The sequence below is a fragment of the Mauremys mutica genome, chromosome 6, assembly GCF_020497125.1.
Source record: "Mauremys mutica isolate MM-2020 ecotype Southern chromosome 6, ASM2049712v1, whole genome shotgun sequence".
In the NCBI taxonomy this organism is placed as follows: domain Eukaryota; kingdom Metazoa; phylum Chordata; order Testudines; family Geoemydidae; genus Mauremys; species Mauremys mutica.
This window is the reverse complement of record NC_059077.1, coordinates 132,125,451-132,195,617: the sequence shown is the minus strand read 5'-3', so window position 1 is coordinate 132,195,617 and position 70,167 is coordinate 132,125,451. Positions and strand designations below refer to the sequence as shown.

The 70,167-nt window shown below is 54.7% G+C and overlaps 1 protein-coding gene across 1 annotated transcript; it reads right to left on the bottom strand.

Annotated features, from left to right (window-relative positions):
* Window positions 1-37,337: 37,337 nt before the first annotated feature.
* Window positions 37,338-58,566, bottom strand: LOC123372306 (maestro heat-like repeat family member 5). Its single transcript, XM_045020312.1, has 17 exons — window positions 58,422-58,566; window positions 56,965-57,323; window positions 55,138-55,253; window positions 53,620-53,769; window positions 51,474-51,628; window positions 48,074-48,200; window positions 46,832-47,022; window positions 46,274-46,411; window positions 45,997-46,114; window positions 45,321-45,464; window positions 44,758-44,934; window positions 43,870-44,025; window positions 42,663-42,785; window positions 42,172-42,274; window positions 40,314-40,388; window positions 39,327-39,480; window positions 37,338-38,241 (listed from the first exon to the last, which is right to left on the bottom strand). Exons 1-16 carry the CDS (start codon window positions 58,436-58,438, stop codon window positions 39,368-39,370), a joined length of 2,262 nt encoding a protein of 753 aa, XP_044876247.1. The 5' UTR covers window positions 58,439-58,566; the 3' UTR covers window positions 37,338-38,241; window positions 39,327-39,367.
* Window positions 58,567-70,167: the final 11,601 nt, after the last annotated feature.

The window sequence follows — 70,167 nt, the reverse complement described above, 5'->3', positions numbered from 1 at the left end:
GGCAGGGCTTTGGGGGAACGGGCGGAGCGAGGGGGGGCTCGGGGATGAGGAGGGTTAATTCAGTTCAGTGGCAGCTTTGTCTGTGGGTGACACTGTTACTGCAGGGGGTGTTCAAAGCCGGGCTCACCCGAGGGAGGAGGAAGGGGGGGATGGCTGGGGAGGGACAGCGGGAGTGAGGGGCGCTGACCAGTAGCCGGGTACAAGGCTCCTCAGACACGCACAGACACCAGCTCACCCCCGGGGGGGGGTTAAAGCCCCAGCAAACAAGGGGCGCTGGGACCATCCCCGCGGTGCAGACACATGTATAAAGTCACCGGACGGAGACAGACCCGGCACTCACCGGCCCCGCACAGACCTGCCCCGCCCCCCCCGCCAGGTTTGGGGGGCGGGAGCTTCAGCCGCCCCGCTCCTCGCCCCTCCCCCCGCCCCGCTCCGCTGCTTTGTGCAGGGGGCGAAGCAGCGCGGCACGTTCCTACGCGGGGCAGGTTAATACACTGCACGGGGGTGGGGGGGGAGAGGTGGCAGGTTGACCCAGGGACCCGCCCTTCCCTGGGCTCGAGAGGACGGGGCGCCCGGGGCAGGCTGGGAGTTGTAGTTCCTGGCTCTTCTCAGAGCGGAAGGGACGGCCTGGTTGCTCAGACAACGCGCCCCCTCCCAGTGCACGCTGGGTAGTGTAGTTCTCCCTCGCGCAGGCGGCCTCTAGTGGAGGAGGGGCCCTATCCCGTCACTTCGCCGCACCCCTCCCCGCTCCCTGATTGGCGGAGAGAGCGCGGGACAGAGACTCGGCGCGAGGGGTAATGCCCCACTTCCCTCGCCCCGAGGCTTCGCCGCCCCCCGCCCCGGCCGTTGGGATTCGAATCCCGCTCGCGGCCAGGGGCGGCCCCAGCCCCGGGGAGCCGCGGGGGGGGGGGGTTGCGCGGCTCAGTCCCCGCGGGCGGCACCAGTGGGACTCCCGCCCCGGCGCTGCGGGGGGGCTCGAAGCGGGGGGGCGCGGGGGCAGCCGGCGGCCGGGGCGGGGCAGGTCAAGGAGCGCTGAGGCGGGACGGTGAGTGGCGGCTCCGCACGGGCTGGGGGCTCAGACCCCCAGTGCCAGGCGCCAGGCCCAGCCCCTGCCGCGCCCCTGCCCCGGGAGCCGGGCTGGGGCGGGGGGGCCATAGGGCAGAGGCAGCGCGGAGTGAAAGGGCTTCACAGCCCCCCCCCCCCAGCGGGGCCTGGGGGGCAGCAGCAGGTGGGGCAGGGGCTGAGCTGCCGGGGAGCAGCCCCACGAGCGGCGGCCTGGGGCCGCGGGGCCGGGCGAGGTCCCGTCCCGTGTGCGCAGGGACCGAGGGGCAGAGTCAAGCTGAGCGTTGTCCGGCAGTTCCGGGGCTGCAGCCTCTTCACGCCCACGGGCACTTTGTGACCCTCAGAGCAGCCCCGGATCTGCCGTGGCCTCTCCCCGCGGCCCCGCCCTGCTCACGCCGTCCCCCTTCCTGCCTCGCTCACTCTCCCCCACCCTCACTCACTGTCACCAGGCGGGGGAGGGGGGGGCAGGCTCTGGGCTGGATTAACATGGGGGCAAATAAAATCAGGACATGTCCCTATGGGGAGGGGGTTTCAGGGGTTGCTAAAGGTGGGGGAAGCCCACAGTCTCTGTCTGATTGTGTGTGTCTCTCTCTCTCCTCAGGAGATTGGCGTTGAGTTTCCTGGGTGAGACGCTGCTTATTCAGAAAAGGATTAGACATTTATATGGACCATATCATCCAAACTTCGCTGGTATACAAAATGTAGAAGGGATATAAATCCTTATGCTTCAGGATATAAGCCTACCACCAACTGATAGGGGTCAGGAAGAAACTTCTCCTTTGGGCAGGTTAATCCATAATTGTTTGATATTGTGTTTCTCAGACTTTCCTCTGAGGCAGCTGGGCCTGTGACTTGCCCTGAAAAATAGATCATTGGTGGGCCTTTATATTATGGGGCTGATCATTTTTTGTTTTATGGTAGTGTTTAGATGTCCCAACCAAAATTCAGGGTCCCATTACAAAAACATAGTAAGAGATTGTCCCGTGCCTCAAATACAATCTAAACAAATAGACAAGATAGGCAAACAGTAGGATAAAGTATTATTAACCTCCATTTATAGATGGGGAACTGAGGCAGAGATGAAGGACCAGATTTTCAAAGATATTTAGGTGCTTAAGATGCAAACAGATGCTTAAAGGTGCTTTTGAAAATTGCACCAGCAGATTAGGTGCATAACACCCACTGATTTCAATAGGAGTTAGGCGCCAAACCTAACTTAAGCACGACTGGTCTATTTCCCATTCCAATTTTCACCAAAACCAATACGGTTCTGCTCACTGATGCCTAGAATATTCCTGGAATTTTGGAATTGCTTGGATGTGGTGGGTTCACAAGTTCATGTTACAAGCAGAGAAATGCTATCAAGTAGAGTGAAGAACTCACATTACTCAGTAAACAAGTTTTCAAATGTTTTCCTCATACAGATCACTTCTTCAGATAAAGAATATTTCTTCTCCCAACCCGCCCTGCCTCACACCTACAGTACCCCACAGCAACAAGAGAGCTTAGTGACATGAAAAGGTAATTTTAGGACAGGATTAAGGGCATGGGTGCAAACCAAGTGGTTTAAAAGTGGTGGGTGCAGTCAGTCATTACATGATGATGTACACAGTCTGTGACATCACACTCCATTGCCAATGAAACAATAGTGACATCTCGTGCAGAGAAGTGTAAACAAGAAGCAGGCAGCATTATCTTCTGCAGATATAAACAACTTCTTTGTCTGAGTGATTGGCTGAATAAGATATTATATTACGCCCATAACATCACAGGCCATAGGTGGTCAAAACACCTGACTTTATGGTCACCGCTGTGGTGATGGCACTTCCATATCACTGGTACCTGATGGCCATAGATGGTCAGACCTTTTGGGATTTTTCCTTATATGCATATTCAGAGCCACAAGTAACAGGTGACCCATCTCAGGCGAGTAATAAAGAGATTGTGTGGCACACCAGCCAGCCTCTGCCTATAAAAAGGCTGGAGCTGCCAGCAGGGCCAGCTTTAGGCCAATTCAACCAATTCCCCTGAATCGGGCCCCGCCCCTAGAGGGCCCTGTGCCCAAGCCCCAGTACAGTGTACTGGCAAGAGCCGGTGCGCTGTACCGGGGTGGCCCGGCTGTAGGGATATTAAAGAAGGTTTATATTAAACATGGTTTATAAAAGAAATGATTTATTAATTTATTGTTAATTAATACTTTATAACTTAAGGTTTATGTTAGAAGTAAATTTGTGATTCCCAACATTTAGCCTCTAACCTGCAAGCCACCAGCTGTATCTGTGTGAAGCCTGCTCAAAGAGATACTTGGTATAAAACTTGTTAAGCTCAAAGAAATACTTTGTATAAAACTTGTTAAACATTAATTATCTCTAAGTAAGCCAAAACAGTAGCTGTTATAGTGTATAAATAGAGATCCCCACCCTCTGTAAGTTTTCATCTCACTTTATCTTTGCTTGTTAAAAGACAGGGAGGTTCACATAAATTGGTAACACCCCTAAAGGTAAAAAGACAGTGAACTAGATGTAATTAAGATAGAGAATGTATGTGAATGCATGCCTAGTTTAAACAATGAATGAATGGTTAGGGAGTTACCAGCCTGAAGAATTCAGTGTCGGCTGAAGAAGGTGTCAAGTGGGATCAACCAGATGACCCCCACTACCTCAAAGGAAGGAAAAACAAGCATCTGACAGAATGGAGCCAGCCACCTGCTGATTGATTCAGCAACAGCAAAATGAAGCAACTCTCATGGACTGACATAGGAATAAATTCCTATCAAACTGGACTCTAAAGACTGAGGACTTTGAGGGCTTGGCTACACTTACAAATTTGCAGCGCTGCAGCAGGGTGTGAAAACACACCCTCTCCAGCGCTGCAAATTGCGGCGCTGCAAAGCGCCAGTGTGGTCAAAGCCCCAGCGCGGCTCCCAGCGCTGTCCGTTATTCCCCACAGGGAGGTGGAGTACGGACAGCGCTGGGAGAGCTTTCTCCCAGTGCTGGTGCTTTGACTACACTTAGCGCTTCAAAGCGCTACCGCGGCAGCGCTTTGAAGTGCTAAGTGTAGCCACAGCCTGAGTCTATGGTTCTGCTGCCAGCCTCCAGGAGCATCAAATGCATCTGACACAGACTTGGCTCCATCCTCATGACCAAGATACCTGGCCAGTAACTTGGCATGAGCAATGTCTAGGCTGGTAACTATAACATCTGTACAGAACCTGAATGAATGATTGTGTGAATGAATATATGTGTGTGTGTGTGTGTATAAGGAATAAGTAGTGATAGAAATAAGTAGTAAAACAACATTGTTTACTGTTGTCTTTTGTTTTGTTATGGTATTTACAATAAATGTGGCATCTTTGCCTTATCCCTCTTAATAAGATCCTGTTGGTTTTTATTATATTGGTATAACACGGCTTCCCCCGGGCAGGGGGTATTTAAAGGGCCTGGGGAGCTCTGGGGAAGTGGTGCAGCTTTGGTGGCTATTTAAAGGGCTGGGGCGGTAGAAGCAGGGGAGCCCTGGGCCCTTTAAATAGCCCCTGAGCCCGGGCTGCTGCTGCTACCCTGGTGGGGGAGGGAGGAAGAGGGGGCAACCACCGTACAGGGTGGGCTGCACCCCCTGTCCGCAGCCAGCCCCTGCCTGCACCAGCCCTGCCTGACCGGCCCGTCTCCAGCCAGCCCCGCACTCCCTGCCCTCAGCCAGCCTGTCTCCTGCCCGCCCCTGCCGCACACCCTGTCCTGTCCACACCAGCCCTGCACCCGTTGCCCTGCCTGCAGCCAGACCCTACCTCCAGTCAGCCCCTGCCCTGCCTCCAGCCAGCCCCATGTCCACTGATGCCCTGCAGTTCCCAGGGCAGTAACCCTGCACACCTGCTTCAGTGAGGGGCAGCTGGGACCCACACATGTGGGTGACCAGACGGCAAGTGTGAAAAATCAGGACAGGGCGTGGGGCGAAATAGGAGCCTATATAAGAAAAAGCCCCAAATATTGGGACTGTCCCTATAAAATGGGGACATCTGGTCACCTTAGCTGGAACATTTTTACAGTTCTTGGTAATAGCAACACATTAGTTACAAAAATTACCATTAGCGATAACAACAAATTCATTGCAAGGGTCCACCTACAATCATTTTTGTCATCATGCCACACCTTTGGCTCAATACCATTGGGGTTTGCGCCTTTTAGGGTTAACCCGTGCATAGGCGGCAGGTTATATACACCTGCGGTGCCCGGGCTCCAGGAATATTCAGGGGCCGGGTGCCCTGCTCCAGCAATATTTGGAGCTGGGTCTCTCCCCCGGCCCTGCCTGGATCGGGCCCCGGCCCTTACCCTGAGCCTCTCCAAAGCCCCAAACCCTCCGCCCCAGCCAGAGCCCTCATCCCCCTGCACCCTAATCCTCAACCCCAGCCAAAGCCCTCATCCCCCCACACCCTAATCCTCAGCCCGAGCCGGAGCCCTCATCCCCCCGCACCCTAATCCTCAGCCCGAGCCGGAGCCCTCATCCCCCCACACCCTAATCCTCAGCCCGAGCCGGAGCCCTCATCCCCCCGCACCCTAATCCTCAAGCCCAGCCAGAGCCCTCATCCCCCCACACCGTAATCCTGAGCCCCAACCCTCATCCCCCTGCACCCTAATCCTCAGCCCCATCCCTGAGCGCCCCTGCAGCATGAACTCCTCATCCTCAGCCCCAAACCTCCTCCCCCTGCACCCTAAGCCTCGGACCCAGTCCTGAGCCCCCCCACATCATGAATCCCTCATCCTCAGCCCCACAGCCCTCACCCCTGTACTCCCTCCTATCCCCAAACTCCCTTCCCAGAAGGTGCACCCCCCCTTCCCACACACCCCTTCCCAACCCCAAAAACCCCAAACTCCGTCCCAAAGCCTGCACCCTTCACCCCCTCCTGCACACCCACCCCCTGCCCCAGCCCAGAGCCTGCACCCAGCACCCAAACTCCATCCCAAAGCCTGCACCCTGGACCCTAATCCCCAGCCCAGGATCTGCACCCCAGACCTCCCCCGCCGAGACCCCTCTGAGAGCCTTAGGCAGGTGGGGCAGAGTTGGGGGGCGGGTTCTGAGCACCACCAAAATTTCTACAGACTTGCTACCCATGAACCTGTGGCTTCCCTTTGCAAACTTCCTCCTTGTTCTGAAGGATCAAACCCTGATTTTTCTTGCTTAACAGAATTTACTGGCTGATGGGGTGGGCTCTCTTTGCTAACAGCCATTAGCAAGTCTTCTCCCTGCCAGCCAAGTAATTTGCATCAACACAGAAGCACAGACTGCTCACTTAAAGAATCAGAATGGAGACATTCCTGTTCCAACACCATTGTCTTCCCAACCAGCTGGCCAAACACAGCCACTTGCTTATAGAACTGCTCAACTTTCTTAACAGCCCTTACTCCATCTGAGACCTTTTCAAAGCTATCCACACGGGCTCTTTCAAAAGGAAAGTGGGTGGATTTTTACATATCTTCCTAACCAGTCTTTAAAGGGTTAAGTCAGTCTGTGAGTTAATTAACTCTTTCTGGCCCTGTCGCCTTCCAATGAGAGATTATATTACACCCATAACGTCACAGGCCATATATGGTCAAAACAGCCGTGGCCAGGCTGGGACCGGGGCTGGGCCTGGGGTACTCAGCTGGGGCCAGGCAGGGGCGGACGAAGCCAGGCCGAAGGGAGCCGCTCAGTCGGGAACGGACTGGAGGGAGCCACTCGTCTGGGCTGGGCTGGGCCTTGCCATGCCTCCCTGGAGCCCTCCTCACACTCCTTTCCCCTGGTCCAGCCTTTGTTCCAGCTCAGGTGGTAGCTAGTGGATTTCTCACGATGGCTGCCCCATTTGTTCCCTTCCACTCAGATACAGATACAAAAGTGACACATTTATACAAATAGGATGACCACACTCAGTAGATTATAAGCCTTGTAATGATACCTTACAAGAGACCTTTTGCATGAAGCATACTGCAGTTACATTATATTCACACTCATTAGCATATTTTTATAAACTCCTATAGAATGGAACATGACAACAGCAAAGACGACGACAGCGGAGACACCTCTGAAGAAATGCCCTAGAGCCCTTGGGCCGTCACGCTTCAGGAATGTGCGTGAGGTGCTAGGAGACCTGGAGATGGGGGGTGTCCTGCTGGCCGTAGGTCAGTGTTGTGAACCCCCAGTTGCTAGGCTGAATTTATCCATTCCCTGGCAATAAAACATTGTCTTGTTTTCACAGCCACTTTCGGTCTCCTGGCTTCTACCCTCTACCCTACTGGCAGGGCATTGTGCAGCACCCTTTCCAGCCCACCTGGGTGGAGGAGATTGAGGAAGAGAGCATCTGCCATCCAGCTCCATCTCATCTAGAGCAAGTGAGTGGAGGTCTCCAGAGCCATCGCCAGTGTGGTGGGAATGGCCCAGCAATAGGGCTCCCAGCCTTTCCCTTGCAGGAGATTGTTCCCAACGTCGAGAGTCTTTCGGGAGGGCAGAACCTGCCAGGTGCTGAACACCCACAATGGCAAGCAGTGAAATCAGTGGGAACTGAGGGCGACTCCTCCCTCCTGGGATTGGCACCGTGTGAACGAACTTTCATTTAGGACTATCCGGGTTCCGCTCTTTCTCTGGCCTGGGAGGGAGCGGGGTCTACTGGGGGGAGGGAGCGGCTTGTCCAAACTAACGGAGAGCCCCATTGCTCTGAAAGAATGAGACTCTCCCAGTTTCACAGGGCCCTATTGGGTGAGGGGGAACATTGGGAGCAGCCTGTGCTGTGAGCTGCTGCCAGTGCGTGTGGACGGCAGCCCCCCTGCCCTGGGGTGGGGTGTGTGGGGAGGAGGAATTGCCTCAGCAGAGGGGACGTAGGCAGGGGAGCAGGCAGGCCCATTAATGAGAGCTGCCTTGAGCCCAGACTCATGGCTGCTCCCCACTCAGTTCCAGGATGGAGCGGTGGAAGCGGATGCTGAGGAGGAAGGCTGGGCAGGTGGCTCTGGAGCCAGTAGGGAGCAGCGTCCGTCTTGCCCAGGAGGAGAGTGGCCCCTCTGTCCCCGCGGGCGGGGAAGAGGCCAGTGGGCAGGCAAAGCGGAGAAGCTCCCTGACCTTCTGGAGGAAGAGGAAAAGACCAGCTCCCTTAGCAGGCCCTGAGGCACCTTCTGGTCCCAAATGGAGGTGGCCCCGGGTGATGCTATGTAGGAGGGACCCAGGCGAGGGCAGGAGCCGGGCAAGGTGGCTCTGCGGCTTCCTTTCCCGGAAGCAGAGGAGCCAGGAGCCCAGCCCCAGGGCCCAGCAGGAGCTATCCACCAGCCTGGCCACCGAGGAGCCCCCAGCCAACCGAGCAGGAGCTGGGCGGCTCCGGCATGGGGACTGGCAGCTCTGCCTACTCCTGAGGGGCCAGCACCTCCTCTGTGGGGTCTGACAGCCCTGAGGCTGAAGGCTCCCTCTGTGCAGGTGAGGGGAGACCCAGGGGACAGGGGGAAGGATGGGGGCAGTACGGGACTAGTAACACCCTGTGCCCATTGGGTCACCAAGACGCCAGGACTGAGACATGGGAGCCCCACTAACACCAGTGGGGGTGGCACAGCTGCACCCTGTAGCATGGGATGCTGGGCAGAGTCCGGGGAGCTCCAGCCTCCCCTGATGATGTTGGGGGGGGGCTGACGGCCACGGGGCCCTGAGGCTGATGGGCCTGAGGGTGTCTCTGGGAGGGGCAGGGTGCGGCCCTCTGTGCCATGGGGCTCCTTGTTGAGGATGGGGGACATTGAGCCATTTCTCTACACTGCATCCCTCCAGTGGCAGCAGGGATTGTCCTTTCTCCTGCTCTCCCTGGTGCAGAGAACCCCAGTGCCCAGCAGCAGTGGGCTGAGGAGGAGGAAGAAGAGAAGGAGGAGGAGGAGGTGTCCCCTGAACAAGACACCATCAGGGTCATCCAGGAGCACCTCCAGGGCAGAGCTGAGGTACAAAAATCTTACAGCTGCGCTGCCCCTGAGTCTGCCCTGCCCCTTCTTCCATCCCCACCCACACAGGGGGGTCTTGTCCCAGAGAATCCATCACCCCCAACGGAGGGAACTGCTCCCTTGTTACCTGGCACCCCAAAGTGGGGGCATTTGTCTCACGCAGGCCAAGGTGTCCGCTCCCCACAGACACTGTCCCAGTTACAACCCCAGTCTGTGCAGGGTGACACTGGTTTCGGGAAGCGGGGCGGCTTTCCCTGTCCAACTCCATGGGGTTCCTGAGCCATGGAGCTGGTGTAGGTGGGTTGGGGAGGTCCCTACCTAACTGTCTCTCTCTCTCCCCCCCACCCCACTCCTAGTTGATGGCCAAACAGCTCCGCTTCCTCCGTAGTGTCCCACGTCTGTGCTTCTTGGCACAGCAGCAGGGGCTGAACACTCTGGAGCCCCACGTCTCCAAAGCGGCCCTCGTGGAGAGCATTGCGGTGAGTGGGACCCCGTGTCTGGCCCCTGGGGCAAGGGACCCAGAAACGAGAGAAAGAGTTGGTGGGGCCAGAGGGGGAAGCAGAGGACAGTGGTTCCTGTGGCGGAGGGCTGGGGAGCAGGGAAGGGAGAGCTTCTGACACCAATCGGGAGCTGGCAGTGGGGGAATTGTAAGGCCGGAGGGGAGGGGAGGGGGAAGGAAGTTTGATGGATGGGAGGAATGGGGGGCCCAGCTGGTTGGGGTTGGGAGTGACACTGGCTGTTTCTGCAGAGCACTTTGGCCTCCTCCCTGGGAAGTGCCTGTGGGTCTGCGGGGCCTGAGTCTCACATGCAAATTTATCTTCTTGGGGTCTCTCAGGAGCTGATTGAAAATCTGCCCATGGTGCCAGAGCCAACCTCCATCATCTCCAGCTCCATGGCCGCAGTTTGCAGCCTCAGGTACCAGGACCATCCCATCCAGCTGCCTTAACCCTGGTGCTGATCGGGTCTGGAGCCGGGAGTCCCAGATCTTCTCCGGCCTAGATTACCCCCAGCTGTGGCTGTTCCCATCCCCCAGCAGAGGAGGCGGGAACGTCTCCACTTTCCTGGCTGGGGGGTGATTTCACTCCAGGAACGTTACAGCGGCCGTAGGGAGGGGATCACTGCGGGGGAGGGGGTCATAGCCATGGCAGTGCCAGCGCCACTCCGGTGCCACCAAGGATAACACGGGCTCCTCTCTCCCCGCAGCAAACTGAAGCCGCTGCTTGCACTGGAGCTGGAATCACGCCTCCTGCGGGCTCTTCTTTGCACCATCTTCACCATGGGCACTGGGCAGGATACCACCCACTTCCAGGTAGGTCACGATCCTACTTCCCTGTCCCAGGAGCAGGAGCCGCCTCTGGTCCCTGCTCCCTTGGTTTGATGGAGCTGCTGAGAATAGGGGAGGAGTGAGCAGAGCTGGGAACAGGCCCGAGACAAACTGGCAGGGAGGGCCCCTTCCCTCCAGGGGGGATTGTATTACCCCTCTGTGGCTGATCCCAGCCTTCCCTCTCCTCATTCTGTGTTCTGCTGCCTGGACTCTCCCGGGGATCCTTCTTCCCACCCATTGCAGTTTGGCTGGTCCCTAGTCTGCTGGGTACCAGGCCCTGCACAGAGAACTGCTAAGGCCAAGGATTGAGGAGCCAGCAGGCATCCGACTAGGAACTCTTGCCAAGTGTCCTTGGAATGATGTGAATGGGAGAGGCCAGGATGTGCCTTTTGGGTCTGGCCAGGGCTCTCAGAGAACCCCCCTGGTCCCGTGACTGGTGTAGCCCCATGTCCCATGACTGACGGGTGTTCCCGCTTCTTGCAGGCTCTGCACAACACCTATTTACAGAGGCTGGACGCCATGGTCGGGTGCCTGCTCACCGAGACCCCCACCCCAGCTAAGCTGCAGCACCTCTTGGAGGTGAGTAGAATGGGCCGGTCTGGGGCGGAATTTCCCCTTAACCCCGTCAGGGGGCTGCAAAGGAGAGACTAGAAGAGTCCCGTTTCCGTTGTGTCCTCCCAGCTTGGACCCAAGCCGCCCCACGTTCCCAGAGCTGCCAGTGCAGCGCAATGTTGGGACCCTTACGCTTCCTGGGGCGGGGGCGCAGGGGAGCAGGGGGAAGGAGCTGGGACTCTCAGCCAGAGCTCTGCACGGTTGCATTAAGCACTAACAGTGAAAACCAGGCCTGGCTGGGGCCTGAGAGACTGAAACCAACACCTGTGAGATGCAGGACATGGGACCCTGAGAAAAGTCACTGGCTCCTTTCTAGGGAGACCCTGAGATACAGGAGGAGCCTCAGGGAATCAGCTCTTCTGTCCTAGGGACGCTGCAGTTCCTGTCCTCACGGCCACTCCATCCATCCTACCAAGGCTTCTGCAGCTGGGGTCTGGGGTCCAGGACATGTGCCTTGATCCTGACGTGCTGTTCATGGATCAGAGCACATGATCTGAGGGTTCAGAGCAAATAGACCAGCCCCAAGACCGACCATTGTCCCAGCCTGGCGAGACAATGACAGCTTGTGCCCAGTGGAGGACAGGACCAAACAGCTCAGCTTCCGCCATGCTGTCCCACGTCTGTGCTTCTTGGCACAGCAGCAGGGGCTGGACACTCTGGAGCCCCACGTCTCCAAAGTGGCCACGCCATCAGGGGCTCATTCACCTGCACATCTACCAAAGTGATCTATGCCATCATGTGCCAGCAATGCCTCTCTGCCATAGGTACATTGGCCAAACCGGACAGTCTCTATGCAAAAGAATAAATGGACACAAATCTGACATCAGGAATCATAACATTCAAAACCCAGTAGGAGAACACTTCAGCCTCTCTAACCACTCAGTGACAGACTTGAAGGTGGCAATTTTGCAACAAAAAAACTTCAAAAACAGACTCCAAAGAGAGACTGCTGAACTTGAATTAATATGCAAATTAGATAAAATTAACCTAGTTTTAAACAGAGACTGGGAATGGTTGGGTCATTGCACTAATTGAATCTATTTCTCCATGTTAAGTATCCTCACACCTTCTGAGGGTCATCTCGGTTATCACTTCAAAGGTTTTTTTCTCCTGCTGATGATTGCTCATCTCAGTTGATTGGCCTCTTAGAGTTGGTATGGCTACTTCCACCTTTTCACGGTCTCTGTATGTATAAATATCTTCTTTCTGTGTTCCATTCTATGCATCCGCTGAAGTGAGCTGTTAGCCAGTGAATGGTCCATCGAACGGACACTTAATTCACAATGGACCATGGGAGGCACCCATCTACACTGAACGGACTTTTCTGTGAATGTTCTATCTGACGTATCCTGCAAAGTATCCATCTTTCAATGACTGAGCAAAATGGGGCATGGACAGGGACTTGCCCATGTGACTCCAAGCTCCCATCTTTCACCTGTGATTTTCCACTAGCTGTGCTGAGGACTTTGAAACAATGGGTTTCCCTTCATATGGCAGAAGTTAAAAGAGGCCCTGGAAACATCTCCACTGTGCCTCTAGCCTGCTCCAGCCTCTTTCCTGCTCAAACATCTGGACTATGGACTTATACTAATGGGAGCATCTAACCAAGGGAGAGGAACTTCCAGTGACTTGGAAGCACCCAAAGACTTATCAAGCCAGCAGTTTATTCTATCACTGCTATAAGCCTGAACCAAGAACTTTGCAATTATTGTATTTGATTCCTTTAACCAATTTTAATTCTCACCTTTCTTTCTTTCTTTCTTTCTTTCTTTCTTTCTTTCTTTTTATAAATAAACCTTTAGCATTTAGATACTGAAGAATTGGCATCAATGTGATTTTGGGGAAATATCTAAATTATATATTGACCTGGGTGGGCGGCTGGTCCTGTGAGATCAGAATATAGCCTCTTAGGGTATGTCTTCACTCCCCGCCAGATCGGCGGGTAGCAATCGATTTCTCGGAGTTCGATATATCGCGTCTCATCTAGATGCGATATCGAACCCCGAACACGCTCCCGTCGACTCCGGAACTCCACCAGAGTGAGTGGCGGTAGCGGAGTCGACGGGGGAGCCGTGGACGTCGATCCCGCGCCGTGAGGACGGGTAAGTAATTCTAGCTAAGGTACTTCGACTTCAGCTACGCTATTCACGTAGCTGAAGTTGCGTACCTTAGATCAACCCCCCCACCCCACCTAGTGTAGACCAGGCCTTAGTTGAAGACATTGATTTTAAAGAACCACTCATTTCTCAGTTTAGTGTTTTTGGTGGTAATACAAGGACTGGAATTCCCAAGGAAACTGCTTTCATGACTTCTTGTTAGCTGGTGTGGTGAAGCAGAAGTTTCCTTTGCAGGTTGAAGGGGAAAGGACGGACATTACTCATCTAATCGTAATCACACTGAGACGCTGAAGGAAGCAGAGCGAGGATGTGCTAATAGCAGTAATCCAGCCCAATGGGGAGGAGTTAAATATAAAGAAGAGGGTCATGTGGAGAACAGGGTTTGCTCTCAGAGCTTTGGAGAGAAAAGAAATCTGCCACTTTTTCTCTGTGAACTCTGTTTGCTTTTCTTGTTCCTTTCCGTTACAGTAAAGATACAGAGAATGGAAGTGGTTAAACTTCTCCCGAGGCAATGAATCACTTGGCTTGGTTTCCTCTCATCATTGCCAGTGCAGACAGGAGGGACAGGATTTGTTTTAAACGAGTCATGGACAGTTGATATTTTCATTGTTTTCTTTCTAAGCATTTAGCTTGGGGGTCAGCCTCAGAGCCCAGTTAGTACTGAGGGAGAATTAATCATTAAAGGGCAAAACCCTTCCTTAATGCAGAGTTAAGATTGGCTGGAGCAATATCAGCCCCTTGCAGAACCTCTGCAGCTGCAAAACTCAAACTTCTGAAAAGCAGGAGACGCAGTTACAGTTGCCTGCACCACCTTCATCCTGTCCTCTGTCAGCAGCGTCCCTTTAACACACACACTTTTACTCTACCAACACCCTGCTGGCTGAAATCTACAAACTGTTCACTACCTTTTACAGCCCTTCCAACCAGAGCTCCAACCCCAGCTTGGCCTGACAAGGCCCAACCCCTGGGCAAATCAGACTGGGGTAAGGATTGGGCAGGGCCATGAGAGTGACTGCAGAGCAAGACCCCTGACCCCTACTCAGATCAGCCCCACCTCATTGATCTCTCCTCACTCAGACACACTGCACCCCTCCCCAAATTCCTGAAAGCCTGGGTAGGGGAGCTTATTTTCCCTTATGATGGTCTGAGCTCTCCCTCCCCACCCGGCCGCAGCTGGAGCTAAGATAGATGCCCCCTCCATTGCTCCCCTTTGGGAAACACAGTGTTAATTTAGACGAATCTGATAAGGCTCAGACGTGCAATGTCTGATCTCCGTTCACATTCTCCACAGTTCCAGCTCTTGTTGCTTATTGAAAGAAATGACTCAATATCCCAGTTTCATGTTTTATTAACATGAACAAATACAACCAAGAACATACATCGCTAAGGCTAAACGACTAGCTAATGAAAGGTTAAACAATACAGTGATAAAGTTCAGGTCAAATCAGTAAATCAACGAGTTAACTAGGATATTGCGTTGGAATCAAGTCATCAATTTAGTCAAACCATCAGAAGAATACAGCAGAAAATCAACCCTTATAAATCCTAGAACAGCAACCCAAGGAGGCAGGTGCATATTTACTGGTACCAAAACCCCAATCAGAGGTTTTCACCCAGGCAGTGCATCCCAAATTTGGAGAGCTGAACATTTCAATACCGAAACCAAATTATTGCTTATATTTAGCCCACAGCCTCAAAGTGAATTAGTTTTCTCCTTAGATTTCACTATTGCATCACTAATAATAGAAAAAGGAAAATAAATGGCAAAGCTTATGAGGGGTTGGATCTCTGCAGCTCTTTGGCTTTGGAGTCACATGGAGCAGGACCTGTAGCTGCAGTTGAGGAACCAGGTACTGGCATAGCTGGCCCAGCACTTCGGGCTAGCAGGCTTTTCAGGTGCAGGAGACTAGTGCAGGCTGCACAGCCTGTCACTGTTGTGCTTCATTCCCCAGAGGGGATCAGTCCTGGGATCCTGGAAGTCAGTCTCCCTTAGATGACTTACATAAGAACACAAGACAGGTCATACTAGGTCAAACCAATGGGCCATCTAGCCCAGTGTGCTGCCGGAGAGTGACCAGTGCCAGATGCTTCAGAGAGAATGAACAGAAGACGCTTGTTGAGCTGAAAGCTGAAGGACTCCCACCCTTACCTTTTACTTTATCGTTGTAGATTCCAGCTTACCCCATCTTACCACACCTCCTGCGAGGTGTCTGGGCAAATCAGGTGTGAACCAATCCTTCGATACAGACATGTCCCACTCTAGATGAAGTGAGGCAGAGTTTGGGCCAACGTCAGTTTGGAACAGCCCGACTGAGCCTGGCAGTTTTCTCAAAGTATCTGCTGCCGTAAACCGCATGCACTGTGGACGTGTGAACCCCAAAGGTATCAAACGTGAAAGAAACAAAGGCCAGTTACGGGGAGGTTTCCATGGCCAGGCCTGAGGGTTAAGCAGCTGGGCTCTAACAGTTGCCTCCTCAAAAGGAAAAACGGTCTCAGCACCCATAAATATAACTGGTTGCAAAAATCAATCATCCTGCATCCATCACCATTTTAAATTCTGACCTCTCCCGCCCGATGTGTCTTTGTTTAGCAAACAAGAAAATTGGGGACTCTGTGTCTGTTACCCTCTAACTCGGTAGAAGGTTACACATCTTGACTCAAGCAATTTTCCTCTTCACAGAATATTTATTTTAAAGTTTATCAAAATAAATTCCATTTGAAAGAGAAATAATTACAGTCTACACTGGGGCTCTATTTTCATACATGCTATTTCTCCCACATGTTCCCCCGCTCTAATTCCTTTGGAGTGAGGTTTTACTTTTCAGGATTAGCCACCATTTCCAATATAGTAGGAGGGGCGGGGAGAGAACTAGAAGAAAACCTGAATTATATAGTAACACTGAAAGTTATCACATAATCAGCCTCTTACTTTACACTAATTAACTTCATGTTTAATTTCATTGTCACTGGTAACAACTTATTCAAAGATTACAAAATATAAACCTATAGGGCAGTTTTCTCTTAATTCCCATTTCCACCATTGAGTTTTGTGTGAAGTCACATTCTACAATAACCTAGGAGCCTTCCATTTATGTGAGTTCATTTCGCCCTGGGCCTTCTCCCATAAGTGTAGGTGGAAGGGCTCTCACGCTATGTGGGAAGGCTGCATCATGAGAAAAAACACCTGTGTTCTATTATCACATTTTCTAATCTTTCAGAGTAGCAACAGGTGGAGAAGTGATACAAATGCATAAGACTTAATAGCAAAACTAAGAGACCAAACCACAGAGTCAGGACTCAGCATTCATGTATCCTGCAGTCTGAACTTGGAATCTGATACATTCCCTCATTAGCTACCATAATTTGCCCAGCATGGAACTGCTTCTTGTCCAAAAAGGCAGCCAGATTGGGACCCATAGGCATGGATTGGCTCTGAAGCAATCAGATGTTTCTCTCTGTGCTTCATGAAACTTTGGATCCAAATGGTAAAAGACAGTTGTTCCCAATTTAATAATGGCATCCCTTAGGAGTGAGACCAATGCCACTTAACTAGGGAGCAGCATTCTAAAAATAGTTTACCTGGGCCACAGGTCACCATAGCTTCCATCACTGGGGCGAAAAATCAACCACTAGTACATGTGATTTCTACCTGAGTCCTTGTCAAATCTTTGACTTTTCTTGGAGTAATTTTATACTTCTCTGGTGTAGAATTCTTCACCAAGCACATAAAAGATCAGTAGCAATAGTGAAGTATAACTCCTCCCCTCCCCCAAATATGCCCTTTATTTCTTTAATCTGGTGGCACAGATTTAAATTAGGGACTAAATTCAGGTGTGTCTTAGAATCCTTGTAAAACACCAAATGTCAGGTATCTATGGAAAATAGGTCTCTTTCTGCAGCTATATCACATTCAACACGGATTTCATTTTCTACATATCTGCAGCATCGCCCAGGGGTGACTGAACAGAAACATCACTTCCTTTTTGCCCTTCCCTACCTAGATGGGAATTGCATTTCCCAAATAACAGGCAACCTGCACCTGATTAGGAAGGAGATCTCTTCACGAGCAACCTCCTGCAGGGCCTGGGCCACAACTGCTTTGGGGGCCAAATGCATGGGTATCTTATAGTCTCATAGAGTTTAAGGTCAGAAGGGACCATTATGATCATCTAGTCTGACCTCCTGCACAATGCAGGCCACAGAATCTCACCCACCCACTCCTGTAACAACCCCCTAACCTTAGTTCCAAGTCATTTACCAGGGAATCTTCTTCACAGCCCTTTAGAAAATATATTGACCTTCACCAACTGAATGGTTTGGATGGTGATAGGGAAGCCCTCTGACTCACCCTAGCTTCTTCTGTTGTTAGAGAGGGTGAAGTGACATTTTCCCCTATCCCTGCCCTGTTCATAGAATATCAGGGTTAGAAGGGACCTCAAGAGGTCATTGAATTCAACCCCCCTGCTCAAAGCAGGACCAATCCCCAGATTTTTGCCCCAAATCGTCCCTTCAAAGGCTGAACTCGCAACCCTAGGTTTAGCAGGCCAATGCTCAAACCACTGAGCTATCTCTCCCAGTTCCATCTCTTTGTTATAGTTCAATATATTTTAAGTGAGAAAAGTGGTAGTAACAATTCAGCACAACCTGAAGCAACATCAGAGCAACTGGGAACGAAACAATTAGTTGATGACTAACAATTGCTTTGAAATGGGGGAACAGTATAACCGTGATGCTCAGGGTTTGTTTAGACTAGGGAAAGTGATGGAGTTTAGGTCAGGTCAAAGGGAAAGCTAATGCCAACCACTGCACCTGGGCTGCAGCTGCACTACAACTATAACTGTCTTTTTACACCAAGGTCACTAACTTGAGCAGCCAACACCATGTGCAGCCCTAGTGGATGGAAGGCCCAGGTAGTTTTTGCCTCAGTGTAGCTTGTTGGGATCAAACCTCTCTCCCCCCCCACCTGGAGCTGATGAACATTCCTAGCTGGAGGGACACACACTCCTACGACTCAAAAGGAAAAAAGTTGATAGAAAAGAACGCAGGATTGACCCCAAAGAAGGGTCAGCTGCAAAAGGCAGAAGCAGGCAACCCATCTGCAGGAGCTGAGAGACCACGGTGAAGATGATGTGAAGATCACTTTGTGGGGAATTAACAAATGTGATTTAAAAAAAAAAATCTTTGGCCAACCCTAGTCAAGGCATTTATTACAGTTCTCTCTCATGTGAATTTTCTGATGTCTAATAAGGCTTGAGCTCTGATTGAAGGTTTTCCTTCCTTCCTGGTCTACACTACGAGTTTATTTCGAATATAGCAGCGTTTTAAACCAAATTAACGCTGCACCCGTCCACACAATGAAATCCTTTATTTTGATATAAAGGGCTCTTAATATCGATAGCTGCACTCCTCCCTGATGAGGGGAGTAGCGCTGAAATCGGTTTTGCCATTTCGAATTAGAGTTAGTGTGGCTGCAATCTAACGGTATTGGCCTCCGGGAGCTATCCCACAGTGCACCATTGTGACCGCTCTGGACAGCAATCTGAACTCGGATGCACTGGCCAGGTAGATAGGAAAAGCCCCAGGAACTTTTGAATTTAATTTCCTGTTTGCCCAGCGTGGAGCACTGATCAGCACAGGTGACCATTCAGTCCCAGAATCAAAAAAGAGCTCCATCATGGACCGTACGGGAGATACTGAATCTGATCTCTGTATGGGGAGATGAATCTATTCTACGAGAACTCCGTTCCAAAAGACAAAATGCCAAAACATTTGAAAAAATCTCCAAGGCCATGATGGACAGAGGCCACAACAGGAACTCGGCCCAGTGCTGCGTGAAACTTAAGGAGCTGAGACAAGCGTAACAGAAAGCCAAAGAATGAAATGGACGCTCACGGAGGGAGGAGCGACTGACGACTGTAGCTATCCCACAGTTCCCGCACTGTCCGAAAACCATTTGAATTCTTGGCTGAGCTTCCAAAGCCTGAAGGGTCAAAAACATTGTTGCGGGTGGTTCAGGGTATATGTCATCAGCCCCCCAACCCTCCCTCTGTGAAACCAAGGGAAAAAATTATTTCCCGCCTTTTTTCAATGTCACCGTATGTCTACTGGATGCTGCTGGCAGATGCGGTGCTGCAGCGCTACACAGCAGCATCCCCTTCCCTTCCCTTGCAGATGGTGCAGCATGACTGATCTCCGTCATCGTCGTCCCCTGATTGCTCCTGGCCGGCCTCGGTGAGGTCGGCCGGGGGCGCCTGGGCGAAAATGAGAATGATTCCCCAGGTCATTCTCTTCTTTAAGTTTTGTCTCCTGGAGATTCACTCCTGCCTGGAATATCATAGCAGCTGGAGGCTGCCCTCCCCTCCCTCCTTTGATCTCTGCTTGCAGAGGCAATAAAGTCAGTGTTGTTTCAAATTCATGCATTCTTTATTACTTCATCACACAAATGGGGGATAACTACCACGGTAGCCCAGGAGGGGTGGGGGAGGAGGGAAGCAATGGGTGGCGTTGTTGCAGGGGCACCCCCTAGAATGGCATGCAGCTCATCATTTCTGCGGGATATCTGGGGCTCTGATCTGGAGCGGCCATTTGCCTCTCTGGTTTTTTAGTAGGCTTGCCTGATATTCTAGGCAGGACTGACTCTCCCTTTAGACAAAACTTGAAGAAGAGAATGACCTCGGGAGTCATTCCCATTTTTGTCCATGCGCCCCCGGCTGACCTCACCGAGGCCGGCCAGGAGCACCCATGACAGCAGCAGACGGTACAGTATGACTGGTAACAGTCATTGTCAACTTGCAATGCAGCAGACGGTACAGTAGAGCTGGTCACCCTCTTGGCTAATTTGCAAAAGGCAAGGGGATGATGCTGTGTAGCGCTGCAGTACCGCATCTGTTAGCAACATCCAGTAGACATACGGTGACAGTGAAAAAAGGCTGAATGGGCTCCATGGTTGCCGTGCTATGGCATCTGCCTGGGCAATCCAGGGAAAAGGGTGTGAAATAATTGTCTGCCATTGCTTTCACGGAGGGAGGATTGTCTGATGACATTTACCCAGAATCACCTGCGACACTGTTTTTGCCCCATCATTCATTGGTATCTCAACCCAGAATTCCAATGGGCAGAGGAGACTATGGGAACTATGGGATAGCTACCCACATTGCAACGCTCCAGAATTTGACGCTAGCTTCGGTACATGGATGCACACCGCTGAATTAATGTGCTTAGTGTGGCCACGTGCACTCGACTTTATACAATGTTTCCAAAAATCGGTCTCTGTAAAATCGGAATAATCCAGTAGTGTAGACATACCCCATGTGGATTTTCTGATGTTTAATAAGGTTTGAGCTCTGATTGAAACTTTTCCCACACTCAGAGCATGTGTAGGGTCTCTCTCCTGTGTGGATTCTCTGATGTGCAATCAGGGTAGAGTTCTGATTGAAGCTTTCCCCGCACTCTGAGCATATGTGGGGCTTCTCTCCTGTGTGGATTCTCTGATGTGAGATGAGGGCTGAACGATGAATGAAGTGTTTCCCACTATCAGAGCATCCATGAGGTTTCTCACCTGTGTGGATTCTCCTATGTTTGATAAGGTTTGAGCTCTGATTGAAGCTTTTACTGCATTCAGCGCATGTGTAAGGCGTCTCTCCTGTGTGGATTCTATGATGTGAGATGAGGGTTGAACTATCAATGAAGCGTTTCCCACACTCAGAGCATTCATAAGGTTTCTCGCCCGTGTGGATTGTCTGATGTGTGGTAAGGTGTGGCCTCTGACTGAAGTGTTTCCCACACTCAGAGCATCCATAAGGTTTCTCACCTGTGTGGATTCTCTGATGTGTGATCAGGGCAGAGCTCCGAATGAAGCTTTTCCCGCACTCAGAGCACATGTAGGGTTTCTCTCCAGTGTGGGTTCTCCAATGTGTGAGAAGAGTTGAGCTCCGATTGAAGCTTTTCCCACACTTATGGCATCTGTAGCGTGTCTCTTCCAGGTTGATTCTCTTGCGTGTAATAAGGTCTGAGTGGCTACTGAAGTTTTCCTCTGGCCTGTGCTGAGTCTCACAGTCTTTTGCTTTTTCTGGGAGTGCACAACTCCCGTAAACATTCCCTTTGGATCTTCCTGATAATGTTCCACGTGGTTCTACTTGTTCAGCATCTTCCTGCTGGGGTTTCTCCTCCTCATTCTCACTCACCATCCCATCACCTGATGGCAGATAGAGACAATCCAGACATAGGTCACTCCCTATGCTGGAGAGAAAGGAATCTCAGAGAGAGGAATGGAAAAGGGATGAACAAACCACAATATGTGCAGGAGAGATCAAACCTATCAGGATCTGATTTTTCCCAAATCCTTCCCCAGAGGAGAGAGGAAGGGATCAGTTTTGGTCTGTATCTCATGAGATCATTCAGGAGAAAGTGAGATTGGGGAGGGACCTGTTTCCAGTTGTCAGTCAGAATAGATGGGAAGCCTTGAGTGACATCTGCCATAATGGTTCCACATCTGCAGAGAACAATCCTGAACTTGGAGAGCTCACAAGGTCTTTGTAGGGTATTTGTATTTGTCCAATCTTCCACTTCTTGTAAGCTGTTTTTTTGTGTTTTCACTGTTAAGCCAAGCTGGTCGCCTGCCATATTTACTTTTCTTCCTACACATCGGGATGGTTTGTTCCTGCAACCTCAATAAGGATTCTTTAAAATACAGCCAGCTTTCCTCGACTCGTTTCCCCGCCATGTTATTCTCCCAGAGGATCCTGCCCATCAGCTTCCCAAGGGAGTCAAAGTCTGCTTTTCTGAAGTCCAGGGTCTCTCCTTTCTTCCTTGTGTCAGGATCCTGAACTCGACCATCTCATGGTCACTGCCTTCCAGGTTCCCATCCACTATTGCTTCCTCTACTATTTCTTCCCTGAAGGGGTTGATTTGGGGGTGCGGCGGGGCAGACCAGGGAAAAGGTGGGGCGGTGCTTTGGGGAAGAGGTGGAGTGGGGGAGGGGCCTGAGGCAGAGCAGGAGTTGAGCACCCACTGGCCAGAGGGGAAGTTGGTGCCTACTGAGGGGATGGACAAAGGACTGACAGAGTCAGAGAAAATGAGGGTTGGAAAGGACTTCAGGAGGTATCCAGTCCAACCCCCTGCCCATGGCAGGACCAACACCAACTAAATCATCCTGGCCAGGGTTTTGTCAAGCCGGGCCTTCAAAACCTCTAAGGAAGGAGATTTCACCACCTCCCTAGGGAACCCATCCCAGTGCTTCACCACCCTCCTAGTGAAATAGTGTTTCCTAATATCCAACCTAGACCTCCCACACAGCAACTTGAGACCATTGCTCCTTGTTCTGTCATCTGCCTCCACTGAGAACAGCTGAGCTCCATCCTCTTAGGACCCCCTCCCCCCTTTCAGGTAGCTGAAGGCTAGGGTTACCAGATATCCCGATTTTATAGGGATAGTCCCAATTTTTGGGTCCTTTTCTTGTATAGGCTCCTATTACCCCCCACCCCCGTCCCGATTTTTCACATTTGCTGAGGGGCTCTGGCAGTGGGCAGGGCCCATAGTGCACAGTCACTTTGTTATATTTTGCACACGTTCTGGGTCTGCGGGAGAATTCTTGTCTCCCATACAGCAGGCCTGGGCTTAATTCGTGGCCAGTGCAGACCGGAGTTTCATGCTTAGGTGTAGAAATTGCACAATTTAAGCTTGAAAGACAGGCCAGTCCCCTCCCCTGCCCCCACAGCATTTCACATCTTTACATCCAAACTCAATGACTTTCTGAGTGATCTGTCCTAGTTCAACCCTACGGTGCTGGGGTCCATCTAGGACTCACCGGGTAAAATTCTCTGGACTTTTATGGCAGGTGAAGTAGGGAGAGGGAAGGGTCCAGTGGAGGTGCTTAGCCCCCTCCCTGGCAGTGCTTTTAAAATGCCTGCCATACTGCCGGTGGTGGCAATGGGGACATTTTCAATCACCCAGGGTTGGGGTTTGCACGGGTTGGCAGGTGGGGCCAGGGGAGAGACCTGGCCCCAAACTTTGCTGGAGCCAGGCCCCTGGTCCAGGAATATTCCTGGTGCCCCCCACCACAGGCCCATATAACTCACCACCTATGGCCTCACCCAATAGGCCCCTGGAAGAGGACGGGGAGTCTGCTCCCCGACTTGTGGTGGCACTGGGCAAACCCCACCCCTTTTCTGGGATTCCAACAAGGATCTGCTCTGGCAATCGCTGGGTGTGTCCTGCCCACTCAACAACTCACCGGCTCCCCTCTCAGACACTCATGGGCCAGCCAGGGAGACAGGGACAGGAGCTAGGTCTCCAGAGACAAAATCCTGCAGTAATTCACCCACCTGGGGAGTCTTTTCATGCCATGTAAAAGGGGATCCATGGAACACACGACCATTAGCAAGGCTCCAAGCCAGGACCTTGAAAGCCGTCCTCTCCCACTGGATGAACGAGGAAGTCTAGAAGCTAAATATAAGGAGCAGGATCTTGGCCGGCTTCAGGCTCCAGCTTTCCATAATAACCAAACCACCAGTGCACACGGGTCCACAAGCTGGTGATTTCTCCTGTGGCTGCTGGATGGCCCAGTCTGGGGCGCCCCACGACAGAGAGGATGGCCTGCCCTGCTCAAAGGCCATCAGGACTCAGTGGCCAGGAGGGGCTCCTGGGGACAGGAGCTCTCTGTTGCTGCAGCAGCAGGAGACCCACAGCCTGTTAAACTCCCAAAGCTGTCAGGGAAGCTGAAGGTGTCGAAAGGGGAGAGCTTTAGCCGCCAGCTCAGCCAATCACACGGAGACTCTGAGGGGTGGGAAACTGATATTTCCCCCCAGACGGCCCAGGGATGGCTCAGGTCACCTGTGGGGATCACTCTCCGAGCAGCCTTCCTGCCCCATCGCTCTGTGAGGGCTTCCCACAACGCAGCGAGGGCTAGAGAGCAGTGGAGGGAGGGAAGCAGAGAAAAGGGAAACCAAAACTGACGAACCCCAATGTCTCCAGGAATTCTGAGGGACAATGGCTTAAGGTGTGTGCGGGGGAAATTCTCCCACCTTAACCTAGTGTTTTCCACGCCTTGAATTTGGCCAGCACCAGGTGGGTCAGGCTGCCCAGGTACCAAACCTCTCTGGGGCTCTTACCTGCTCCACAGGGACGTCTGTCTTCTCGCTCAATTAGCAGTGGGAAAGGGGAAAACCCCGAGGAGGCTCCTCCTCGCGCTCACAGGCCTGACCCAGAATCCTCTCTCAGGCCTCAAGGAGAGACCTAAAGAAGGAGACTCTCCGCAGCAAAGCCCCGGGGGTCTCTGAGATGGCCCCAGCCCTGCAGCCTGTCCTACCTGGCTGTTGTCATGGACGCTCTGTGAGGTCACCGCCTCCCAACCTCCTTTCACCAATCAGCTGAGGTGCTGCACAAGGCCCTTGTGATGTCACCGCCTCACCCACCCCTGCCCTGCAGGGCTAATGTCCTGTCCCTGGCCAGCCCCTTGGCATGTTTCAGCTGCTCTCCCTGTGACACCCCCACGCACTCAGGGTTAGTGCTGGGGATCAAGCAGGCGACACATGAAAACATCAGAGGCTCTCAATGTGCCACACTTAGTTTTGCAGAGATTTGTAGACGTTAAGGCAAGAAGAGACCTTTGGATCATCCAATCATAGAATCATAGGACTGGAAGGACCCCAAGAGGTCATCGAGTCCAGTCGCCTGCACTCAAGGCAAGACTAAGTACTATATAGATAATCTCTGACAGGTGTTTGCCTAACCTGCTCTTAAAAATCTCCAATGATGGAGATTCCACAACCTCCCTAGGCAATTTATTCCAGTGCTGAACCATCCTGACTGTTAGGAAGTTTTTCCTAATGTCCATCCTAAATCTCCCTTGCTGCAATTTAAGACCATTGCTCCTTGTCCTAGCCTCAGAGGATAAGAAGAATAATTTTTCTTCCTCCTCCTTGTAACAACCTTTTAGGTACTTGAAAACTGTTATGTCCCCTCTCGGTCTTCTCTTCTCTAGACTAAACAAATCCAATTCTTTCAATCTTTCCTCATAGGTCACGTTTTTTAGACTTTTTGTTGCTTTTCTCTGGACTTTCTCCAATTTGTTCTCATCTTTCCAGAAATGTGATGCCCAGAACTGGACACAATAATCCAGCTGAGGCCTAATCAGCGTGGAGTAGAGTGGAAGAATGACTTCTCGTGTCTTGATTTCAACACTCCTACTAATACATCCCAGAATGATGTTGGCTTCTTTTCAACAGCATTACACTGTTGACTGTTATTTAGCTTGTGGTCCACTATGACCCTTGGATCCTTTCCGCAGTGCTCCTTCCTAGGCAGTCATTTCCCGTTCTGTATGTGTGCAACTGATTGTTCCTTCCTACGTGGAGCACTTTGCATTTGTCCTTATTGAATTTTATCCTATTTACCTCAGACCATTTCTCCAGTTTCTCCAGATCATTTTGAATGTTCATCCTATCCTCCTAAGCACTTGCAACTCCTCCCAGCTTTGTATCGTCTGAAACTTTGTAAGGGTACTCTCTATGCCACGATCTAAATCAGGGATGAAGATATTGAACAGAACCGGACCCAGAGCTGAGCATGGTGGGACCCCACTCGTTATGCCCTTCCAGCCCGACTGTGAACCCCTGATAACTACTCTCTGGGAACAGTTTTCCAACCAGTTATGCACCCACCTTAGAGTAGCTCTATCTAGGTTGTATTTCCCTAGTTTGTTAATGAGAAGGTCATGTGAGACTGTATTGAAAGCCTTACTAAAGTCCAGATATAGCATATCTGCCGCTTCTCCCCATCCACAAGGTATGTTACCCAGTCAAACAAAGTTATCGGGGGCTGGTTTGACATGATTTGTTCTTGATAAATCCATGCTGGCTATTGCTTATCACCTTATTATCTTCTAGATGTTTTCAGATGGATTCCTTAATTGTTTGCTCCATTATCTTCCCTGGTGCAGAAGTTAAGCTGACTGGTCTGTAACTGCCTGGCTTGTCCTTATTTCCCTTTTTATAGATGGGAACGACATTTGCCCTTTTCCAGTCTGCTGGAATCTCTCCAATCTTCCATGACTTTTCAGCTATAATAACCAAAGTAAAACTAGCCCATTGGGTCTGTGAGCAGGCGAATCGCCTCCCTCGCCCAGCAGCTCCCCCAGGGCAATGACCCAATGCTTCCCCCTCGCCACAGGGACAGAGGCTGAAAGTCCATTGTACAAGAGTTGGCCGGGGCTCGACCCTCTCCAAGGCGGTGGGGAGCCACACCGGCTCACTACACACAGTTGGTCGCAGGGAATTAGTCTGTCCGTGGGGTCTCCCTTGGTAGCCCTTGATGTCACTGGCAGAAATGAGGTTAGCCCGGCCCTGGCTCAGGGCAGGGCAACACCGCTAAGGGAGGAGCTCAGGCCCTCAGGCAGGGCTGAGCAGTAACCATAGCATTAAGCCCAGGCCCTAGGTCAGGGTGGGACAGCAAATGCTGAGTCAGGGGCTCAGGCCCTCAGGCAGGGCTGAGCAGTAACCATAGGCTCCAGCCTCCTCAGGCCAGGGAGAGGGGGAGTCTGCCATCCAGGAATTGGGTGGCAGGGGGACGCAGGCCCTCCCACTCCACTGCGTCCCAGCCCGGGGCCCTAGCAGCGGCCAAAGATCCCTGCACACAGAGAGAGATTGCTGAGCTCCTGGCTCCCAGCCTCCTCTCTAGGGCCAGCTGAGGCCTGATTGGGGCATGGCCCAGCTGCGGCTGCTTCCCCAATCAGCCAAGTAGCTGCTTTCCCTGCCCCAGGCCTCTCCCAGGGCTGTTTGAAGCCCTTCAGGGCAGGAGTGGGGTAAGCACCCCCCTACAGTCCCCCTCCCCAACCGGGTGCACAGCTGCTTGGAGGGGTTATTCTGGCAGACTCTGGTGATGGGAGTTGTGGGTTCTGGCAAGCCGGGTCAATGGATATTTTGGATTAAGGGATACAGAAGAATCAGGGCCCATTCCAGTTAGGGGGTCAACCTGGGATGAGATTAAGAAGGAAATGGGGGCAGTGTTAGGGGACCCAGAGGGATGGGGGGTGGGTGAGGAGCCCACCCTCCCTGGTACATGGGGAGCGGAAGAAGGTTCTATGGGGACAGGATGCCTTCCAGGGAAGGGAGGCACTTCAGTTTGGTGCTGCTCCAGCAGCTTGAGGGCTGCTGAAGGCTTGCGGATTGGAGTCGGGGGCGGTTAAGGACAAAGTGGTACAACAGGGTTTGGAGTCAGAAGCAGTTAAGAGGCCTCCTTAAGAGACAGGTGCTGGGGCTTGGTCCTCGGGGAGTGGAGAAAAAAAAGTTCAAAGATAAAACTGCTGAGTTTGAAGGCGCCGCACCGGGACAGCAGGTGGGGGACGGCCCTGGGTGTCGCAGACTCTGGTGAGGGGAGGATGCAGGGGGCTCCTGCATGTTGGCAGGCCCTGTCTGGAGCTGTCTCCCAACCCCAGGGCTGCACATATTCAAGAAGCCCATCTCCTGTCTTGGGGTCAACCTGATGCCCTCACCCCCAGGACTGAGTCCTTCTCCAGCCCCCTTTCCTGAAGGGCTGTGACGTGGGTCTGGAGGTTAAGAAAATCCTCCCTCTGTCCAGGTGTCCCTGACCCCAGCAGCAATCTTTCCGCTGCTTCCTTTGTGCTGCCAGGCAAGAGGAAGACACCCCCCGCCCCCAGCCAGCCGGTTCATTTCCATCTTCACACACACGCATGTTCAGCCTGGAGGCTCCTTGGATTCAAATCCTTGCCTGCTACAGAGGCAGGGGTTGAATTTTGCCTTAAAGAGATACCGTCCTTTTCCACAAGTATGTCAAAATGGATGTCCTGGTGAATCCCAACTCCCGCTCCCCCTGGGGCTCAGCTGTGCCTGAGCCCATCAGGGTAAAACAGGACATATGCCCTGGGGCCTGGAGGGAGAGCCGTGTCCCCGAGGGGTGGGCTGTGTGACTGCTTTCCCCTGAAAGGGCAGCTGCACAGTTCACTCTCTGAGGCGGAGTCCCAGGCTGGTGGCCTGGGGGAGCGTTGGGGGCAGGGGCAGCTCTAGGCACCGGCAAAGCAAGCACCTGCTTGGGGCAGCCCGTTTGCAGGGGCGGCAGGGATCCAGCCTGGGAGCTGAGAACCAACAGGGGCCCCTGGGAGCTAGTTCCTTGGTTAGCTCCCTGCCTAGAGAGCCAGCCCTGGAGCAGGGAAAGAACTACATTTCCCAGCATTCCCTTGGCCACTACCAACTGGAAAGGAAGGGGGGAGACCTCATGCTGCAGCTGTGAGTGGAGAGCTGCACTGTGAAGGGGAGGGAACCATATTTTAACATTCAAAAGACAGGACACTCCATGGGGGGGGGAGGGAAGCCCCACCCTGCCACCATCCACTCCCTCCGACTGCCCCCCCCAGAAACCCCAACCCACCCAACCCCCCCGGTCCCTGCCCCTAACTGCCCCCTCCTGGGACCCCTGCCCCCAACTGCCCCCCAGGACCCCACCCCCTATCTAAGCACCACTGCTCCCTGCCCCTAACTGCCCCCTCCCGGGACCCTGCCCCCAACTGCCCCCCAGGACCCCACCCCCTATCCAAGCGCCGCTGCTCCCTGTCCCTAACTGCCCCCTCCTGGGACCCCTGCCCCCAAGTGCCCCCCAGGACCTCACCCCCTATCCAAGCGCCCCTGCTCCCTGCCCCTAACTGCCCCCTCCCGGGACCCCTGCCCCCAACTGCCCCCCAGGACCTCATCCCCTATCTAAGCGCCACTGCTCCCTGCCCCTAACTGCCCCCTCCCGGGACCCCTGCCCCCAACTGCCCCCCAGGACCCCAGCCCCTATCTAAGCGCCGCTGCTCCCTGCCCCTAACTGCCCCCTCCCGGGACCCCTGCCCCCAACTGCCCCCCAGGACCCCTCCCCGTATCGATGCCGCTCTGCTCCCTGCCCCTAACTGCCCCCTCCCGGGACCCCTGCCCCCAACTGCCCCCCAGGACCTCACCCCCTATCCAAGCGCCACTGCTCCCTGCCCCTAACTGCCCCCTCCTGGGACCCCTGCCCCCAACTGCCCCCCAGGACCCCAGCCCCTAACTGCCCCCCAGGACCCCACCCCCATCTAAGCGCCGCTGCTCCCTGCCCCTAACTGCCCCCTCCCGGGACCCCTGCCCCCAACTTCCCCCCAGGACCCCAGCCCCTATCTAAGCGCCGCTGCTCCCTGCCCCTAACTGCCCCCTCCCGGGACCCCTGCCCCTAACTGCCCCCCAGGACCTCACCCCCTATCCAAGCGCCTCTGCTCCCTGCCCCTAACTGCCCCCTCCTGGGACCCCTGCCCCCAACTGCCCCCCAGGACCCCAGCCCCTATCTGCCCCCCAGGACCTCACCCCCATCTAAGCGCCGCTGCTCCCTGCCCCTAACTGCCCCCTCCTGGGACCCCTGCCTCCAACTGTCCCCTTGGTCGACACCCCCTATCTTAGCGCCACTGCTCCCTGCCCCTAACTGCCCCCTCCCGGGACTCCTGCCCCTAACTGCCCCCCAGGACCCCACCCCCTATCCAAGCACCACTGCTCCCTGCCCCAACTGCCCCCTCCCGGGACCCCTGCCCCCAACTGCCCCCCAGGACCCCAGCCCCTATCTAAGCGCCACTGCTCCCTGCCCCTAACTGCCCCCTCCTGGGACCCCTGCCCCCAACTGCCCCCCAGGACCCCACCCCCTATCTAAGCGCCGCTGCTCCCTGTCCCCAACTGCCCCCTCCTGGGACCCCTGCCCCCAACTGCCCCCCAGGACCCCACCCCCTATCTAAGCGCCGCTGCTCCCTGCCCCTAACTGCCCCCTCCTGGGACCCCTGCCCCCAACTGCCCCCCAGGACCCCAGCCCCTATCTAAGCGCCACTGCTCCCTGCCCCTAACTGCCCCCCAGGACCCCACCCCCTATCTAACCCTCCTTTCTCCTTGTCTCCAACTGCCCCCTCCTGAGACCCCCCAACTTTCCCCCAGGACCCCACCCCCTACCTGTCCCCTGACAAACCCCTGGGACTCCCATGCCTATCCAAGTGCTGCCTGTCCCCTGGCTGCCCCCCCCGAACCTCCGCCCCATCCGGTCCCCCTGCTCCTTGTCCCTTGACTGCCCCCCCGAACTCCCTACCCTTTCTCCAACCCCCCAGCGCCCTTACTGTGCCACTCAGACCAGCGTGTCTGGCTCCATGCAGTGCTAGACATGCTCAGTGATGAGCTGCCAAAATCGTAACAACCGGTTCCCTCCTCACCCCACGAGGGGGCATGGCCCGCCCCCCGGGACTCCTGCCCCATCCAACCCCCTGCATTCCTTGACACCCCCACCCCAGGGACCCCTGCACCATCCACCCCCCGTCCCTGTATCCTGACTGCCCCCCACCACCCCATCCAAACCCTCCTCTCATTCCTGATGCCCCCCCGACCCCTGTCCCATCCAACCACCCCTTCTCTGTCCCCTGACAGCCCCTGGAACCCCTGCCCCTGACTGCCCCCCACCGCCCCATCCAATCCCTGCTCCTTTCTGACTGCCCCCCGGGACCCTTGCCCCCATTCAATCCCCCTGTTCCCTGACCTCTGACCCCCCCAACCCCTATCCACGGCCCCTACCCCCGAACTCCGCTACCCTCTCTCCAACACCCCCTCCCTGCCCCCTTACCGCGCTGCCGGGACATGGCTGGTGGTGCTACAGTCTGGCCGCGGCCGGAGTCGGGAGCCCGGGGACGTGGGGCCGGGACAGGAGTCGTGCGGCTGGAGCCCAAGGACGCGGCCGGAGCCGGGAGCCCGGGGACACAGGGCAGGGGCAAGAGTCGCGCAGCCAGAGCCCGGAGATGTGGGGCCGGAGGATGTGGCGGGAGCCAGGCGGCCGGACGGAGCCAGGTAGGGCCGCGGCCAGAGCCAGAGGGCCATGGCCAGAGCCACGCAGCTGGATCCGGAGCCGGGCATCCAGGGCTGCCGCTGCGCCCAGACCTGCGCTGCCGGAGCCTGGCCGCGTGGCACCACAGCAGGAGCCGGGCCGGAGTTGAGGGGCCGTGTCCGGAGCCGGGCATCTGGATAGCTGGGGTTGTGGCTGCCGCTGTGCCCGGACCCACACTACTGGAGCCAGGCTGTGTCGCACCACAGCAAGAGCCGGGCGTCCAGGGACGTGGGGCCGGGCAGGGCCACAGGCGGAGCCGGGCAGCCGGGGCCGGGTAGAACCACGGCCAGGGCGCACGGCCCTCCTCGTTCCCTCTACACCTACCTCAGCTTCATCTTCCTGGGCCTGAGCGGGAAGCCTGCTTGCTTCTCAGCCCTCCCAGGCTTCCCGCGCGAACAGCTGATTCACGGGAAGCAGGGGGGGAGGAGAAGCAGGGCGGAGCATTCATGGGAGGAGGTGGAGGCAGAGCTGAGGTGAGCTGGGGCTGCAGCAGGGAGCGCTTGTTAAATTTAAATGCCCTTTTAGAACCGGTTGTCCCACATGGGACAACCGGTTCTAAAAGGGCTTCTAAATTTAACAACCGGTTCCCGCGAACCAGTGCGAACCAGCTGCAGCTCACCACTGGACACGCTGCTGCATACATGCTGCCGTGCTCCCCCATGGAGCCACAGCCCCCACCCTCAGCACCTGCCTTCCCGATTTGAGCACCTCAGAATTCAGGAGTGCTCAAGCTCAGTTTGGGCAGCTGTTACTTCAATTCTCCCAAATCAAATATACTGATGCACCGTGACATGCTGTAGGAAAAGTAGGATAAAATTGAGCAAGAAATGCTTCCCAGTGGTTATTAGGACTGGAATTGCTGTTTTCAACAGCCATTGCCTTTTGTTTGTTTGTTTGTTTAAAAGGAAGACAGTGATATTGCATTTGCAAATTCCCCATAGAAAGAAAGAGTGGAACAAAAGAATAATAAAGGCACCTCAACTGTTCCTCATTTATGGAGGACAGGCTTATAATATGCATCCAGGTATCCTCCAGTCACACAAGCTGACAATTGTTCCACTTTACTGCAGCTCTGTAACCATATGGGAACCAGTCCTGTCTGTGTTCTGTGCACATCCAAAATCCCTGCTGAATGACCCGCCCTGGGAGCGAGTTACCAGTGACCCAGGGCTGCGGCGGCAGGAGGGTGCAGGTGATGGGGGGAGAGCCCAGGGCTCGGGCAGCAGGAGGTGTGTGTGGGGGGGGAGAGCCCATGGCTGGGGTAGCAGGGGGTTGCGGCGAGGAGCCCAGGCTGGGACAGGGGGCAGCCAACATTTTTTTTGCTTGGGGTGGCAAAAAGCTTAGAGCCGGCCCTGGTTGGGGGCAGGGAGAGATTGAGCCAGCCCCTCTGTGTGGGGCGTCCATCCCCAAGTGACCAGCATGAGGACGTTCCTGCGCTAACAACATGACTTCCCCAGGGTGCTCCTGGGCACACTCACCTGCTGAGAGGGTTGCTCAGGGCTTTGGTTCTCTCCCACTGGAGCTTTCCTAGACATTTTCCATCTTCTTCAAAAGGCCTTTCCCTGTTTTCCTTTCCTGGGGCCCCCTCTAGGCCACCATCCCTGGTGCTCTCTAGGGCCAGGTCTATGCTCTTCTCACCTGCACAGCTCCGGCTGTGAACAATTGGAACAGCTTGTTCAGTGAGAGGTGCCTCTTCGACCCCTTTGTCTCTGAGGGCACTGGGCAGGCTGCCTTCTGCTGCGCGGCAGGAGTTCATCTCAGCACCTCCCTTTGCTGCTGGAGACACGCCGCTTCCCTCTACTGCCGGGGTGTCAGAGAGACTGTCTCTGTCTCCCTTAGTAGCTTCTGGGATTTCCCCCCTTCTCCCTGGGATCTCTACACTAAGATGCATTTTGGCTGCGGGTGACCACATCCACACCCTGAGCCACATAAAAAAATAATTCCCAATAAGCATGTCAGCGGGGAAGTCGTCCACCACCCCCACTTGTCAATCGCTTTGTAAACCATCATCTTCTGTGTGCACCATGGCTAAAGGGACAAAACGCCTAGATCGTCTTCTTAACCCAAGCTCTGCCCTTGCGCCAGGCGACGGGTCAGGTTTTGGAAACACACTCGACTTAACCAGAGAATTTGTGTCCCTGTATCTTTCCATCCTGTTCCTACTCTGTCATGGATTTACCAGCCGTAATAGGCGTCATCTCTATCTCTGCAGAGCCAACCCTCTCAAACCCTTTCAAGTAATCCTCAGGTGCCTCTGGGGTTTCTGTGCTGAGGACAGTGAATGAATGTGACCTGGCTGAGGCTTGTTTTTTCTCAGCTCAGGGCCCTGATTTCTCTGGTGCTCTGGGTAGTTCCACTGATCACACTTCCTCAGGCTCTTCCTTGACCAGAGATTTGTAATGGGAATTACTAGGAGAGGAATGATCCTGGGGAAGTCAGTGCCCAGCCTCCCAACCCTGCTCCTTTGGCTTTGTTTAATGAACAGATGAAAGATAAGAGCATTGTACTCAATACGTTCAGTGTCCATACAATCTCGGTGCACATTGGATTTGAAAAGTTGTCCTTCTTCATCCACGAGTGTCCATTTGAAATCAGAGGATTTATAATGCCCCATGGGCTACTTCCCTGTGATACACAGGGTCACACACATCGTGGTGAATAGGACAGATGACTAAGTAATCACAGTGGGTTTCACCCCCGTGGGATCACCTGTAAGGATTTTTCCTTCCTTTAAAGAGGGCAGGACCCAAACCCCATTCAGAAGACGTGGGGAATCTTACAGTAAACTCTTCCCACCTTGTAGTAGAGCAGGGAGCTGCGGAAGAAATTGTTACGGCTTAGCTAGGCGTTGTTTATGCTCGCTTTCTCAGCTCCGGTTACTATCGGTCATTATGTATTAGTTTTAGCCAAGTATGACCGGTTTAGACCGCCATGTGAAGAGTCCTTGGCGGTGAGCCATGGGAAACAGGTGTGCGGGGTAGAGAGCTATGTTTTATTATGTCTATGCTGCTTTGCTGCTAGTGAGATAAATAGAAGCTTGCTTTTATTAGTTTTGGACTTCGAACCAGGCCGACTTGTAGGGTGCTGGGTTCCCCATATCAGTGGCCGCAACGAGCGGAGTCCCCGTTGCCGGTGTGTCACGGTATCCTTCATTAAAAACCAATTACTCTCAGTGTGGAGTCGGTCTCGTCCTTACAGAGTACCTCGGGCTGATTTGGGCAGCAACACACCTGGTCCCCTTTCTAAAGCCCATCTATGGGAGCTTCCCTTAGCACAAGAAAAAAAGGCCACACAGTGGTCACCACACAAACAAGACTTTATTTCCTACGGGGAAAAGGGCTAGGATAGGACAGAGAAGGGGCAGATTAACAAAACTTTAACTCTGGAAATGCTCCACTCTCCCAAACAGTTACACCCCTGAGGTAATATTGATGTTCTCTCTCTTCTCTTGCAAGGACAGTGGTGGATGGCTGCTGCTCTCTTGAAATTGGACATCAGGGACGGACTTCGATGAGGGACATAGGAACGGGTGAGTAGACCTAACTAAAACCCCTCCCTATCCCTCTTTGCGTCGTCTCTGCCTGGATGTTAGACCCTATCTACGCGGATTCAATCCGTGCGTGGGAGTGTGCTTCCCAACCCAAAATAATAGAGCACATGGGAAAAGGTCACCACATTCTTTTCCCAAGTCCAAGATGGCCACCTTATAGATAACGCAAAAGGTACATGCCTTTCTTCCCTTCTTTTACTAAAATTTGGCAGGGGCAACTAGCATTTTACAACCTGGAGACTGGATTTGACCGATCGGGGAATGAACGGGGACAGCGTGACCCATCTCGAAGGGGGTTGTGTATCCCCTCTGAGAACTCCTCCGTCTGTCCTCTACCAATTAAAGTGGGCGTCATCCCTGTAGGACCACCCCGAGAGGGGATTTGACCAAACACGGAAGTAATGTAGCGGAGTGACCTGCCCGCAACAGGATCCCGTGGTCCATCTAAAAAGCCCTCACACCACCCTCTACCAATTGGCGATGGTTTCACTCCCACCTTGGGCCATCACAGAAGGGAAACATGTACCGATCAGAACAGATATAGCCCGAAGGTCTAGGCCATGATTTCCGCAAAACACATCCTTGGAACGAGTCGGCCTCTTCCCCGCAGTGTTGGGTTGCGACTTCCAGGACGATGCTGCCAGTCACGCAAACATGGAGCTCCGGAGATCGGCGGCTTCTGGCCTAGGCCTTCGGGCACTACCTATTCTGATCGGTACGTTTCCCTTCTGGGATGGCCTAAGGGATGAGTGTGAAACCCTGACCGATTAGCAGTGGACGGTGGGGGGATTTCATGGAGGGGTGATGGGCCCCTCTTACGGGCAGGTCACCTCGTCACAGCACTTACCCTATCTGGTGAAATCCCCTCTCTGGTTGGTCCTAAGGGGATGAGGCCCACCCCAACTAGGGTGAGTTCTTCGAGGGGTCACATGAACCACTTCTGGATGGGTCACTCTGCCCCAGAACTTTCCCCCATTGCTCAGATCCATTCCTGAGGCAGATTGATGGAGATAAAACACCCCCAGATTGCGGGAGGAGTGGGAGGAGCTCTTAGAGGGGTCACATGCCACTCCTTGCTACTGCTCACGTTTGCATCTTGACCCCGAAAGTCTTATGTCATGGGGTCACTCTCCTGGTGACAGACGAGTGATGCCTTAGGGGTGAAGGGGCGAGGTCCCTTGGCTGAAACCAAATAACTGCCCTTAGCCTCAGTGTGGTTTGGCCTAATGGCCACAGTCAAAATGGCTGCCCTCCCCCTCAGGGCTGTGTGGCCCAGAGACCAGAGTCCGTGCAGCCGCCCTCTCCGTCGGGGCTGTGGGGCCCAACGACCAGAGTCCGTGCGGCCGCCCTCCCCCTCAGGGCAGTGTGGCCCAGAGACCAGAGTCCGTGCGGCCGCCCTCTCCGTCGGGGCAGTGGGGCCCAACGACCAGAGTCCGTGCGGCTGCCCTCTCCAGCGGGGCTGTGGGGCCCAATGACCAGAGTCCGTGCGGCCGCCCTCTCCATCGGGGCTGTGTGGCCCAGAGACCAGAGTCCGTGTGGCCGCCCTCTCCGGCAGGGCTGTGGGGCCCAATGACCAGAGTCCATGCGGCCGCCCTCTCCGTCAGGGCTGTGGGGCCCAACGACCAGAGTCCGTGCGGCCGCCCTCTCCGTCGGGGCTGTGTGCCCCAGAGACCAGAGTCCGTGCGGCCGACCTCTCCGTCGGGGCTGTGGGGCCCAACGACCAGAGTCCGTGCGGCCGCCCTCTCCGTCGGGGCTGTGGGGCCCAACGGCCAGAGTCCGTGCGGCCGCTCTCTCCGTCGGGGCTGTGGGGCCCAACGACCAGAGTCCGTGCGGCCGCTCTCTCCGGCGGGGCTGTGTGGCCCAACGACCAGAGTCCGTGCGGCTGCCCTCTCCGTCGGGGCTGTGTGCCCCAGAGACCAGAGTCCGTGCGGCCGACCTCTCCGTCGGGGCTGTGTGGCCCAACGACCAGAGTCCGTGCGGCCGCCCTCTCTGTCGGGGCTGTGTGCCCCAGAGACCAGAGTCCGTGCGGCCGCCCTCTCCGTCAGGGCTGTGGGGCCCAATGACCAGAGTCCGTGCGGCCGCCCTCTCCGGCGGGGCTGTGGGGCCCAACGACCAGAGTCCGTGCGGCCGCCCTCTCCGGGGGGGCTGTGGGGCCCAGAGACCAGAGTCCGTGCGGCCGCCCTCTCCGTCGGGGCTGTGTGGCCCAACGACCAGAGTCCGTGCGGCCGCTCTCTCCGTCAGGGCTGTGGGGCCCAACGACCAGAGTCCGTGCGGCCGCTCTCTCCGTCAGGGCTGTGGGGCCCAACGGCCAGAGTCCGTGCGGCCGCTCTCTCCATCGGGGCTGTGTGGCCCAACGACCAGAGTCCGTGCGGCCGCCCTCTCCGTCGGGGCTGTGTGCCCCAGAGACCAGAGTCCGTGCGGCCGACCTCTCCGTCGGGGCTGTGGGGCCCAGAGACCAGAGTCCGTGCGGCCGCCCTCTCCGTCGGGGCTGTGGGGCCCAACGACCAGAGTCCGTGCGGCCGCCATCTCCGGCGGGGCTGCGTGGCCCAATGACCAGAGTCCGTGCGGCCGCCCTCTCCGTCGGGGCTGCGTGGCCCAACGACCAGAGTCCGTGCGGCCGCCCTCTCCGGCAGGGCTGTGGGGCCCAGAGACCAGAGTCCGTGCGGCCGAGCTCTCCGGCGGGGCTGTGGGGCCCAACGACCAGAGTCCGTGCGGCCGCCCGCTCCGTCGGGGCTGTGGGGCCCAGAGACCAGAGTCCGTGCGGCCGCCCTCTCCGGCGGGGCTGTGGGGCCCAACGACCAGAGTCCGTGCGGCCGACCTCTCCGTCAGGGCTGTGGGGCCCAATGGCCAGAGTCCGTGCGGCCGACCTCTCCGTCAGGGCTGTGGGGCCCAATGGCCAGTGTCCGTGCGGCCGACCTCTCCGGCAGGGCTGTGTGGCCCAGAGACCAGTGTCCGTGCCGCTATCCTGTCTCTCACGCCTGTGTGGCCGATAGCTACAGACAATATGGCTGCTCTCTCCCTCAGTGGTGTGTGGCCCAACGGGCAGAGTCAATATCGCTGCCCTTCAGCGCAGGGCTGTTTGGCTGAGAGTTCAGAGACAAGATGGCTGCCCCTCCTCTTGGGGCTGTGCAGTCTAGTGGCACATTGGGGAGGTGGGCTGCCACCCAAGGATGGATGGTGGCCGGGGTAGGGGGACCCAGGCCCTTGTTACTCCCCCCCGGGTCCTACCCCAGGGCCTTGTCCATGGCCAGTGTGTTCGGCACTGAGTCAGTGGGGATCCAGCCAGAACATCTGACGTCACTCAGCATGGCGATGGCTAGTTCTCCCAGGTTACTTCCTACGAGATGTCTCTAGGCCATGGGCTGGGGGTCTCTGGGCTCCCGGCGTGGGAATCTCCCGGAGACTCCGAGCTCCCTTGCACGTCTGCAGGCACCCGGGGATGGGGTTGGGTCTCGGCACCTCGGGGCTCTGCAGTCAGGGGCGTCAGCTGCTTCTGGACTGGAGCCTACAATGTGCATCCTCCATTTTCGGCATCTGCCTAGACCGAGCTGAGCTGCTCCCTTTCACACTGGTGCTCCAGTTGTAGCATGTGCGGCAGGGCTGGGGAGGGGCTTGGCTTCCGCCGCCTAGACTGTGAGGTTATGTGTGACTGGTGCACCCCGGCACATCCTGCTCTGCCTCTTCGCTCTCCTCCTTCCCATGCAGCAGCTGCTTTGCCGTCTCCCAAGAGGTGTGATCAGTGGTGGGCTCGGTTGGCTCCTGTTAGCCTCTAGATGTCTGTAAGAGGGAGAAAGGGCAGGAACACAAATCAGAAGAACAAAACCTTCCAGCAGGGTAGTTTTCCACAGCACAAAACCACCGCACTTTGCTAATGCTCCTTTGTAACTTCCCTGAGAGCTGGCATTGCGTAAAGAGAGCACCCAACCCCCCACAACCTCCGCTACCCTGTGGGCTGGCAATGGATAGAGGGAGTCTGGGAGACTTTCTCCTCTCTCCGCCTGGCTCTGATGACTGAGGGAATCACATGCGAGAAGCTCTGTGAATGTAGGGCTCTGTGCAGTGGGGAGAGATGTCAGACATGGAGCCCAAAGGTGGGGTTGTCCTGACTCTGCAGTAACTTCATTACAGTGAGAGAGATTTCAGAGCTCAGCTACAGGGTTCTGCCCTGTAACCGTGTGTGGGGCTGGGGCAGAAGTGGGGCAGTGATGCACTCATGAAAGGAGTAGGGCTAAGGGGGGCCCCGTGGTACAGCCACTAAAGCCCCTGTGTGCTGCGTTCCAGCCGGGCCGGCTCTGCCTGGCTGGGGCGGGGCGAGGCGGCTCCGTGCGCTGCCATTCCTCTCCCCCCCCCGGCCATTTGGGGATTTAGTTGGGGATCGGTCCTGCGTTGAGGAGGGGGATGGACTAGATGACCTCCTGAGGTCCCTTTCAACCCTGCTAGTGATAGTCTATGAGCTGCTCTTGGCTGTAGGCTCCGCCCCCTACAGCTCCTGTTGGCTGTGAATCATTAATCCCACCCTGGCCCTACTCCTAGCTGCTCCTCACTCCGGCTCCCCTCGGCTCGACCTCCACTAGGCCCCACCACCCCGGCTCCAGCCACTGGGCCCAACCATCTGTGCTTTGGTGTCCGACACCAGCGATATGTAGGAGTCGTTCACCTCCGGGCTTTCCATGCGTATGGCCCTGACTTTGTCAGCTCTGGTTTTCATCTGCCATTGTGCTGCCCCGTCACATGGCTTTATTAGATCCCTTTCAACTTCTTCAAAGTATTCTCTACGCCTCACTGACCTACACAATTGTCTGTCATCTGCCAATATCCACCTCGTTGTTCAGTCCCTGTTCCAAAGATGCTGTTGTACGTACCATAGCAGGACAAAGAGGTCTTCTGTGTCGGTCCCGGTTCCCTAGTCGAATGCGGAACCCGACACGAGATTTCCAAGCTTCTGCAGCCATTTGTAATGTCTATTGAGGATGTGCCCTGTGGTGCTGTCAGACGTCAAAGGCACTTCCTGAAAAGCTGAAACAAAGAGGAAACGGGTTGAAAGCCCCATGGTGCTGATGTAACTGGTGCCTAGGAAACCTCCCCTTCAGATGGCCATTGCCACATGCTATTAGCTACCCAAGAGTCTGCGGGCACAGAAACAACAACTCAGCTACTCCCAAAATAGCCCTGGACAGAGAGGAGACCCCATTCCATGCGTAACTTCCCCCTCCCCCAGCATACACACGCTAAAACACAGGCAGGTGGGAGCAACTCTGCTTGGGATGGAACAGAAAAGTGACAGCAGCAGAGGTGTTAAATGATCCAACATTTACGCACAGATCTGCAGAGAGATTTAGACTCCTAACATCTACTGAAATCCTGTGTGGCCCTGGGTCTTCATTCCTTAAGAGGTCACAGGGAAAGATGTTTCCAATGTGCACTCAGGGGAGTTCCTGTGAGCTGATAACCAAGTTCTGAGTGGTTCCCTGGCCTGAAATCTCTCCATTCCAGGGAGGGCAAGTGATGAATCTTTCCCTACAGAGGGTAATTGTCATCATCATCATCGCCCTTAATAATAACAACAGCCCTTTTCAATTCTGTCAGCCCTTCCTTTAGAGACGTTCTGACCTCTATGAAGACAGTCTCCCGAAACAGCTCTAAGGCTACGTCTATTCTAGGAGCTAGGGATGGAATTCCCCTGCTCCCGTACACATATTGTGGCACCTCGATCAAAGCTCGCGTGACCATCCTTCTTCCTTAAACACTGTCCTTAGACAGAGAGGGACACATTCAAATCTGTGTTCAGGCCCTGTGCTGCACCCCTGTACTTCCCATAGAGGCACAAACACACAGAGGTATTTCCTTACCTTCATACAGGCGGGAGATGCCATCTTCAGTAACTGTTTCAGACAACAAGTCACAGTAATGGTGGATAGTATTTCCTAGACAGACAATGAATCTCATTACTTTTCAAATCCTTCGCTGAAAACTGCGAAAGATGCAGCCATTCCCCCAAGACAGCCCTTGGGAAATTAAATACATTCCTTACACCTGTTCACAAAGCACATTAGATAAAGCATCAGGAGCCTAGAAGTCACTCAGAGACTGATTTCCAAAGGAAATCACTAAGTGATTGGGCAACAAAATGGCAAATGAAATGTAATGTGGATAAATGTAAAGTAATGCACATTGGAAAAAATAACCCCAACTATACATACAACATGATGGGGGCTAATTTAGCTACAACGAGTCAGGAAAAAGATCTTGGAGTTATCGTGGATAGTTCTCTGAAGATGTCCACGCAGTGTGCAGAGGCGGTCAAAAAAGCAAACAGGATGTTAGGAATAATTAAAAAGGGGATAGAGAATAAGACTGAGAATATATTATTGCCCTTATATAAATCCATGGTACGCCCACATCTCGAATACTGTGTACAGATGTGGTCTCCTCACCTCAAAAAAGATATTCTAGCACTAGAAAAGGTTCAGAAAAGAGCAACTAAAATGATTAGGGGTTTAGAGAGGGTCCCATATGAGGAAAGATTAAAGAGGCTAGGACTCTTCAGTTTGGAAAAGAGGAGACTAAGGGGGGACATGATAGAGGTATATAAAATCATGAGTGATGTTGAGAAAGTGGATAAGGAAAAGTTATTTACTTATTCCCATAATACAAGAACTAGGGGTCACCAAATGAAATTAATAGGCAGCAGGTTTAAAACAAATAAAAGGAAGTTCTTCTTCACGCAGCGCACAGTCAACTTGTGGAACTCCTTACCTGAGGAGGTTGTGAAGGCTAGGACTATAACAATGTTTAAAAGGGGACTGGATAAATTCATGGTGGCTAAGTCCATAAATGGCTATTAGCCAGGATGGGTAAGAATGGTGTCCCTAGCCTCTGTTCGTCAGAGGATGGAGATGGATGGCAGGAGAGAGATCACTTGATCATTGCCTGTTAGGTTCACTCCCTCAGGGGCACCTGGCATTGGCCACTGTCGGTAGACAGATACTGGGCTAGATGGACCTTTGGTCTGACCCGGTACGGCCTTTCTTATGTTCTTATGTTCTTATGAGTTTGAATTCACATCATGCTGGTTTCCCCTAGACGCAGCCAAAGAGTTGTTGTGGGCAGGGGATGTTGGTGCGGTCGATAGAGATAAGTTGCTCCCTTCATCTTGGAAGACATGTTAATTTTTTCTCTCTCTCTATCACACACACACATACACTCACACACACAGAGGGCTGGCTTTAGGCAGTGCGGGGCCCAATTCAAACAGTTTCGACGGGGCCTTGGCAAGGATGACAAAAAAACAACAACAACAACAACAACAACAACCACATATATAAAAAAACACGTGGGGCTTGTACTCACCGGGTGGCGCTCTGGGTCTTTGGCAGCACTTCGGCGGTGGGTCCTTCACTCGCTCCAGGTCTTCGGCGGCACTGAAGGACCCACTGCCGAAGTGCCGCCGAAGACCCAGAGCGCCGCTAGGTGAGTAAAAATTAAAAAGACGCCTCTAGCCAGGGAAGGGATCCTCACTGGGTGCAGGGCCCTCTTAGGTGCGGGGCCCGATTCAGGGGAATTGGTGGAATAGGTCTAAAGCCCCCCCACACACACACACACTTACTTTCAGGATTCTGGTGCTGTCGGAGGGAACAGAGCAGCAGTCTAGAAAAGGGCTTTGAAGGAAGCAGGTCAAAAAAGCTCAAGTGAAGTTGCTCTGCTTACCAATGAACAGGGCTGCAGAATGTCTGATTGTTGTCTGTGAGCTTTCCAGGTACTCTAAGGCCTGGAACAGGAATTTGGGGATGTGGCTCTTGTTGTTCTGCATCTAGGAAGAAAGGAGGAAGAAACGCACAATATACAAATGACATGTTCTTCCCACAGCGACTAGTCCAGGGAAGCCAAAGCATAGAGCCAGGTCTTGGCAACAGCCAGTATGAGCCCATGCGCCACAGCAGCACCTCTCTGGAGTTACTATTGTGTTCTCCAGAACCTCAGCTTTCATTTTCAAAGACAAACGTTTGCAGGTCTGACAGTTGAGGAGAAAAATTTCAAAAATGTGAAGGGATTGTAACTCCTGCAGAAACGATCCAGCAGAGAGCCTGGAATAGAGTCCTGCCACCCGACGGAAGCGGATGGGTACTCAGGGTGTGGGGTTAGAAAGGTCTCCCTCAAGTCCCCATTCACCACTCTCAGGGCAAAGGGAATTCACCTACCAAGCACTTCCAGGCACACTTCCGGAGCTGTGTGGAGCCATCCCAGGCCATGCTGCGGAACAGCGTCTTCAAATGAGCCCACCTGAGAAACACTGCGCAGCGGAAGAGCGTCAGTTTGCATCTCTGCAAGAGAAGGTGAGACCAAGAGGGTTCTCACTGAGAGAGGGACAGTCTGGGGGACATGGAGCCTTCCCCGTCCCTTGTTCTCCTGCTTTTCCTGCTAGTGGAGATTCCTGTCATTTGTTGTACACAGGAGTGTGCTCAGGAGAGGGAATTGGCTGGAGCGAGCCAGAGCCGTCCTGTCTTTGGATGGTTTGGAGCGGTTGACCAGGGCCCTGCGCTTTGGGGGGCCCCGCACTTCAGGGGGACGCAGGACGTGGGCCATGCTGGGGCCAGGCGCAGTACTCCCGGTCCCACTATGCTATGCCCCACCTCGCCAGCTCCCAGCGTCGTTCGGGAAATGAGGGGGTGGGAGTTTGGGGGGAGGGGAGGAATAGGGATGAGGCAGGGGGTGGAGCAGGGGTGAGAAGAGGTGGGGTGGCACTTGGGGGAAGAGATGGAGTGGGGCTGGGGCTTAGGGCAGAGTAGGGGGTGTTGTCCCAGGCCCTACACCCCTCTATGGACGGCCCTGGAAAGATTCATAAGAGATCTCCACAGCTCAGTCCTTAGGCGCAAAGAGACTGCATGAGAGCGTGAGTCAGCTTGGGGATCCCAAAGAGTCGGACCAAAGGGGCCCCAGATCAGGCTTCCCTCCACATCCCAGCTGGCCCAACAACAGAGGGCAACGTCCGGTGAATGCTGGGAAGCTGGGACCTGGAGAAGTTCTCTCAGGAGCTCCAGGGAAGAAGTCAGGGCAGCTGCACCCACTTTCCAGAAGGCTGTGGGCAGATATCAGCTCCCTGAACTGAAGGGGCACTTACAGATCTGTGCTCCCTTTTCTCTTGCTGCCTCTTGTTGTGAACCTTTGGATGCAGCAGCCCAAAGGCCTGAGGCCTGTCTTTGCAGGAGAGGGTCAGGGCTCTTTCCCAGAAGAAGGCTTTTCTTCCCAATTGTGCTGTGAGAATGGATGAGGCACTGGGCTCCAGCATGGAGTGAAGCAGGGAGGAGAAGACTCTGCTTGGGCAAGGGGCTCTGGCCATTAATGGAGTGGGGGCCCCAGGGGATTCTGGCTCTTTGCTCTTCAGGAAATAATGACCGTGGCACTTACCAGTGTCACACTCTCATCCCGGTCTTCAAGGTGCAGCAGCAGCGGGAGCAAGCAGTGGATCATTTCCTGCTGCACGATGGGTTTGTCTGGGTCCTTCACGCTGCTCACCACGTTGCCAAGCAGTAAAATGGCAGCGGAGCGCACGCTGTCCCTCTCCTGGCAATGACACACAGGGAGTGGGGAAGCCCGGTTAAAGCCAGGCAGGATCAGAGCATAACGCGACAGAGTCATAATCCGCACGCTGCTCTGGATCCCCTGTGATAACTGACTTGGGTCGCGGGAGCTGTGAGGCCACCAGGCCAGCGCCATAGACATCTTGTGCAGAACAGGGCCTGAGACGCTGTGCAGGGCCGTGCAGCCCCATGGTGTCCTAGACGCAATGTCTGTCTGGAGAGCACAGAATCCTAGACCCCTAGAAGATGAGGGGAGAGGGAGGGAAGGCTGCTGGAGACCGGTCTGGGGAAGGGGAGGAGCGGCTGCTGGAGCCTTGCAGGGAGGTGCTGCTACAAAACACAGCAGTTCTTTTGCTCCTCGGTGCCCCTGAGAGCTGGGCCATTCCCGACCCACCTCTTTACTGCTGGGAATCTCCACCTCTTTGGGGGCCGGTGTTCTCCAGACAGCTGGTCGTCTGCCCAGAGCCAGGCCCCTCTCCCCCAGGCCAGGCTGCAGCAGGGGCTGGGAGCATGGCGCTGAGGCTGAGGTTTGCTGAGAAGAGCTCTGACAGGGAGGTGGCTGAGCAGGAGATTCCCCACCCATGGCAGGGGCACCCCTTGGAGGCTCCATGGCAGGGCTGAGGGGTGGGAGACAAGGGGATGGGGAGAGAGAGACAAGGGCACCAGAGACAGGCGGAGGGGGGGAATGGGGTTCTCCTGTGTTTCCCAGCCTTACGTCATCAATGAAGGGGCGAAGGCTGACTGCAATGTCCTGGGAGATGGAGCCAAGCCCCTCCCCATTCAGGAGGTAGATGATGTGTCCAGCTTGATGCATGGCCCCCATGACACGCCCTCTATCCGTGTCACAGAACATGTCCATGATCGCTGGCAGCTGGGCCCGTAACGATTGCACCTGCAGCAATGGAGAAGGCAGCTCATTACTATCCTGGATGACAGCCTGGGGCATATGCTGGCCCATCCCACTCCAACCTATGAGACACCACGGCTGGCACAGCCGCCCAACGGGGCACAAAGTCATTCTCCTGTCACTCTCTGCCAGCTGCTCACTGTAACCTTTGTCTTTGCTCACCCGCCTCCCCCATTGCATCACATCTGCAATCAGGGGTCAGCTCACGGGAGCAGGGACCACGTCGTGCCTTGATTTGCTCAGTAAAGCACCTCCAACATTCGAGTGCTGTGCATTAAACAACAAGGCTTGTGTGGGGATCTCGCTCTCATTGCTGAGCTATTCGATAGACATCGGCTTCCTCGGTCCCCCGGGCAATCCACGCCCCTCACCTTTTCTGGCTGGAGCACAATACTGCCAAGGCCTCGCAGACTGAGCCGACGTACAATGGGGTTTTTATCTTGGGTCCATTCCATGAGCTGCGCCTGGAGCTCTGATTTTGTCATTATTGTCTCAATGGAAGGACTCTGGAGAAACTGGAAAGAGCCAAATCAACATCGGGTTGAGGAGCAGAGGTCTTCCTGTGGGATCTGTTCCCTGGACACTCATCTTTACCAAATGGCCACTTACTCCCATACAACATCTCCGGTGTGTAGGGAGCCAGTTGCTGCTCTTTCAGTTGGTTCATTCCCAGAACTTAGACTAATGCACAAGTCACAAATAAACCCCCAGGGAAAGGGGAATCTCCAGGCCCCACTGAGTGCCATGGAGAGACCCCTGGGGCAGAAGAAAAGCAGAACCCCAGGAAAAGGTGAGGAGAGAAGCATGGCCTTGGGGCACCGGAGAAACATCTCCTCTTGTCACATGATCCCACCTAGGCACATCCAGGCAGGAGCGATCTCACCCTGTCTCTCCCTCCCTCTCTGTGCCATGCCCCACCACCATCCATGTGCGGAGAGGAGCTAGCTGGCTGGAAGGCTGCTGAGCTGCTGACAATGTGCCCAGAGCTTACTGGCCTGAGCTGCTCTCCAGAAAGCCCACTTGTGCCTGTCAAGTAAAGAATCTCACCTCAGTGCAGAAAGTTATGGCGATATTTCTCTGCTCCTCCTCCTTCTCCCTTTGAACAGTGGTGATGGCCTCTCTGAAGACGGCAGGGAGCTGAGGGTTCTCAAACTCAATCATGGCTCTGGAACATGGAGCAGAAAGTCCCTTGTGGTTATCAAGGGGGAGAGAGAGTTCCTCTCTAGTTGCTGGGCTGAGATGGCAGCCTGGAACAGAGGAACATTTCACACGGAAATCCCAGTCCCAAGAGAGACCCACTGAAGAGGAAACTTTGGGCTCCTACCTTGCAATCAGGCCAACACCCTGCGAATAGTAATATCGTGAAGATATCATGTCCCAACCCTGCTGAAATTGGATGCTGGCAAATTCCTTCCAGTATCCGGGCATGGAAAAAAGAGTCTTCACAGCCTCCACCGACGTGCTAAAGACAAAAAATACCAGTGTCAGGCAACGAGATCAGCCCCAAGCATGGCAAAGCTGCACACGCCCTGGCACACACAGTATGGACAGCAGGAGCTAGCCTCCCCGAGGATAGATCCAGTGTGATATCATGGTGCTTCCCTGCCCAATGGGCCCTGTCGACACTGCAGTTCCATTGAGTTTGTAACCAGTTAGTGACACTGTAGCTTCTGAAGATGGTTGGTGTCATCACTCAATGCGGTTGAATACTTGATTCTTTACTGTGACAGGTAACAGGACTCAAGCGGGCATGTGGGGCCAGATCCTTAGTTGGTGTAAGCGAGCCTGGGCTAACTATAGCACCCGAACTAATGATGGCCATGAACAGCCCACATGTGATTAGCAGAACAAATCTGTTCTTCCTTTTCCTTTCAGTCATTACCTTAGGGGGTTGAGGCAGCTGGATCCCTCCTCGGGGCTGGATGTCGTGCTGGCCATGTAGGTCCCTGGCAAGTGCAGATCCATCACATACTGCACTTGCCTGACGCAGAGAATGAGCATCTGGGGATACATTTCCAGGATGGCTTCTCGGTATCCCCATAGGAAAAGGACCTCGTAAATGGTCCTCATTGCCTGGAGGGGGGAAAGAATTTCACTCCACTATCCCAATCTGCCACCTGCCCCCATTGCCATTCGCTATTGTCCTTTTCTCGGGTCTCATTTCCTCCCCAGCCTATTACAAAAGAGGATTGGCTCCTGAGAGGGGAGGAGACATTTGGAGGGTCCTGAACCTTCACCCATTCCTGGAACGGAAGCAGGATGGAGCCCTACGGAACGGTCAGAAGAGTCTGGATGACGTTATTCCCCATTATTTCGCTTAATGGTGCAGACTCTGTGCTTTGGGTTTCCAGCCATGACTGGACGGGCTGAAACCATCCTGAGGAGATCTGTTCTTGTAGCCCCAGTGTTTCTGGCCCAGTCAAAAGTACCGGACATCGCATGATCCCATGCTGGGAAGATTTCTAGTCACAATTTAGAGAGCCAGAAACCTGGATACTTCCAAGAGACACCCAAACTGCACCTGCTCACTAAAGAGCCACCTAGAGCAGCAAACAGAGCCAGGGCACCAGCAGATAAACCGCTTCAGATCAGTAACTTTTCCTGGGCGAAGCTTTATTTACACCTCTTTGGTTTGCTAGGAGGTGGCCAGGACACACCAAGGCCTGGTCTGCATTACAGAGTTATGTCAACGCAAGGCCCCTCACCCAGCATCACCCTAACTATGGAATTTCCTTCTCATTGGCAGAACTGCTCCTTGGTGCCAAATTCATAACTCCACCTCCACAAGTGGCAGAGAGTCCAGGTCGATGCAGTGTCAGTGTAGACACAACGTCCCGTACGTCAACTGGCTTTCAGGAGCCTTCCCACAATGCCCCACACTGACCGTACAATCGAGACGAGCGCTTCTGGTGAGGACATGCACTGCCGACACAAGCAGCAAAGTGCAGACACACACACAGGATAGAATTGCTGTGGCGGCTGTATGCCGAGGTTACGCAGGTCGGCTTCATTGTGTAGTGGAGCCGTGGCCTGAAGCTAAGGAGTGAAGCTCCCCCCCACACACAGATGCACCACCCTCCCCGCGGTGGCGGGTTCTCAAAGTGACATCTCAAATCTCACTTACAGCCAGGGACACATTGCCGCTCTTCTCCTCCCGGCGTCTCTGCTGGAGCTTGTCCAGCAGCTGCTGCAGCACCTCCCTGGGGAGCTGTGGTTCTTCCCCCAAGGCCTTCCACAGCTCAATGGCACATCTGCAGATTCAGAAAGAGAAGTGAGACCTTCCCTGCTTGGCCACCTCTTGCCCTCCCCAGGGAGAGGCTTGGAAAGCGGGCAGGAAAGGCGTCTGTGAGAGGAGACACCGATTGGTGCAGGGAGGCTGAGGCAGGGCAAGTCCCGTCAGCGAAGGTTGTATTTATTCCTTTCCCCTAATGGGTTGTTGTTCCTGAAGCTTGCACCGCTGTTTCCAGGACAGTGACCATGATCTGACCACCGAGTGACCAGCACAGTGTGACCACCAGACTGTGCAACATTCTGCTCTGTTACGCTAGGCTCAGTCCTGAGGAACTTGCCTGACCTCAGTGGAGTTCCTCTGGCTATTTGGGGGTGTAACTGAGACCCAGCATTTGGCCAAGTGTCTCTTAGCAGCTGAATCCTACTGCAGTGTGGTGGACGGGTCAGACACTGACTCAGAACATGCCCTGATAGGAGAGGGTTCAGGGGAGATTGTACTGCTCAGTGTGACAGAGCTGGAAGGAAACTAGTACTGAAATCCCCCTCCTCTCTTCTCTCCATTCTTGCTGATCTAACCACTCCTGGTCCCCCCAGGCATCCGCACAGGAAGACTGCAGACAGATCCAAAAGGCTTCCAGTCATTTGACTTCCAAGTTTGGTGAGGAAGGTCGGAGATGGTGGTCAAGCCCTGGGGACACTGAGAACTAGGTTGGACAAACCAAGAGCAAATGGTCTGGATTTAAGGTCTTTAGGAAGCTTGACTGAAATTCTGTGCCAACGCTGCAGAGTTTCTATAGCTTCTGAGCACAGACCCTGGAAAAGCACTGGGGCTGCTTCAAGGAATTCAACCTGAAAGGTTTACAAATCAAACATTCAAATCAATATGAAAACCAACACTGTATTCCTCTGGTAACGGAACTGGGTAAGAAATTCAGTTTCTTTCATGCTGCTCTTCAATTCTCTCTCCCATGTGACACAGATTTGTCTATGGTCAGTGCAGAACTGCATTGCAGAGGATGCTGAGGAAAGATGGAGTTTTGACCTCTGGCGAGGGTCCAGTTGGGTTTCACGGCCCCTAGGCACATGCAGTGGTGAGCTCCAGCCGGTTCGCAGCGGTTCACACGAACTGGTTGTTAAATTTAGAAGCCTTTTTAAAACCGGTTGTTCCAGGACAACCAGGTTCTAAAAAGTTTTTAAATTTAACAAAGCTCGGGCAGCTGTCCATCCACCCCAGCTCACCTCCCCCTCTCCCCTGAACGCTCCGCCCTCCTTCTCCTCCCCCTCCCCTGCTTCCCACGAATCAGATGTTTGCGGGAAGCCTGAAACGAGGAGCAGGCAGGTAAGCCGGGTGGGGCGGACGGCGTGTGTGGCCCAGTCCAGCTCCACTTTGAGTGGCTCCCCCTGGCCCCAGCCAAGCTCCCCAGCCCAGTCTGGTCCCGGCTGAGCAGCTCCGACACGGCCCAGCTTGGGACCCACAGCACCGGCTCCGGTGCCGGCCCGGGGAGTCAGGCCCCATGGCTCCGGCCCCGCTGCCGGCCGAGTGGCTCCAGCCCGACCCGGCCCGGAGAGTCGGGTCCTGCGGCTCCAGCCGAGTGGCTCGGCCCCGGCCCGGCCCGGGGAGTCGGGCCCCGCGGTTCCGGCCGAGCGGCTCGGCCCCGGTGCCGGCCCGGGGAGTCGGGTCCCGCGGCTCCAGCCGAGCAGCTCTGGCTCCGGTGCCAGCCCGGGGAGTCGGGCCCCGGTGCCGGCCGAGCGGCTCCAGCCCGACCCGGCCTGGAGAGTCGGGCCCCGCGGTTCCAGCCGAGTGGCTCGGCCCCGGCCCGGCCCGGGGAGTCGGGCCCCGCGGTTCTGGCCGAGCGGCTCGGCCCCGGTGCCGGCCCGGGGAGTCGGGTCCCGCGGCTCCAGCCGAGCAGCTCTGGCTCCGGTGCCAGCCCGGGGAGTCGGGCCCCGGTGCCGGCCGAGCGGCTCCAGCCCGACCCGGCCTGGAGAGTCGGGCCCCGCGGTTCCAGCCGAGTGGCTCCGGCCCCGGTGCCGGCCCAGGGAGTTGGGCCCCGCGGTTCTGGCCGAGCGGCTCGGCCCCGGTGCCGGCCCGGGGAGTCGGGCCCCGCGGCGCCGGTCGTGGTCCTGGCGGAGTGGACCCGGTCCGGCTCCAGGCAGTGTGGTAAGCGGGCAGGGAGGGGGTGGGTTGTGGGGGGTTGGATAGGGGTCAGGGCGGTCAGAGGGCAGGGAACAGGGTGAATGAATGGGGGCAAAGGTCCCGGGGAGCAGTCAGGAAAGAGCAGGGGTTGGATGAGGTGGTGGGGGCACTCAGGGACAGAGAGAAGGGGTGGTTGGATGGGGTAGGAGTCCTGGGGGCCCATCGAGAATGAGAGGTGGGGTTGGGTGGGTGGCAAGGGGCAGTCAGGGGACAGGGAAGGGGGGGATGGGTCAGGGGTCCTGGGGGGGGGTGTCAAGAAACATGAGGGGTTGGATGGGGCACGACCCCCCCCCCCCGGGGGGAGAGGAGGGAACTGGTTGTTAATATTTTGGCAGCTCATCACTGGGCACATGGGGACTGTGTTATAAACACCTCAGCTGGATGACTCTGCAAAGTGATCGGCAATAACCAGCAGGACTCAGAGTTCACAACGTATTGAGATGAAAAGAGGCACTCACCCATCTCAGAGCTGTTATTGCTGGCTGTCTGCAGACTCAGGCAGGCTGCACGGCATTTACGCTATGGTCACGTGTGGATCATTTATTTATTTTGCAACAATTAGGTCTTGAACTTTCTGTCTGAAGAGATTTACCTCTCCTGTGCAGCGCCATAAGGATGAGTGTGTTTTTTCACCACTTCCTCAGCCATGGAATAACTAGGGATCTGACTACAGGTAACAATCCTGCACTGGTCCCCAGGGGACAGACAGATCGACCTCATGGACCTTTTCCATCTCTGCCTTCTCTCACACAATAGGGAGCAGCCAGACCTCATGACCCAGGGATGTGGAGTGAGCCCCAAAGTCATTTATTGGCCCTGTACTGGATGGGAGAGGAAGTGGGGTGACCCATAGAAATCAGGACAGTGCTGGACTTCCCCAGAAAACTGGCAAGTCTCCATCCTGGGGAGTGCAGGAGGAGGGTTGGTTCCTCAGTGGTTGGGCCTGGGCATCTCCTCTTAGTGAGCATGGACAGCTCTCTGCACAGCAGGAAACTCCCTCCAACTGCGTGAGCCCGACGGACCCTTCCCGGACTGTGGCCTGTCAGTAGAAGCAGGAAGAGAAATAATGGCCTGAGGTGATAACAGAGCAGCTCCCTACCTGTCCGAGGACAGCGTGTGCGCCACACAGCTCAGAACCACGTCCTGGGGGTGGGAACGAGCCAGCAAGGCCGTGGCCCTCAGTGCTGCTTTTCTGGCTCTGGGATTACAGACGTTGTCCAGCCAGATTAAGATACGTCCCACGACGTCTCCAACCTGGAAGAATGCCAGAAAGTTGAGGGATGGATTTATCCATGAGTGGCAACCTCCCAGGTAACCCCTCCTGGCAGCCCTGCAAGCCGCCTCTCACCTCGGTTGCCCATCTTGGCTCCTCCATAATCTGAAGAAAGAGGCTTGACAAGTCCAGGAACCCCAGCCTTCCTGAGGTCTGGTTTAGCACCTTAAAGCTCAGAAACACACACAAAAGCCTTCCCCCAAACCTTACCGTGGGCACAGCCCAAACTCCCCTGCTGTCCCAGGGCCTTCCCTGCCTTAGCAAACTGCTCTCAGCCCTGCTCTCAAGGGCTTCCCTGCAGGAGCCTTTCCTCCTTCTCTGCAACTTCCTGCTGATCTCTCTAGCACAATCAGTTCCTCCAGGCCCGTGCTTCTCAAGCCAGTTTCCATTGTGGGCCCCATATGTGCTGTGTGGGGCACGTCCAATACCACCTGTTTGGCCCTGAGGATGTCCCAGGTAGAGAAGCGCTGCTCCAGACCCAGCTGGTTCCACTGATGTACCCCAGAGCCCATCCCAGCGATGGCAGGCAGGGCTAGTTGGACGGGGCTAGCCAGCTCCAGGCCCCAGCCCTAAGGAGAACCTCTGCACTGCGGGATGTTAAAACCTGCCGTAACCAATCTCAAAGCCGGGTCTCTAACCTCGGGCTCAGGCTATGGCACTGGGAACAGCAGTGCAGACCTGGAGACTTGGGCTGGAGCCCAGGCTCTGAAGCCCCCTCCTCCCCAGGCTTCAGAGCTCCAGTTCCAGCCCAAGCCCAGAAGAGGCTGCGTTGCCGTTTGGCCCCACAGTGCCAGCCCTGGGAGCCCACGTCCGTAGGGCCAGGCTTTCCGGCTCCTGCTGCAGAGTTTGCAGCACAGGGTGGACAGACCCGAAAGGGACAAGCCGCCCCCTCGGGCTCTTCCATGAGGAACTGGTCATTGCTCTTTCCTCTCTCGAACAAGGAGCAGGAGCTACAACCCGGGTGGCTGGATTCTGGTGCCCTGTTCTGCTAGCAGGAGTTAGAGCCCTGCACAAATCAATCTGCTGATTGGGGGCCATTTGTTAACTTTCCCCTCGGACCTGCTGGAAACAGGGAACTCGGTCAGAGACAGGGACGACCTGCAGGAAACCCCAGGAACAGGCAGGTTTGGGGAGGAAGCTCAGGCTGAGGAGTCTGTTCGTTTATTAGTTTCTGAGTTTCCAGGAAAGCCAAAGCCCAAGAAGGGAATAAGTCTGCACTTAGGCGCCATGGGCAGGCGGTATCTGGGGAAGGGCAGGAATGTCACCTATTTCCAGGCCGAGCGATTGAAGGCAACGTTTAAAGGACTGCAGGGAATGTGAACCCTGATTCCTTTCTCGATAACCCCACCTGCGCAGGCTTGGGCAAATCAAGGAGCTCTCTGGGCTTCAGTTTCCCCAGGTGTCAAACGGGTTGAATTCCTACCTCCCAGGAGGGCGGTGGAGCTTCATTAATCAGGGGGAATAATGACTCTGAGAGCCTCCTACCCAGGGGATGTAGGAATGAAGTCTGCCAGAAACCTCCCTAGGCCAGTCTAATTCACGGGGGAGGCACTCAGATCCTGTGGGGATGGGCAGCAGGATCAGAGCTTGGGAGAGACAGAGAGAAAAGTGCAAAGCCAAATTCCTCCTGATCCTTCAGCTGGAAAAACAAGGCCCCGCAGCATGTCTGAGGAAACCAGTGTGGAGGCCCATGGGCAGACTAGGTAAGTGCTGCGCTGCCAGGGCCGGGGCTATCGCTCCCCTTCAGTGGGGCTGGGCTGTCCTCAGGGAGGTGTCAGAGCTCCAGCGGGCAGAGAACACGCTAAACACCGGACGCTGCGGATCCCCGCGGCCAAGCGATGAAGGGAAAGGGGCTCAGCCAACCCTCACAGCACCATGCCCGTGTGTCCCAGGAACGGTTTCCTAGGAGAGGAAATTCTCCCCTCCCCCTCTCTGCGCAGCATCCCCCTGCCCCACGGCGGGAGTCTCTTACTCTCTCCATCTTGTCTCCGTGTAGAGATACGATGGTCCTCAGCTCTTCCTCGGCGGCTTGAAATCGCTCCAGGGTGGGTGTCGTCAGACCCTTCACAGCTCTCATCAGCAGGGCTTGGAGCTGGGCTGAGGGAAGCTGTTCCCCGGGGGTCTGCAATGAACAGGGACAGAGCCTGTCGGGACTGAGTATTTCCATTGCTCAGCTGCCCTGGAACAGTCTGTCCCGGCGGGAGGCTGGCAGCGCCCCGTGAGCGTGGAGTCTCCGGCTGAGCCCTTTTCTTAACAAACCTCAACAGGTGCCGAGGTTTCCTCAGTCTTTCATACGCTTCCCCCTCCCCCCTGCCTGAGAAGAGATGGGAGCCGCTCAGCCGGTGCTGGGACCCCAAGGGCACCCCATTTCCTCCCTCTCTAGCCCCTCCCCCCAGGAAGCCCAGCTTTTGCTGAGAAAGCCTCATTGGCCTGCAAAGCCCAGTCAAGTTGCTTGTTGAGTGCAGCCGAGGGGTCACTGCAGAACCTGCCCCATGTCCCATCCCACCCCGAGCGCCTGAGCAGATTGGCTCAGCAACTCTAGCAGCCCACAGTGTCTGCGAGGAAAGGACTGAGAACAGGGCCCAAGCGGAAATGCCTCTTCCTTCCCCACCCTGCAGCGTGTGGTGCTGCCACAAAACAGGCAGGAATCGCCAGCAGGACAGAAAGTAGCTTCGAATGAAGGAGCAAGTCTGCCTGGCTGAGGAGAATCCCAAACTGTGGGCCTCTGGGGCCAGCCCCCCGTGGGTCAGAACTCACTGGGCACAATGTTACTGCAGGGGGGCTGGTTCCAGGGTCACCTAAACCCAGGGCCTGGGGTGCTGAAGGCCTTTGCCCTGGTGTCTCAGGCACCTCCTGAGTGTTACTGCAGCTGGCCAGCGCGGCTGGATTAGCCCCGTCTGTCCTGGACGCCAGCAGCTGAGGATGCAGTAGAGCACACCAGAGCGACACACTCGCATGGATACTCCTGGCAGAGGGGATCCAACCTGGGATTTCTGGAGTTTAGTTCAGGAGCCTCTCCCGCAGCAGCTAAAACCCAACCGGCTGTTAGCTAAGGCTCTAGAACAGACTCCTTTGATCTCTGTCTCTAAGTGGTCCTGGTGCCACTAGACGGGCCAGAACACCCCACCCAGCAGGTGCGTGGGTTACCCCTACAAGTGCAGGGAGGGGCCTGGTAGGATTTTCAGCAGTGCCTGTGTCCCATGGAGACTGCATCAGAATCAGGCACCTGAGTCAGGCACTTCTGCGAATCCCACTAAGCACCTCTGAACTTCCTGAGGTCCCTGAACCCCTTTGTCAACCTGGGCCTCGTTCAAGCAACCCAGAGAAACTCGTAAAGACTGGCTGGAGTCGATCACACTTGAAGAGTGTTTCCTTTCAGCTCCCTGAGCAAGGGGCAGGTAGGTCTCCTGTCAGAGATCCCAGCTCCGGGAGATATTAATACACCCAGCAGGGGAGGCTTTCCAATAGCACAGTCACAAAGCGTCATTACCATGGTCATATGGGAGCTGCTTGGTAATGAGGGGGTGGGAGTGCGCTCTTCTTCCTGCTCTTCTGGGCTCCCTTCTTCCCACTTCCCCTGCGACTCCGACGCCTCCTTCTTCGTCCCTGGAGCAGAAAGAAACATTCGTAACATTTCCCTTTTCCATGTAGTATCCCTGCTTTACAGAGGATGGAAGTCGGGCCCAGAGCCCTGAAGTGAATTGCCCAGGGTCAGACTGAAGGTTGTTGGCAGCTAAGCAGAGAACTCCGATCTCATGGCTCTTCGCTGGGGGCTTTTACCACACGAGGCTTCCTCGGACCTGGGGGCCAGTTTCTTTGCCGTGGTGTTTTCTACTCGTCCCCTCCCCTTGCACACCTTCCCTGTCAGTGATGGGCAACGGGCCTCATTTGCATTTAACCCCCCAAGAAGTAATGGCTCAGCTCTGCTACGGTTCCCAGCTGGGACCTGCTGAGACCTCTGGAGCATTTTACTGATGAAACGGACCCGATCCAGGAGACAAGAAATTATTTCCTACAACATCCAGCCTCTCTGTTCCCCGTACAGCCCGGAGCAATGTTAGTACTCCCCACCCCACAGCGCCAGACCCCCAGAGGGGGGTGACCTGACACACTCAGCTCTCCCCACCTCAGAGATGGACCTCGGCCACCCTTGCCAAAAGGATCTGGCACTAAATGGATTCCAGAGTCTGAGGTACCCATCAGGGCCGGCTCCAGGCACCAGCCGAGCAAGCTGGTGCTTGGGGCGGCAGATTCCAAGGGGCGGCAGTCCGTCCAATCCCATTTTGGGGGGGGGGGGGCTTTGCTGCTTCCGCCGCCTCGGCAGGTTTTTTTCTTTTTGGTTTGCGGCAGCGCAGAGGAGGGGAGCTGCTGGGAGCGGTGCCAGGTCTGCAGCAAGCCCGGCACGGCAGCCCGCCCACCGGAGCGGCGTGGAGCCCTCCCAGCAGGCGGCGCGAGCACCCCGCTTAAGGAAGCCCTGGCCGCCCCCCTTGTCTCCACCCCCCGCGCTAGCTGGAGTGTGCACTCCGCTGCCCGGGGGCTGCAGGGCTCGGAGTCCCCCTGCACCCGTGTTCCTGTCGCCCCACAGGTATTTTTTTTCTTTTTGGTTTTTTATTTTTTCTTCCCGTCGGTGCTCCGGCCGGCTGGGCGGTTTGTTTCACACACACCCCCCCCTCCGCTGCTCCGACCGGCCAGCAGGTTTCCTGCTGCCCCCTCCTTTGCTGCTACGGCCGGCAGGTTTGTTCACCCCCCTTCGCTGCTCCGGCCGGCTGGGCGGTTTGTTTCACGCCCCCCCCCCCCCGTCGCTCCGACCGGCAGGTTTGTTTCGCGCCCCCCCTTCGCTGCTCCAGCCAGCAGGTTTGATTCATCCCTGCCCCCGCCCCCTTCGTCACTCCGACCAGCTAGCAGGTTTCCCACCCACCCCCTTTGCTGCTCCGGCCAGGAGGTTGGTTTCCCACCCCCCCCACTTCGCTGCTCCGGCCGGCCGGTTTGTTTTGAGCCCCCCCCTTGTTGCTCCGACCGGCCGGCAGGTTTCCTGACCCCCCCTTTGATGCTCCGGCCGGCTGGCTGGCAGGTTGGTTTCCCCCCTTTGCTGTTTCCGCTGGCTGGCAGGTTTGTTCCCCCCAACCCCATCGCCACTTCAGCCCCTGCACAATTTTTTTTTTTTTTTTTTTTTTTGCTTGGGGTGGCAAAAAAGCCAGAGCCGGCCCTGGTACCCATCGCTGTCCCGTGAGAAGGCCCTGATGTGTAAGGCTCGTAGGGTGACTGGTGTGAGTATTCCTCACATGCTCCTCGCTAACCATGTGGATTGAATCCTCACCTGTAGGATCCAGTTCAACTTTCCCTGTATCCTCCTGCAGCTTCACCTCCTCTGACTCCACCTGGTTCTCAGCTGCTATCTTCTTCCGGGACAAGTGCCTCCACCTTCTTTGTGAGGAAATTGTTCTCTCCTCATCCCTGTCTGCCATCGAGGTGTCAGATTGGCTACAGACACAGAGTCTCTTCATGCCTGACAGGATGGACCATGAACATTTCCTTCTCTGGGGCTTCTCTGGCAAGGCCTGTTCTTGCTGGCTAAAGTCAGAGCATGCCCCCATTGCTACAGGTTGGACAAGCACTTTGTGCACATGGATCTCTCTGTGCTCCCTAGAGACGAGTCTTTGGAAAAAGGAATGAAGCCTGGAATAGAAAGAAGGAGGAAATGGGTTTTTCTGTCATTCTCTAAAGGAAGGGAATTAGTTTGCCCAGGATTCACAGGTCCAGGAGACCGGTCTTTTGAAGCCATCTGCTCCTCTAATAGCCAGGACTGGTTCATACAACCGAGAACATAAGCAACCCAAGACCACCCATCCTGGGTCCAACCAAAGGTCCATCTAGCCCATTATCCTGTCTTCTGACAGTAGCCAGTGCCCCAGAGGGAATGAACAATACACCTACATTAGACAATCATTACATGAGACAAAAGGTTTCTATTCACAACTGGAAGGCAAGGAGTGCATTGGGGCAACTCCAGAGGAAATACTATTTATGGAGATATCAGTCTAAATTCTACACGAGTTTTGTTATCTTCCCTTTAGGTGATACCCTGGAAATTCACCCCCACTCGTCTGCTGAAAGATAAAACAGTGGAAATCTGCCTCCAGAGAAGGTGAAAGGCTGGCGCAGGAGGGAGCTGAAAGATGTTTTTGTTCAAATCAAAACGGAACGTTGAGACCTGACTGTTGCAACCCTGGCCCCCACCAGTCCCTAGGACGTGGGTGGCCGACCTGAGCCTGAGAAGGAGCCAGAATTTACCAATGAACATTGCCAAAGAGCCACAGTCATATGTCAGCAGCCCTCATCCACTACCGCCCCAGCCCCCAGCATCTCCCTTCCACTGGCAGCCCCCGCAATCAGCGCCTCCCCCTCCCTCCCCACTCCTCCCGCCCGCTGCAATCAGCTGTTTGGCAGTGCGCAGGAGGCTGTGGTGGGGAGGGGGGAGGATCAAGGGCATGGCAGGCTCGGGGGAAGGGGCAGGGGCCTTGGGGGAAGGGGTGGGGTGGTGGCAGGAGCTGGGGCAGAGCAGGGGGTTGAGCAGTGAGCACCCCACAGCGTATTGGAACGTCAGCATCTGTAGCTCCAGCCTGGGAGTCAGCGCCTATGCAAGGAGCTGCATAGTAACCTCTGAAGAGCCACATGCGGCTCCGGAGCCACAGGCTGGCCACCCCTGGGCTAGGAGAAGGAGGCACCAACCTGTCATGTGCGATCTAAGGAGCAGGAACAGAATCTGGGAATTACCTTCTGTAAAAACTCATCTTCGTTCGAACACCTGTGGAAATAGCTGATTCAAGAAGTTGTTGAGAGATGGCTAGTCCGCGTCTATCAGCAGCTCCTTGGGTCACCAGCCGTTGTCAACCAAGCCAGTTGGCAGACTGAAGGCAGGGCAAGAATGCTGAAGCAGAACATTCTTTGCTGTTGGGATACGTGACATCACAATAAACTTAACCATAAACACCCCTGGACACCCACCCAGAGAGACACACACACACAAGAGTTTGTAACATTAACCACAGTGAGAGAGACACCCAAAATCTCTAGGGATTTTGATTTGGAGGAGGGGGATTATAGACTCCAATTGCATGGGTGCTCTGGGCGTGAAGCACCCACAAGGAAAAATTAGTGGGTGCTTAGCACCCACTGGCAGCCAAGCTCTCCCCTGCCTGCAGTGCGTCTCGCATGCAAGTGGCCCCAGTGAGCAACTCCTCCTGCTCCCTCCCAGCACTTCCTGCCCACCACAAAACAGCTCTTTCATGGAATTCAGGATGCTCCAGGAGGGTCGGGGTGGAGGGGGAGATGGTATACTTGGGGGAGGAGATGGAGGAGAGGCGAGGTGGGGTGGGATAGAAGTGGGGCGAGGGTGGAACAGGGTTAGGAAGAGAGGGGGCAGAGGAAAGGGTTGATTTGGGGTTGCGGCGGGGCAGACCAGGGAAAAGGTGGGGCGGTGCTTTGGGGAAGAGGTGGAGTGGGGGAGGGGCCTGGGGCAGAGCGGAGTTGAGCACCACTGGCCAGAGGGGAAGTCAGTGCCTACTGAGGGGATGGACAAAGGACTGATAGACTCATAGAAGATGAGGGTTGGAAGGGACCTCAGGAGGTCATCCAGTCCAACCCCCTGCTCATGGCAGGACCAACACCAACTAAATCATCCCAGCCAGGGCTTTGTCGAGCTGGGCCTTAAAAACCTCTAAGGATGGAGATTCCACCACCTCCCTAGGGAACCCATTCCAGTGCTTCACCACCCTCCTAGTGAAATAGTGTTTCCTAATATCCAACCTAGACCTCCCCCACTGCAACTTGAGATCATAGCTCCTTGTTCTGTCATCTGCCACCACTGAGAACAGCCAAGCTCCATTCTCCTTGGAACCTCCCTTCAGGTAGTTGAAGGCTGCTATCAAATCCCGCCTCACTCTTCTCTTCTGTAAACTAAATAAGCCCAGTTCCCTCAGCCTCTCCTCATACATCATGTGCCTCAGCCCCCTAATGATTTTCCTTGCCCTCTGCTGGACTCTCTCCAATTTTTCCACATCCTTTCTGTAGTGGGGGGCCCAAAACGGGACACAATACTCCAGATTTGGCCTCATCAGTGTTGAATAGAGGGGAAAAAATCACCTCCCTCGAGCTGCCGGCAATGCTCCTACTAATGCAGCCCAATATGCCGTTAGCCTTCTTGGCAACAAGGGCACACTGAGAAGCTTGATGTGAGTTAGCATCCACTGTAATCCTCACGTCACTTTCTGCAGAACTGCCGCTTAGCCAGTCGGTCTCCAGTCTTTAGCAGTGCATGGGATTCTTCCGTCCTAAGTGCAGGACTCTGCACTTGTCCTTCTTGAACCTCATCAGATTTCTTTTGGCCCAATCCTGTAATTTGTGTAGGTCACTCTGGACCCTATCCCTACCCTCCAGCATATCTACCCCTCCCTCCAGCTTAGGGTCATGTGCGAACTTGCTGAGGGTGCAATCCATCCCATCATCCAGATCATTTATGAAGATGTTGAATAAATCGGCCCCAGGACTAACCCAGCGGGGGAGGGGGTGGAGGAGAGGAGGCACACGGTGAGCAGCAGGGACCCCAGAGACGGGGGTGCAGTGGAGGAGAGGGGGAACTCAGCCAGGCAGCAGTGGGCGATGGGGGTTAGGAGAAGTGGGGAAGCAGATACAGGAAGAGATGGAGCACAGGCTGGGCACTGGGGCCCAGGCATCCGGGGCCTGGTTGGTGGCAGCTGTGCCAGGGGAGGCTTCCCCCACTATTATACCCACCGCCTGTGCTTCCACTGAGGGATCTCTGGAGTCTCAATGTTCCCCGGAGCTCGCCTTCCCTGACAGGCCTGAGCAACCAGAGCTTGTCACTAGACCACTCCCAGCCTCCCCGCGGGGAGCGTATGGACCCAAACAGGCTGGAGACAAGTTATCGCAGAAATCACTGGGGACTCGGGGAGCATCTTCAGCTGTGGAGGGTGACACGCCCCACAGGAGCTGAATTTCTGACTCGGGGCTGAGCAGTGCAGGGTGGATGCGCAGCACAGCTGTGAGGCTGTCTGCTGCGATCGATGCACCAGGGTCGATTTAGTGGGGGTCTAGTGAAGACCCACTAAATTGACAGCAGAGCGCTCTCCGGGCGACTCTGGGACTACACCGGGAACGACAGGAGTAAGGTAAGTCTCCCGTCGGCCCAGCACAGCGTAGACACAGCAGTAAGTCGACCTAAGCTACGTCGAATCCAGCTGTGTTAGTCATGTGGCTGGAGCAGCATCAGTTAGGACGACTTACTGCGGTAGGAAGGACACAGCCTGAGGCCTGAGTCTCCACTGCAGCCTGGATGCTCAAACCCCGGCCTGGCAACACAAGTCACCAAGCCCAGGCCACACAGAGACAGGCTCAGTGTGCAGTGTGGACACCCCCTCAGACAAGCCCAGGAGTGTCACATGAGGAAATCAGCCCTTTCGTTGGACTTGCTGGTAGAAGAGCCCAGTGATGTTGCAGCTCCCCGAGCGTCAGTGACAAACGCAGCGCTCCAGCAACTGAGCTCTAGGGCTCGCTGCTGAAAGAAAAGCTTCACAAGTGACAAAGGGCAAAGGGAAGTGCTGGTCTTTGGCCAAGGGCAGGGAGCCCCACCCTCCAACAAGGACCATTTCCCTCGTTGTCTGTCTGTGCTGGGGCAGGAGCAATAACACGGCCTCCTGCTTTTGCTATTGCAGAGAGTCGGTTATGACGGTCTCCTCAAACCCAGGGTGCGAAACAGGCCTCAGAGCTGACTGGGTGTAAAGAAGAACTACGCAGCTAGACTGAGCCAGCTGGGAATTCAGATGTGCCCCTTTCCTGGCGGGATGGACTGACCTGTGAGGGGCTGGAACCAGAGCTACCAATGTTTAACTTGCACTCGTTCAGCGTCTTTCCTCCGAGTGCCGTCACTGTAGGCTAAATACTCCAGCCCCGGGCTCCCAGCCAGCTCTGGGCCTGACAAGCTTTCCCTGGGATTGGATTCTGTACAGCAGGGGTGCAGGGAACCAGCAGGTGCATCTGACTCCTTGGTGAGGTTTTGCGTGCAAGGTGTGCTTGAGTCTTTGTGTGTTGGAAGCAATGAGTGTGGCACTTGCACTGAACCGACAGTGTCTGTGTCCTTTCCTGCTAGCTGCACAGGGGTTTGATGTTGCTGCTTTCAATCCTCCAGCTCTGCCGGGATAAGGAACAATTCAGGCCGTTACTGAACTGAAGGAGGGAGATGATTTTCTGACAGGGAGGGACGGCTCCTCTTAAAGGTGTTTGGCAGGCAGCCTCCTTCCCAGGTCTGTCCTGACAACACCCAGTTGAAAAGGGCCCCTCCCCAGCCCTCCTCAGCCCGATGAAAAGGAGCGAGTGAGTGAGTGTGGGGGAGAGCGAGCGACGGAGGGAGATGGATTGAGCGGGCCGGGACCTCTGCGAAGGGGCGGGATGAGGGTGTTCAGTTTTGTTGGGTCAGAAAGTTGGCAACCTCAGATCCAGGCTGGCCAGGGGCAGGACATCATCTTTGAGGGGAGGGGTGGGTGTGGCAGTGACATCACAAAGGCCTTTTGCAGGACCGCGGCCTATTGGGCAAAGGTGGTGGGGAGGGGGTGACCTCACAGAGAGACCCCGACATCAGCCGGGCAGGACAGAGGTGCAGGGCCAGGCCAGTCTCTGAGACCCCCTCCCCGGCTTTGCTGCCGCAAGTCTCCTTCGCGAGGTCTCTCCTCGAGGGCTGAGAGAGAATTAGGATTCACGGCTGTGAGCATGAGGAGGAACCTCTGTGGAGTTTTCTCCTTTCCTGCCACTGACTGTGCTTAAAAAAAACTTCCCTTTGACAAGGTAAGAGGCTCAGAGAGGTTTGGAACCTGTTCAGTCTGATCCACCTGGCGCAGGCAGCGTTCTAGGCACAGACAACACTGGCTTCCGGTGGCAGAATTTGATTTTCCTACCTAGGGTTTGATGGTTAGAATCCCTGGGGACATGGGGGTTTGTCCTTTTTGGTTTCCCTTTTCCTCTTTCCTCCCTCCTTTCTCCTCTTCTCTTGCTTCTTTCCCCTCTTTTCCCAGATTCCCTCCCTCTACCAAGGAGGGGTGTGTGGAGTGTGGGCGGGGGAGGAGGTTGCTCTCATTGCAGGAGATCCGGAGGCCTTAAGGGGAAGGTAGCTTGTCAAACAAACAGAATTCCATTCCTTTGTCCCTGCACTTATTCCTGGGTTAAAAATAGCTAAGCTCAAAAAAGCAATAGTAAATATTTCTGCAAAGCTTAAGAAAACAGCTACTGCATCAATAAATGCTTTCCAAAAGTTGCAACAAAAAATTAATAAAATAGCAAAAATAGCTTTACAAAATAAACATGTGCTAAATGCCATAAATGCTAAAATAAAAAGGGCTTGCGCTTGCATAAAAAAAATATTGTTTTTATGTTAATCATTCTGGCCTAATTAAAAAAAATTTACAAGCTATTAAAAATGCTGCTGTTGTATTTCATGCTGTATCTCTTAATCACACATTTAGTTTTAAAAACCTCCTCCCAAACCTTGGGTCATGGTTTATGGGGCTCTTCCAAACAATTGTTAAATAAATTATTTTCCTCCTTTTCTTTTTATATGTTATTTAAATAATAATTCAATGTGCAAAATATCTGTATAATGCTATAACCAAAAGCTCTGCTGTCCAAAAAAACCCCCAGCTCCTTTCCCTCCAATTAAACCGCAAATTGCGTAACGGGCCTGACAATGTGGGCTTGTCAGGCCCGAAGCGGGGACTGTAAAAGTTACTGGTGACCCCTCTTAATAACTAGCAGGCAGCCAGTAAAAAAAAGCAAAAGCCTCACGTACACAGTAACCTGAACTTTTAAACTGTCTTTCCTCCTCTGCCTTGAAGCAGAAGGAACTAGCTCCAAACTGGTTTTCACTAACCAAATAACGGTTTCACGGGGTCTGGCAACCACCAATGAAGTGTTAACACGGCATGGTCTTTGTCTGAAAGTGTATAAAAAGTTTCTGAAATTTGTATGAAGCAGAGTTCTTTGTACCTGAGTACAGAACTCTCCTTTTTTCTGCAGAATAAAGCAATCTTTCCTTATCCCTGTCAGGCTGTTATTGGCTCTCAGCTAAACGGACCCAATATTTCGGTAACATCACCAAGAGGTGGGGCTGGATCTGAGGGTGATCCCCTCTGATGGTGACCTGGGCCGTCCTTTGGCACATCTGGGGAGACCCCTCAGCCTCTCGCCCCTCAGAGTCTCAATGCTGATTGGCCGAGCAGGGGGCTATCGACAGTGAGGAGACTCAGGTGCTTCTGGTCTTTTTTCAAATCAGGCAAAGAAGTCACAACCAAGCCAATGTACGGGCTTAATCTTGCTGCTTCTCTCCATTAATTGTCTCTTGGCAGGTCATGATTTCCTCTAATGTTCTAGGTTTTCTAAAATACTTGCTGAATAATTACAATGAACCACTGTTGGTCTGTAGCTCACTTGAGAGCACTTTATTCTGATCAATCAATGTATGAAATTCAAGATGTGACAGGTAGGTTGAAAGTCAGGAGCAGTGTTTCCTCTAATTTGTTATGTCCCCATGTGCAGAAGGAATTGTGTTGTGTGGACCAATATGGAGGTGAAGTGTGACACCTTTCCTGTATATTGGTGCACAAAACAAAATTCATTCTGCACATGGACAGTGTGTGGCAGGGGTCAGGCTGAAGGGTTCGGAGTGTGGAGGGGGCTCAGGTGGGGCAGAGGTTGGGGTGCAAGGGGTGGTGAGGGTCCGGCTTGGGGAGCACGCTCTGGAGTGGGGCTAGGGATGAGGGTCTCGGGGTTAGGGCAGAGGGTGGGGGTGCAGGGGTGTGAGAGATCTGGCAGGGGGTGCGGGCTCTGGGGTGGGGCTGGGAATGAGGGGTTTGGGGTGCAGGTTGCCCCAGGGAGAGAGGACTCCCCCCCAGCTCTCTCTCCCCACAGCAGATCAGGGCCAGGTGAGAGATCACCTCTCTCCTGGCCACAGCAGCTCCGGTGGGGCTGGGCTGGGTCGGGTTGGGGCAGGGGGAGGGAACAGGATTTATTTTTCCTAAGTCAAAAGCGGGAAGGGAAGAAGTTATGCATCAGTGTTTACCTCATAAACTTAAGTCCTGTCTAATCTGCAAGACGGTCTGGGAATAAGACACTATGTCATGTGGTGACATCACAAGAGCAGAGGGTGTGAGAACTGCAGCAACTGAGAGGGCAGGGGATTTAGAGTCAGATTGTTTCAAATGCTGACATTTAACAGCAACGCTTAGCTAACACAATGGAGAAAGGAATTCTCTGCTAAAGATTCAACCTGCCCCTTTGGCCAACTCCACCCCTTCCCTGACTGGAGTGTGCTCAGAACAGCCCCCCACACACCTGCCACAAGCCCACAGCTGGGCGCCCAGCACAAAGCAAGGGAGGGGGTTGCTTGGCTTGTTTTACTTTTTACTTTGCCAAAGGATTTTTAAAAAGCATTTTCTGCCCCTGTTCCCCATGGTGAGGAAGCGGATGGTTGTGGGGAAGGGGATCTGCGAGTGGTGGAGTCGGGAACTTGGGGCGAGGCAGAGGAAGGGGAGTGTGTGTGGGGGAAGGGGCAGTCGGGGTGAAGGGAGGCTAAAGGGGGTCAGGTCAGGCAGCTGGGTGAGGGGTTTGGGGGGAGGCTGAAGGGGGCAGTTGGACGTAGGGGGGAGACTGAAAGGGCAGCTGGGGAGGAGCCTGGGGGGCAGGGGAAAGCTGAGGGGGACAATGAGGGGAAGGGGACCGGGGCAGTTGTGGGAGGCAGAAGGGGGCGATGGGGGCAGTTGGGGGAGGCTGAAGAGGGTGATGGGGGCAGTTGTGGGAGGCTGAAGGGGGCGATGGGGGCAGTTGTGGGAGGCTGAAGGGGGTGATGGGGGAAGTTGGGGGAGGCTGAAGAGGGTGATGGGGGAAGTTGGGGGAGGCTGAAGGGGGCGATGGGGGCAGTTGGGGGAGGCTGAAGGGGGTGATGGGGGAAGTTGGGGGAGGCTGAAGAGGGTGATGGGGGCAGTTGTGGGAGGCTGAAGGGGGTGATGGGGGCAGTTGTGGGAGGCTGAAGGGGGCGATGGGGGAAGTTGGGGGAGGCTGAAGAGGATGATGGGGGCAGTTGTGGGAGGCTGAAGGGGGTGATGGGGGAAGTTGGGGGAGGCTGAAGGGGGCAATGGGTTGAAGGAGGCCGGGGCAGAGAGGCAGTTGGGGGGCTGCTCATCCCCACGGGAGGGGAGGAGGAAGAGGAGCTGCCCTTCTTTCACAAGCTGTTTCCTGTTAGAACTTGCAACTTCACTGTTCCTGAGCAGGGTCCTGTGATCAAAAGGGAACTAGAGAGATTCGTGGTCCTGCTTTCAGCAGGGGGTTAGGCTGGATGACCTCCTGAGGTCTCTTCCAACCCTCATTGTCTATGATTCTGTGTTTCTATGGAGGACAGGTCCATCAATGGCTATTGGCCAGGCTGGGCAGGGATGGTGCCCCTAACCTCTGTCTGTCAGAAGCTGGGAATTGGGCGACAGGGGGTGGGTCACTGGATGATTCCTGTCTGTTCATTCCCTCTGGGGCACCTGGCACCGGCCGCTATCGGCCGACAGGACACTGGGCTAGATGGAGCTTTGGTGTGACCCAGTCTGGCCGGTCTTCTCTTCTAAAGCTCTTCTCACATGCTCAGTAACCAGGGCCGCCCGGGGGGGGGGGAAGTGGGGCAATTTGCCCCAGGCCCCGGGCCCAGCAGGGGCCCCCACGAGAGTTTTTCGGGGCCCCTGGAGCAGGGTCCTTCACTTGCTCCGGGGGCCCCAGAAAGCTCTCGCGGGGCCCGGGCACCCGGAGTTTCTTCACTCCCGGTCTTCGCTGGCTGGGGGTCCTTCCTCTCCGGGACAGCAAACAGCAGAGAGGCAAACAGAAGGAGTTTGCCTGGGAGCTGACTGAGCAGAGGTACGCTAAGTGCTGCAGTAGGGGGACTGCGCTGGTGAGTATCTGAGTGTCTGTTGAGGGGACAGTTTGGCAGTTTGACCATGTGCTTGTTTGATTGCTTGTTTGACCAGTGTGACCTGGGAGTGCTTTGTTCCAGCTGGGCCTGACTGTTATAAAAAGGCAGTCAGCTGCAAACCAGCTGAGCAACGAACAGCAAAGAGGCAAACAGAAGGAGTTTGCCTGGGAGTGCGCCTGGAGAGAGCCTACTGAGGCTCCCCTCCCGCAGGTTTCTCTGAGTAGCGGCTGCCACAAGTAAGGAAGCTCTTAGAAGGATGAGACTATGGATGCTGAGCGAGCCGCTGTTGTGACCTGCACAGGATGCGCCATGTTTGTCTTCCTTCCACAGGATAGAAGCGACTTTGTCTGTACAAAGTGCAAGCTGATCTCCATCTTGGAAGAGAAGATTCAAGGTCTGGAGAAATGAGTATCAACCCTGCGTTCCATAAAAGAAAATGAGGATTTCCTGGATAGACGTCAGGATCAGCTTCAGCGGGCACAATGTTCTGAAGATTCAGAGCAGGCTACGCAGCGGGGACAGAAGGCCAGCGAGGATAATTGGCAGCATGTGACTTCCAGAAGAGGAAAGAGTACCAGAAACATCCATGTACCAGAAACACAGATACAGGTGAGCAACCGTTTTCATGTCCTCTCTGCAGGCACTAGTGCAGAGAGTGGAGTGGAGGATACACCTGAGGGAACAGAGCAGAAGGAGACTCCACTGATTAGAAGGCATGAGATGCACTGTCCTAGGGATGGGGGTTCCACGACCACCACGCCCAAGAGGAGGAGGAGGAGGGTGGTGGTGGTGGTCGGGGACTCTCTCCTCAGGGGGACTGAGTCATCTATCTGCCGCCCTGACCGGGAGAACCGAGAGGTGTGCTGCTTGCCAGGGGCTAGGATTCACGATGTGACGGAGAGACTGCCGAGACTCATCAAGCCCTCGGATCGCTACCCCTTCCTGCTTCTCCACGTGGGCACCAATGATACTGCCAAGAATGACCTTGAGCGTATCACTGCAGACTACGTGGCTCTGGGAAGAAGGATAAAGGAGTTTGAGGCGCAAGTGGTGTTCTCGTCTATCCTCCCTGTGGCAGGAAAAGGCCATGGTAGAGACCGTCAAATCGTGGAAATCAACGAATGGCTACGCAGATGGTGTCGGAGAGAAGGGTTTGGATTCTTTGACCATGAGATGGTCTTCCAAGAAGAAGGATTGCTAGGCAGAGACGGGCTCCACCTCACGAAGAGAGGGAAGAGCATCTTTGCAAGCAGGCTGGCTAACCTAGTGAGGAGGGCTTTAAACTAGGTTCACCGGGCGAAGGAGACCAAAGCCCCGAGGTAAGTGGGGAAGTGGAATATCGGGAGAAAGCACAAGTAGGTGAGTGCAAGAGGGGAGGGCTCCAGCCCCATACTGGGACACCAGGACGATCAGTGAGTTATCTTACATGCCTATACACAAATGCAAGAAGCCTGGGGAACAAGCAGGGAGAACTAGAATTCCTGGCACAGTCAAGGAATTATAATGTAATTGGAATAACAGAGACTTGGTGGGATAACTCACATGACTGGAGTACTGTCATGGATGGATATAAACTGTTCAGGAAGGACAGGCAGGGCAGAAAAGGTGGGGGAGTTGCGTTGTATGTAAGAGAGCAGTATGACTGCTCAGAGCTCCAGTATGAAACTGCAGAAAAACCTGAGAGTCTCTGGATTAAATTCAGAAGTATGAACAACAAGGGTAATGTCGTGGTGGGAGTCTGCTACAGACCACCAGACCAGGGGGATGAGGTGGACGAGGCTTTCTTCCAGCAACTAACAGAAGTTGCTAGATCACAGGCCCTGGTTCTCATGGGGGACTTTAATCACCCTGATATCTGCTGGGAGAGCAATACAGCGGTGCACAGACAATCCAGGAAGTTTCTGGAAAGTGTAGGGGACAATTTCCTGGTGCAAGTGCTGGAGGAACCAACTAGGGGAAAAGCTCTTCTTGACCTGCTGCTCACAAACAGGGAAGAAATAGTAGAGGAAGCAATAGTGGATGGGAACTTGGGACGCAGTGACCATGAGATGGTCGAGTTCAGGATCCTGACACAAGGAAGAAAGGAGAGCAGTAGAACAGAGACCCTGGACTTCAGAAAAGCAGACTTTGACTCCCTCAGGAAACTGATGGGCAAGGTCCCCTGGGAGAATAACATGACGGGGAAAGGAGTCGAGGAAAGCTGGCTGTATTTTAAAGAATCCTTATTGAGGTTGCAGGAACAAACCATCCCGATGTGTAGGAAGAAAAATAAATATGGCAGGCGATCAGCTTGGCTTAACAGTGAAATCCTTGCTCGTCTTAAACACAAAAAAACAGCTTACAAGAAGTGGAAGATTGGACAAATAACCAGGGAGGAGTATAAAAGTATTGCTCAGGCATGCAGGAGTGAAATTAGGAAGGCCAAATCACACTTGGAGTTGCAGCTAGCCAGAGATGTTAGGAGTAACAAGAAGGGTTTCTTCAGGTATGTTATCAACAAGAAGAAAGTCAAGGAAAGTGTGGGCCCCTTGCTGAATGAGGGAGGGAACCTAGTGACGGAGGATGTGGAGAAAGCTAGTGTACTCAATGCTTTTTTTGCCTCTGTCTTCACAGACAAGGTCAGCTCCCAGACAGCTGCACTCTGCAGCACTGTATGGGGAGGAGGTGACCAGCTCTCTGTGGAGAAAGAAGTAGTTTGGGACTATTTAGGAAAGCTGGACGAGCACAAGTCCATGGGGCCGGATGCGCTGCATCTGAGGGTGCTAAAGGAGTTGGCCGATGAGATTGCAGAGCCATTGGCCATTATCTTTGAAAAATCATGGCGATCGGGGGAGGTCCCGGATGACTGGAAAAAAGCTAATGTAGTGCCCATCTTTAAAAAAGGGAAGAAGGAAGATCCAGGGAACTACAGGCCAGTCAGTCTCACCTCAGTCCCTGGAAAAATCATGGAGCAGGTCCTCAAGGAATCAATTCTGAACCACTTAAAGGAGGGGAAAGTGATCAGGAACAGTCAGCATGGATTCACCAAGGGCAAGTCATGCCTGACTAACCTAATTGCCTTCTATGATGACATAACCGGCTCTGTGGATGAGGGGAAAGCAGTGGATGTGCTATTTCTGGACTTTAGCAAAGCTTTTGATACAGTCTCCCACAGTATTCTTGCCAGCAAATTAAAGAAGTATGGGCTGGATGAATGGACGGTAAAGTGGATAGAAAACTGGCTAGATGGTCGGGCTCAACGGGTAGTGATAAATGGTTCCATGTCTAGTTGGCAGCCGGTATCAAGTGGAGTGCTCCAAGGGTCGGTGCTGGGGCCGGTTTTGTTCAATATCTTCATTAACGATCTGGAGGATGGTGTGGACTGCACCCTCAGCAAGTTTGCAGATGACACTAAACTGGGAGGAGTGGTTGATACGCTGGAGGGTAGGGATAGGATACAGAGGGACCTAGACAAATTAGAGGATTGGGCCAAAAGAAATATGATGAGGTTCAACAAGGACAAGTGCAGAGTCC

Coding starts and splice junctions, on each gene's coding strand:
- LOC123372306 (XM_045020312.1), bottom strand. Junction 53,770..55,137: donor GCAGCTCCCATATGACCATG/GTAATGACGCTT, acceptor TGTTCATTGCAG/ACCCCCGGGGAACAGCTTCC. Junction 42,786..43,869: donor GGGATGAGAGTGTGACACTG/GTAAGTGCCACG, acceptor CTTCTCTTGCAG/AGATGCAAACTGACGCTCTT.